The following is a 72,089-nucleotide window of genomic DNA, read 5'->3' on the forward strand; positions in this document are numbered from 1 at the left end:
CCTATGGAGTGGTAGTCACGATAATAAGCTCTGAAGCTGGACTATCTGAGTTCAAAAATGGACTCTGCTCTCAAGTTCTTCACAGTCCACTATAGAGAGCAGACAACGAAGCAACGAGTCAATCAACCAACGCAATAAACTTTATGATAAGGGCATATATTGGGTCTAATTGCTCCAACAAGTAGGGAGAAACACACTCTTCCCAGAGATCATAGATAGCAATCATAAAGGTTTCACAGAAAATGTTGTTTCTGCACAGATTCTTGACAATAAGTAGAAATGGCCTCGGGAGGGGAGGCATTTCAAGTAGTGGAAGCGACATACACGGAAGCACATCACAGAGGCAAGAGAGAACTTGGAGCTCTTAAAGAACAGACTTCCGTAGGTGAATGTCAGGAAACAAACCTGTACCGTGAAGAGCCGAAGCACAACCACCAAGAAAAAGGAGTAGCATTTTCCTTAATTTGGAATAATTCTAAAGGGAATGAGGGAAAATGGAAGGATTCATATTTTAGGAGCTTGTTAGCATGTACTGATGTGGAAAAACCAAGAAGGTATCAGATGGGAAGCTACTGGAATGGCCCGAGGTAAACGTGATGAAGACCAAAATTAGTCTACAAGTGAGGATAAGAGGTAGAATTTATAAGTTTTGGTGAACGGATGTATGTGGAAGTGGAGAAAGAATGAATTTTCTAAGATGACTCCAACTTACTGGTTTAAGTACTTGATGGTTTAGTAATGTTCAGCTAAGGTAGGCAAGGAAGAGACGATGTCTCAGAGCAAGGGAGAAGACAATAACGAGTTCATTCTGCATCTGCTAACTTCGAGGGATCCACCAGGTTCACCCCCCGCCCGCAGCTGCCCCGCCGGTCTCCATGTAAACTCAGCCAGAAGGGCCTCGATGACATGGGGCAGACAGAGAGAGGCTCCCTCCAGAGAGAGGGAGCCTGGGAGTGTTTTTCTGGGCCCCACACTGAAAACAGACCTTAGTAGGTGAGCGGGTGATATGTTAGTAAACTGTAGCTAAGCTACACACAACCGAGTTAAAAATGCCATCGATTCGCTAGGTCATCGTCAAGAGCAGACGTTGGGTGTTGGGTGCGTGATGCTTGTTTTAGAATATGATATACGTGAATGTTGGGCCTAAAATCCCACCACTAATGATTTAATATTGTTCTCCCCAGGAATCTTTATTTTAAAAGTACAAATACCTTTGGATGCAGAAATTGAGGAGTCACCACTCATTGGCGCGTCTATGTTTTCCTTCATTTAATGCAGCTGGGAGAAAGGCAGCGAGGGAATGGGAACTTTGATGTGAGGACAGAGGAACAGAGTCACCTGAAGCCCTCGGGGGTGGCAGACAGGAGGGAAAGAGACTATAATCTTTCTTCAGAATCAGAAGTCATTACCAAGAGGCCCAGAACGTGTCTGGAGGAAAGGTGGACTTGGGGTGGGTGTGGGATTCAGAAGAAACGGGAAATAATTAAAGGCCAACTGCATTACTTTCAGCTCTTTGGGCCTAACGTTCAAGCGGGAGGTGTGAGGCATGTGGAGTGAGAAAGCCACACTTGGAGACACTGGAAACAGACCGGGTCGGGCTTGCAGAACCCGCTAACAGCTCACTTGTACGTCGGTTTTTGCAAAATCAGACCAGTTCCTGGTCAGGAGAGTTACACCAAGGAACGGGTAACAGGCCCTGTCTGCGCGCGAAGCCGGGGACCCAGGTCTGACACCAACGTTTAGTCTAAAACATGAAGTTAGACGACGTACAATTTTATAAGAGAGATGGATCTTTCTTTAATCGTGTTAATATAAGTAAAAGGGCTCTAATTTGTGAGAAGACCTAAGCCGGTCTCCGAGCTTATCGAGCAAATGAACGTCTCTGACAGATCATTTTTTTCAATGAATTAATAGCACTGGTTTTCCTGCCTAATAAACTGGGACCATGAGCATCAAATCTTCATCTCCTCCATTAAGTGAAACTATTCCCGCTGCCCTCCCACCACGGTCTTGCATTAGGCGGGTACCTTAGGTCAGACTTTCTCTTACCAATTATAGGCCTCATCAATTCCCCAATCTCGGTTTTAAGAGCCTCTAATAGGAATTTAAGTTTCCTCTAACTAACAAGCAATTCCATTAGAAAAAGAAAGAGTGATTACAGAATTAAAGAGAAAACACATGCGCTCATCTGCCCGGGACTACTCTGTGCCAAGCTCTCTGAAAAGCAGGCTACGTAAAGGGCTCACGGTCAAGCATGGGAAATGGCGCGAGGTGCACTGACACCTTCCAGACAGAGTCAAACTCTTCAACCGAAGGACCGACTATCTAGAGAAGCAAGACGGACTTGAAGGAAATCAGTCATTCAGTATCAGCCAGTCAATAAATGCCTATTAAGGCAGACGCTATTTTCGATTCTAGAGATGACCCTCCAGCTGGGAAGTGGTGGGACAGATAAGGGCCGGGAAGACTAGGAGTCATGGTGGAGGAGGGCTGAGGGTGCTTTTAGCGATGGTGGTCCGGGAAGACCTCTTTGAGGAGGGGGAGGAGGAGATGATCTTGCAAAACTCTGAGCTGAAACTAGAGAGAAAACGAAATTTCTAGGCAGGAACAAACAAGCTTTCCCCATTTGAGAGACAGAAAGGGAGCCGAGGTCACTGCGGCACAGAGAACAAAAGGGGAAAACAGAAGGAAAGTCCAAGATTACTCAGGGTTCCGATTGCCTGGGCCTTTGGATGATGAAGTTAGAGATGTACATGTGATTTAAGTAGGCGCCACTGGGGAGTTTAAACACGGGAACGCGGGATGCCTGGGGGGCTCAGCTGGTTCAGTGTCTGCCTTCCACCCAGGTCACAGTCCTGGGGTCCTGGGATCGAGCCTCACTACTGTTCCCTGCTCAGCGGGGAGTCTGCTTCTCCCTCTCCCTCTGCACCTCCCTCTACTCATGTGCCCGCGCTCTCTCTCTCTCATAGGTAAATATACTCTTTTTCAAAAATTAAAATTAAAAAAAAATCAAGTGGGAATGCTGTGGTCTGATGTACACCTCACTTGACGGGATAAGCACTGGGTGTTATTCTGTATGTTGACAAATTGAACACCAATAAAAAATAAATGTATTATTAGGAAAAAAAAAGAGTTTTCTTGGCGTTGCGTGGAGAACTAGTTTCAGGCGAGCAGTCATGGAGGTCACAAGACGGATGAGGAGGTTGTGACCTCACTTTAGGTAAGATGATGGTGCCACTGACCCAAGGGAGAGCTGGGGTGGCTTAGACCAGAGCTGTGGTTACGGAGAGGGCGAAAATGCGGAAGATTCAAGAACGATTTCGGTAAAGAACTGACAAGATTCATTAATTTATTGATGAATTTGATACAGACTCTGAGGAAAAGGGAAATCGAGGCTCGTGCACTAAGATTGTTTGTGACGAAACAATCCAGAGTTTTCTGACCGTGCTGGGTTTGAGGTTCTAATTGGAAAGCCAACCGGAGGTAAGTTGGCAACTGAACATATAAATACAAGTAAAGGGGCTGGAGATAGAGATCCGAGCCATTTGGGTGGGTGGTTCTGAAACTATCCTAACAAGGCCCCGGGGATGTACCATTGGGCTCACAGTTAGGAGGCACGAGCACGTGTAAAAGGGATACTGGTCCTCGCGCTGGAATCCACAGGCCGGCGCCGTCCAGGAGCTTAGGACTTAGCATATGCGTGTGTGTGTCTCCGGGGCGGGGGTAAGACGTAAAGAAAATACACAGCAGAAGGAAACAGCTACACGGGCGACCAGAGCGCAGGGGGAGTGCGTCGACAGACGCGATTAACTCCATCCGGACAACCTGTCGCTCAGAGGCTACGACACTTCAGGTGATCCTTAAACAACGTGCGGATATTAGTAGGTGGGTGAAGAGGGCGAGGGTTGGAGGTCAGGGCGGGCAACCGCAGGGAGGTGCGAAGGCGAATACAAAGCACCATGATGGAGCAGGAAGCGATGAACACGGTAAAGGAGGGTAGGGCCTGCGTAAGGAGACCTACGTGTGCACAAACAAGGGAAGTGGTTATCCGAAGGGGTCAGGCGAGGACGCCCGTGAAGGATGAAGGCAAGCCTGCGCCATGAAAGCTGAGGCTGGAAGGACCGGTGCTCTTGGGTCTGAATCCAGGAGACGGATGCTCTTAGAAACTGATGCCGGAGAGCGAAGGTCAGAGGCCTCCTAGACTGGATACAAGAAGGAAATGGGCCAGCGGTGCCTGGAGGACTCAGGTGGTTACATTTCCGACCTTGATTTTGGCCAAGGTCACGGTCTCATGGTCATGTGATCAAGCCCTGCATGGGGCTCTGCACCCAGCGTGGAGTCTGTTTGAGATTCTCTTTCTCCCTTTGCCTCTGCCTCTGCTTGTGCATTCTCTCTCTCTCTCTCTCTCTCTGTCTCTCTCAAAATAAATAGATAAAATAAATAAATAAAATCTTGCAAAAACGAAAGGTAGATAGGCCAGAGATAGTAGACTGCTATGTCTGCACATTCTCAACAACAACAAAAAATTAGGTCGGTGCTGTCTCTTGCCCTTTGTCATATACCGTATCATTAATTTGACTCTAATTAATACCAGCAAAGAAATTAGAACACTCGTGTGATAGAAGAGCAGACATAAAATCCAAAGGTCAGGGCCCTACTAAAAAAATCACCGTATTTACATTTCCTATTGCATGCAGACCATGGCTGAGGAATACCGGGCCTACACAGGACGGGCGACCTACTTACCAGGTACTTCTATTTCAAGGCGGCCGAACTCTCTACCTGAATACAAACTGTCTATTAAAAATCACGTGACGGGGGGATCCCTGGGTGGCTCAGCAGTTTAGTGCCGCCTTCGGCCTAGGGCACGATCCTGGAGTCCCGGGATCGAGTCCTATGTCGGGCTCCCTGCATGGAGCCTGCTTCTCCCTCCTCCTGTGTCTCTGCCTCTCTCTCTCTCTCTCTCTCTCTCTCTCTCTGTGTCTATCATAAATAAATAAATAAATAAATAAATAAATAAATAAATAAATAAATAAATAAATAAATAAATAAATCTTTAAAAGAAAAATCACATGAGGGGCTACCTGGGTGGTTCGGTTGGTTGGGCAACCGAATGTTGATCTCAGCTCAGGTCATGATCTTGGGGGTCATGGCATCTAACCCTGCGACATATCCTTGGGTTTCGTGATCAGTGGGGAGTCTGTTTCTGTCCCTCTTCCCCTTCCTACCCCACTCCCTCTGTCTAGAATATATTAAAAAGTCTTTTTTTAAAAAATCACATGAGCTACAGACATGCACACAAATGTACATATGCACCTATTACTCTCTGTATTAGATATACTGAGATTTTCTTTAAAAAAAAAAGATTTTATTTATTTATTCATGAGAGGCAGAGAGAGAGAGAGGCAGAGACCCAGGCAGAGGGAGATGCAGGCTCCATGCAGGGAGCCTGACACGGGACTCGATCCTGAGACCCCGGGGTCGCACCCTGGGCCAAAGGCAGACGCCACCCCGCTGACCCCCTGGCGCCCCAATATAGAGGTATTTCTTGATCTGAGACCTGTTGGCTAGACTACTTTCTATAGGACGGGCTACGGTCTGCCGGAGCTCCAAGGTGACAGCAGGTACTGCAATCTCACTTCACTTGTGCATTCCAGAAGTTCCATGACTTTAAGGTGCGAATCACGAAGCAGAGATCTGTGAAGAGGAAACGGAGGAGCACAGAAACACGCACGCGAGGTGCTGCTACTCGCTGGCCAGTGGTCGCAGAAAGTGTGGTGCCCAAACCTCCTGCCAGTGCTACTTCCCCAGAAGAGGACGAGTGGACCTGGGTTTCCAGGGGAGAGAACCATCTGGTCCTGGGGCGGCAGCAGTGGGGACCCATCTGGTCACTGGGTTGGCCTTGAGCATCCGTATCCCAGACAGCACGTAAGACTGAGACGATAACATCCAGGAGAAACCGCTGTGGGGTCGGGTGTCTGCATTTTGTTTTCTTGAACTTTCTGTTGTTCTCCTCAAAGCAGAGCACATGCTCACCAGTGTGGTGGCAGAGGCTTTCCCAGGCCCGCGCCCCACATGGCTCGACACTCAACTACCATTCGTCCCTCCCAACCTAGAGCGCGTAACTCCAAGGGGGACCTGCCACCCGCACATCACAAGGAGCAGCCAGGCCCTGGGCCCGCCTGTACCCCCTGAGCTACCGCGGTGGCTGCAGCTCGGCGATGCCGTGGAGTCCCCGCGCCCGAGATGAGGACACCGTCAGGCTCGTGCGCATCCCGCTGCTGTCCTCGCCACTGTCGGCGAGGAGCCTGTCGTGCCTCCCTCCGAAGACAGACCAGTCACGTTTGGACGGTTCTGATCGCTGTAAAATTCAGCTTTTCAATCGAAGTTGACGCCTGCGCCCATGCAACTTTGTCCGAGTTGCCTTTGTTCGGCCGCTGCACCTGCACTGAGCCCGGGCCTGTATACTCAGCCTCTGACGTAGCTGAAGGCAAGAATTCGAAGCACTCTAATCACAACTACTTCCTAAGCATTTATTCAAGTTTAAGGACCCTATAAATAGTCTCTATTTTTTTTTTTAATCAAGCATTCTGGTTGCCGAAGTCACTCGATGATTCAGTCTTCTGCACTTTCTGTTCCTCTTTTTTAAAAAATGGAAGTCTTTATCTTAAAATTATTTTACTTTGTTTATTTTAAATATTTATTTATTCATGAGAGACAGAGAGAGGCAGAGACATAGACAGAGGGAGGAGGAGCAGGCTCCTCACAGGGAGCCCGATGCGGGACTCGATCCTGAAACCCCAGGATCACACCCTGAGCCAAACACCGATGCTCAACCACTGAGCCACTCAGGCATCCCAGAATTATTTTAGACTTACAGAAAAAATTGCAGAGAGAGGACAGAATTTCCGTATACCGTGTGCACCCAATTTCCTCTATTATTATCTTACATTGGGATGGGACGTCTGTCACAATTCATGAAGCTACGTTGGTGTATTGTCATTAACTGAAGCCCAGACTTTATTCAGGATTTCCTCAGCTTCACCCAATATCCAGGGTCCGATTTAGATGGGCCGTTGCACTGGGCTCCTCTTACCTGACGCTTCCTCAGGCTTTTCTCGTTTGGGTGACCTCGATGGCTTCTGAGGAGCACTGGCCCAGCGTCTCTGTAGGACGTCCTTCAATCCCAATTGTCTGGTGTTTTGCTCGTGACCGGAGCGGGGTTATGGGCTTAGGGAAGGAGGCCACGGAGGTGGACGGCATCGTCCGCACACCGCATGGGGAGTACGTGCACCAACGCGACATCACGACGGAGGCCGACCTGGGCCACCCGTAGGGTGGGTCTGTGAAGCTCTTCCACTGTAGAGTCACCCTCCCCCCACTTCCTTTTCTGTATTCTTTGCAAGAACATCACTATGCAGAACACGTATTTTACATTTTTTAAGATTCTCTTTATTTACTTGAGAAAGTGGGAGCAAGAGAGAAGGAGAAGCAGGCTCCTCGGTGAGCAGAGAGCCTGACCCGGGGGAGATCCCAAGGCCCTGGGATCACGACCGGAGCCAAAGGCGGACACTTATCGGACTGAGCCAAGCGGGCGACGGGAACGTATATTTAAAGACTGACAAGTTCAGCTGCCAGGCCTCGAGGGCGGTGTATCAACAGGCATTATTTGGAAATCATTCACACGGGATATTTGTCTTCGCCCGCTATTTATTCATTAAATCCCTTATTCACAGCTGTATGGGCCCATGGATATTTATTTTGTGCTTTGGGCTACAATGCAATATTCTTTGTTTTGTTCCTGAAATGCTCCAGCTTTGGCTCCTGGCAGCCCTTTCGGTTGGTTTTCTATTTCTTGGAAACACCCCCATTCTTTCGGGGGTTTCGTTTGTTTGATCTTATTTATTCAATTGTTTGTTAAAGAACCTCCTTACTTTTAGGTACCGTAAGATTCCTGGGCTCACCTCGTACATCCCCTGCCTCTAAAAGGAAACAGTTTTTCCTAGACTGTCTGTTCTCTGGTTTTGTGTTTGCTTGTTTTTTTTTTTTTTTTTTTTTTGCTTGTTTGTTTTTATTTATTGGAGACAACATTCGAACCAAGAATTGAGAGTTAGGTGCTCTTACTGCCATTGAGATGAGGTTGCTTCCAGGCTCTTTCAGCTCACGGGTGAAAAACAGGGGTCTCAGTATGTACCTGTCATATGTGTATCTAAAAGTAGCTCTGTATCTGTGTTAACCCATTAACCTCATGGGTTACGGTAGTTCTGACCCTAACCCATTACCAGGAGTCACTCCATCCCCCCCGCCAGCTAATCTGTAAATCCCTGCTCCAAAGTTGAGAAGTCTGGCTCCACACCCATCCCGCGTGTACGTGGCTGTTGGTCCCAGAGCACTCGTGTAGCGGGACCCGAGGTGCAGGCCCGGGTGAGACACAACACTACGCGGGGCCATGCTCGGTCCCCTCTGGCTTCAGCCTTTCGGACTTAGCTCAGTCCCAACGAACACGACCTCTTTCCTCCTCAGCCATTCCGGGAGGCCGTGTCATCCTCCCATAACCCAGCGGCATTACCTTGTTAGGTTCCGCATTCTACCCCAGAAATATCCCAACATATAGACCATTTCTTTTTTTTTTTTCGATTGTTTAAATGCCATTTATTGGGCGTTTGTGTCACATCTTTTGCATACACGTATAATAGAACCTTGGCCTTATGCAATGGACCAGGCAAAATCAAAGAAAAATTGTATGAGACAACGAAGGGCAGCTGGAGTGTGATCCATTCGCTCAGCTTACTGGAGGGTGTGCCCCTCACCAGCTTCTTTTCATATCATACCAGACCCTTTCTTAAATTAGCACACATCCGGTTTCATGCATCGTGGGGGGAAGTTCCATGCGTTTTGACAGATGCGCGGTGCCGCGTCCCCGCCGTTATGATCTAAGGCACAACCGTCTGACCGTTCTCAAGGGCCCCCCCTCCACCTGCCCAACCCTCTGCGGCTCCCCCTGCACCTGACACCCACTGATGTCGGTCCCGCCTCTGTGGTTGTGCCCTTCCACAAGGCCGTCTACTTGCCATCACGCGACACGTCGTGTGTTGGGCCGCCTGCTTTCACAGAGTTTTGCGCATCTAAGATTGCACCGTGCCTTCCCGTGGCCGGCCAGCTCGTCTTTCTTACCGTCACTTGAGAGCGTATTTTTCTTGCTGATAATGTTCCACGCTAGAGAGGTACTAGTTCATCCGTTTTCCCATCAAAGGACGTCTTGGTTGCTTTCAGTGTCTTGGGGACAGTGAGTAAAACCACTACAAATTTTTCAGGTGCGGGTTTCTGTGAAGACATGCTCTTTATGCAATTGGGTAAATACCTAAGGACGCAATCACTAGATCATACGCTGAGACTATGTTTTCTTTTGTGAGAAGCTGCTAACCTGTCATCCAACGTGGCCGCATCACGTTGCACGCCCACCGGAAATGAACGAGGGCGCCCTTGCCGGCACCTGGTATCATCAGTGTGGGGGGGTTTGGCCATCCTAACACTTGCAGAACGGAACGTCACTGTTTTAACTCAAAATTCCCTAATGACAAATGATGTTTTAACTCAAAATTCCCTAATGACAAATGATGTTTTAACTCAAAATTCCCTAATGACAAATGATGTGGGGCATCTTTTCATTTCCTTGCTTACCATCTGTCTGTTTTCTCTAGGGACATGTCAGTGTAGAGCCTTTGCCCACTTTAAAAGTCAGATTATTTAAATTTTAAGAATTCTTTATTTTTTACAAAGAAGTCCTTTATCAGATACGTGTTTTGAAAATACTTTCTCGGATCCCCGGTGGCTCAGCGGCTGAGCGCCGCCTTCAGCCCAGGGCGTGACCCCAGGTCCCAGGATCGAGTCCCAAGCTGGGCCCCCCCGCAGGGAGCCTGCTTCTCCCTCTGCCTGTGTCTCTGCCTCTCTCTGTGTCTCTCATGGACAAATAAATAAAATCTTAAAAAAAAAAAAGAAAAGAAAATACTTTCTCCCCACCTATGACTTGTCTTTTTATTTTAACAATGTGATTTGCCGAACAGACATTTTAAATTTAAGTCCAACACCTTTTTTTTTTTTTTATCATATAGATCATGCCTTTGGTATTGTATTTAAAAGTCCCCAGCAAATCCAGGGTCACCTGGACGCTCTCCTGTGTTTTCTTCTAGAAGCTTTGTAGTTTACATTTTACAGCTACCTCTATGATCCATTTTGCTTTAATTTTTGTGAAAGGTGTAAGCTCTGTGTTTAGATTCATTTTCTTGTATGTGATCGTCTAATTGCCCCAGCACCGTCAGTTAAAGACTATCTTTTCTCCATTGAATTTCCTTTGTTTCTTTATCAAAGATCAGTTGGCATATTTGTGTCAGTCTGTTTCTGGGTGTTACTTCTGTTTCATTAATTTATGTGTCTACCCTGTCACCAATTCCACGCTCTATTGATTATTGTTGCCGTATAATGAGCCTTGAAATCTGTTGGTCTAAGTCTGTCAACTTTGTTCAACTTTGTTCTTCAGCACAGTATGGCTCTTCCAGGTGCCCTGAATTTCTATCTAAACTTTAATCAGTATCTACAAAATAAATTGTTGGATTTTGGTTGGGATTGAATTGAGCGTATAAATCAAATAGGAAAGAATCCGGGACACCCGGGTGGCTCAGTGGTTTAGAGTCCACCTTCAGCCCAGGGCGTGACCCCAGGTCCTGGGATCAAGTCCCACATCGGGCTCCTTGCATGGAGCCTGCTCTCCCTCTGCCTGTGTCTCTGCCTCTCTCTCTCTGTGTCTCTCAGGAATAAATAGTCTAAAAAAAAATAGGAAAGAATCCGCATGGTAACAACATTGAGTCCTTCAACCCTTCAACACAGAATATCTCTGTATTTGTTTAGATATTCTTTGACTTTATCAGAGTTTTGTGGTTTTCCTCATATAGATTCCATATGCATTTTATTAGATTTATACCTAAATATTTCATTTTTTGTAAACAGCATTTTAAAATCTCAAATTCAAATTCTTAATTACTGGTATGTAACAAAACAATGGACTATCGTTCGTTAGCCTTGCCTTACAAACTTGCTATGGTTGGTTATTTCTTCTGGAATTATTATTATTATTTTTTGTCAATTCTCTGGGATTTCGACATAGACAACCATGTCATCTGCAAACAAGTGCTTCCTAATCTGTATAAATCTCCTATCCTTTTCTTGTGTTACTACTTCAGCTAGTACTTCCAGTGTGAGGTTGAATAGAAGTGCTAAGAGTGCACATCCTTGCCTTGCCCAGATCCCCGAAGTATGTAGCTTCCCAACATTAAGTATGATGATAAAAGAGAAAGTAGGATGGGGCCCTCCGGGTGGCCCATTTGGTTGGGCATCCAACTCTTGGTTTCAGCTCACGTCATGATCTCAGGAGCACAGAATCGAGCCCCAGCAAAGCAAGAATTGCATTTCCCAGAATTCCTCTGCCTCGTGGTTCTGAGTTCAGATTGGCCACAAGAGAAATTTAGGAGAGGCAGGAAGGCAAGAGTAAGGCAGCAGTCATCTTCACGTTTGGAGGGTTGGCATTGGGCCAGGTGCTCCTGCAGCTCCTACAGATGGATTCTGTAGGAATCTGCTGACCTCGTTGGCATGCAGCAGCTGCCAGGGCCACAGCCCCTTCCAAGCTTCTCCCGCTCCCAGGCCAGGAGCATATTTGGCCCTGAGCTCCTCCTGCCAGATACTTCCGTGATCAGAATCAGAAATCTGGAGGCTAAAGCAAGATCCATACCATCCTCTTCACACAGTCCTGTTTGTCCTTGTTCTCCCCAACTCCACAGCAATCTTTTCTTCCTGAGCTCCCGCGGGGCTGACTTCAGGCCCAGCAAATGCAGCAGCTTCCACACACAGGCACTTTAGCCAGTTCTCACAATTGTATAAAGTCAAATCTCAATGACCAATGCCTTACTTCATATCATTCCTAGGAGCCCCACCTCTATAATTGAACCCCGACTGATACAGAGACCCACTATCTACTCCCTCCTTTCCTCACATGACTTGAGATTCCACTTAGAGGAGATGACCATCAATGAACCATAATTCCTTTGGCTACACTATTTACTGCACCACATTTCTGCGTATGGTCTGTACGGATGTAAGGGCAGTCTTGGGAAATTTGTAAATACCGATCTAAAATCCAAACTATCACACCTGCAGCTTTCCCTGGGCCTCCCACTCTTCAAAACACATTATTTGAAAAGAATGAAGTTGATTTGGCATGATTCCTGGTGATCACCACTTCTAAGAGCTGACGAGTTACGTGTTTAATAATTTCTTCCAGAATTTTGTAGGAAATTGCTGTCAGACTCACGACACAGTAATTTTCGGAATTCATCTTTTTCTTTCTTTGAAAAAAAAAATGGCACCTCTCTGCTTCCCTGTGATTCTTCAGAGATTACTAGTGGTGTTTCTCTAATCATAGCTATAAATTTTTTTCTATATCCGAAGGATATAATTTGTCTGACCCTGGAGACTTGTATTAATTTAAAGCAGTTTGACGTGCTCTTACTATTTCTTGTCAAGATTGTTCCCAGCTGTGGGCGAAGGTCTATTATCCACTTGCTCTGGCCAAGAGGGACACGTAGGGTGCAGCCCACAGAGGAAGCAATGCCGCTCCGTGTGTGGCATACTGTGGTGATTCTCAAACACTAATGTGCATATAAATGACTCAGGATCTTGCAGGGTTTTCTTTAGCAGGTGTACATGGGGCCTGAGATGCTGCATTTTAACAAGAACCCAGAGGTGGCAACACTGTTGGGTTTTGAGTAGTGAGGATATAGTGAGATGCAGGGACGCATTTACTGGGAAGCTAATAAAGCTCCAAGGCCCATCACTTGCACTGCCTCCCTGGAGCACGGGAGGGTGGCAGGAGCTATAAAATATTCTAGGTGAATGGGAGGAAACCAGGTTGCAACTAGGAAGCATCTCCATATAAGTGTTTCTGGTATTTAGAGATCTCAGAAAAAAAGAGACTGAATCTCAAAGTTCTGAGTGATGTATTGTGATTTCTTATCTCATTGCAAATATTCAGTTTGTATCTAATCCTCTACATTGTTATTTTGCATTCCCTTGTTCAACGGAGCTCCCACCCCCAAAATGTAAAACGTATGAATTTCAGGCCCCACAAAACCCGGCTCTGTCCCAGAGAAGAAATATGAACTCCAGAGCTACACGAGCCGGTGATTAAATGGCACATCTGCTGGTCACTAGTGAGGAAGTGCAGAGTAGCAATAAACAGTGCAAAAAAATATATACAAGATATAAGTACAGATGAGGAGTAAGTAGCCACATTGCTCTCCTTCTATCTCATGAACATATGTCCACGATCTGGTGGTTTTGGCAAATCCAGATAAAGGGCGAGGCCACCTAGGCAGAGTGTCCAACCACGGTGGACCTTTTTTTCTATGCGCTGGACAAACCCTGGGGTGATCCCCAAGACTCCTCATTCCTATTGTTAAGGCCTTTGTGTTAACTCCCTTCTATGTGACTTGCTTCTAATCAACAGAATATAGCAAGGGAAACAGAATGTCAGTCTGTGATTACATTAGAGCACCCACGAAAGAGAGACTGAGCATCCCACTAGCCTCGAAGAGTATGTGTTGACCATATCACTAAATTTGTAGTAATTTGTACATAGCAATAGAAAAATTGAAAAAGTAAAGAAGGCATCAAAGCACGTTGGCACCCGGCAACCACTTATCTATCATATGAAGCAATGGTTCTTCTTCTGAGGGAGCCACACTCCCCAAGCCTAATATCCTGGTTTCAGAACACAAAATTCTCATGCAACCCTTGGAGCTACCTCTTTTTCTCTTAGCCGGCCTTTCAGGGCCTAGGGGTTTTCTGTGTACATCTTTAAGGAACCTCATGGAAGACCTTGGCATAGCTTACCAGAAGGACCAGCTATGTAACTTCTAAGGCCCAGAGGAAAAAAAAAAATGTGGAGCCTCCTGTTCAAAAGTTTTTCAGAACTTCAGGATGGTGACCGCAGGGCATTAAACCAAGCACAGGCCCATCAGAGCAACTCCTCATGATGCCGGGTCTTATGCCCTATTAGATGCCTCGAGCAGATTAAACGGAGTCTCCAAGTAGACCCTGTAGAAAATGGCCCGCGGTCCCTGGCAACACATAACACTGTGAAATGTGTGTTTGGCCGTTCCTGGTCTAGCATAGGTGCTCAACACACGCTGGCTTCTTTATCTTCCTTCATCTCTGCCTATTATTGAGCCGTCAGCCTCAAGCACACACATCCTTCCTTATTCTTTTTTTCTCCTAACACAGACAATATAGTAAGGTTAGTCATCTAAGGACAATTGGCGACAGGTAAAGCCAAAAGATGATGATTTTTTTTTTTTTTGAGACTTGTTACTTGTTTTCAGATCTTTCTTCAGATCTTAAAAAACTGGCACGTTACATAGAGATTTACAGCACAGATTCACAGAGAGCCCACGGTTTTTCCGATAGATCTCAGTCATCTTACTACCCGACTCTGATAAGAACTTCAGGAGCTGGTAGTAGTTGGAGAGGTGTCCCCTGCCCTGTCCAGCTCTCCTGAGCAATGTGGCCCACGCTCATCAGTATCAGTGACACCACAACGGAGAACTGGAGCTGGGTAAGTGTTGGGACTTGGAAGGAGGAGCTGTAAGGAGGCGGGTGGATAGATTGAAAAAGACTCTGGTGATTCTGACAAGGTAGGCACACAACTCACCACCACTACTTTGTCCTGAATCATTATTTTAGAAAGATTTCCATACAGTTTGCCTTCTAGGGATAGAAAAGGGTTGCATTTATCCCTATATAATTGTTTCTCTAAGTCTACAGCTTTTTATAAATTGCTACTCCTCTAACCTCTCCATCATGTAAGTTTGTGCACAGGCAATATATGACTTTCAATATGGGGGGTGGGGGGATCAATTCATACTAAAAAAAAGATGGCTGGAGGCTGGGGGCCTAAATTCTGAGCATTTATACTTGCCCACACATGTGAGTGTCAGAACCAATGTAGCTTCTAGAGAATAAATGGAATTATGAACTTATTTCCTTTTATGCAACATGTGCATAAGCAGAGTTAGTACATCCCTGATTTTTAGTGACCTACCATCAGACTCCATTCCAATTCAGTCACTAACAGAATCACAGGCAAATGTCCCTGGCATCCTAAGATGAAATTCGGAACTTTTTATTTCTGATAAAATTTTGTAATTTTGAGAAAGAGAGAGAGAAAAAAAGAGCATGAGCAGGGGGAGGGGCAGAGAATCTTAAGCAGGCTCCACGCTGGATGTGGGGCTCAATCCCATTACCATGAGATCATGACCTGAGCCAAACTCAGGAGTCCGATGCTTAACCAACTGAGCCATCCAGATGCCCCTAAGATAATTTTATAAATACCCGTTATAAGCAACAAAACTATTAAAATGATAGACTAGATTTATTATGATGGGTTGAATGCTGTTTTGTGGGCAATTCTAAATATTGGTAACAATGTTTTAATTACATAAAATCTCAAGTAAGTCACTTATAAACGAACTTTTGAAATATAAACACCATATAATTTGAAATATAAACACCATATAATCCCATATCCATGGGATCCCCGCATGGATCTATAAACCACCAATAGTATAGACCAAAGAAGATTATAAAAAAAAAAAAAAAGATGATGACACATTAGGAATATTTACTATCCTGTCAGAAATTTGTTCTATTCTTTCTGCAAATCTATAACTCTTAGCTTTTATTATTATTATTAATTATGTCGTACCAGTATGGTACACTGAGGTCACTGCTACTATGGCATCCCTCCCCTCTTTTTCCAATCTTCCACGTTCACAGAAAAAAAAAAAAAAAGTAGTGGTTGAAACCATGAGAGGTTGCTCCATGTTCCATCTAAGAAATCAGGAAGCTGTATTTGGTTTTTAAAGAAGGGAAAAGTAGACTTGGACTATGACTATGAGGAGATAAAAAATAAATAAAGGAAGAAAAAGAATGAAAGAAGGAAAGCAAGGAGGATGGAAAGAAAGCTGGAAAGTCCTTAAAGCTGCACAGGATATGAGGTTACAACGGCGAGAGCTCAAAGGGGAGTCATAAAGACAGAGACGTGGGAGGTCGAGCCAGCAACGAAGGTGCCCGCGGGTATGGGAAAGATGCCTGCAAGCTGCAGCGCTCCTTAGGGGAGTGAGTTCGAATTTATTAAACAAATATCATTACTTTTACATTCGTAGTAAAGAACAGGGCAACCTCTGGCTCCTCAATGACAGCTGAAACAAGTTCGGGTTCGATTTAGAGAGAATTACATTTTTTCTTTAAAGTGAACGCATTTTCACAGTTTATTAATGTCAATTCCGTAAAGCTAACTCTCTGCCTTTCAACATATGATAAAATCAAGCAGATTTTCTCATCTCTGACCTTCAAACAAAATTCAGGGAAAGCAGTGCTGAGGGCTGCAACTGAGGTTGACTATTAGAGGAAATGGAGGGAAGGGGCTCGACTAGGAGGACTGTCAGGGACAGAACAAACAGGACATACTCACAGTACAAGATGGGGAGGGACGCAGGAGAGGAAAGCAGTCGTGTTTGCTTCGATACACGCCGAGGACACATACGTTTAGCACTAAGGAATTTAGGCATTAATAAATTCCAGGAAAACAACTTCCAATTTAACCGAAAATTCAATTCTGTCTAGACTGAATCGGATCCTAATGTACTTCTCATAAATGTGTCAGGAGCTACATGATTGTTTCTTTTTCGGTTGTGAATATAAAATTAATGAAATAGAGAGAGCGCCTAGGAGCCCATTTATCTCAAGACCTTAGAGGCTTTAGAGAAATCAATCTCACAATACTCACAAAATTTGTGAACAAAAAAAAAAGTGCTGGAACAATGCAGCGTGTCAGTGCTGTGGGTGTTCTGTGCCCGGGGCCGATGTCCACGCGCAGATGGTGGTGGGGCTGGGTGCTTGGGTGCTGGTGAGGGGAGACAGGCGGCGGAAGCGGGTCGGGGGAGATCACCCCGCAGGGGTGCCGGGGAGAGCGCCTCCTCCTGCACCCACGTGGCCTTGCCAAGTGTGCTTCTGCCCACAGGTCATCCTCCCGCTGCTGGTCCCACTCCCAGGCAGGCCCAGCCCACCCCCCTCTGTCCCATGTGAACAGGGCCTTACTCCGTGCGGACAGGACAGGCAGGAGCAGCCTTCAGTCACCGTCCCAAGACGCCTCCTAACCACAGCTGCTGCTCCACATGGAGCAGGTCATCTCCTAGGGACGCGATTTCCCTGCCGCCGGAAACACGTGCACCGATCACGGGCGCAGGTAAGATGCAAATGTAGAGTGAATGGCTGTGGTGGGATTCGATGAACAGTCCCCATCTATGACTTAAGAAATGTCAGAAGTATTGTAAAAATCACAGATGAAAACTCAGATTGGAGGGAAGATCTCACGAGCGAGAGAAGAATCCATAGACTCAGTAAGAATGAACCTTCACAAAGTAAGATGTACGTCTTCACTTAAGGTATGTAACACTGACGTTACGGCACTGAACACGCTGAATATAACAGCAAAATAAAGGAGAACTTCATGAAAATGGTCTTTCCCTGAGAAAATAAGCATTAAAAATAAGATTTTTTTTCTATAAATTTATTTGTTATTGGTGTTCAATTTGCCAACATATAGAATAACACCCAGTGTTCATCCCATCAAGTGCCCACCTCAGTAATAAAAATAAGGTTTTTATTTATTATATTTATATATGTAAATATAATAAATTTATATATATTATTTAATATTATATTTATATTTATTATTTATTTATTTTAAAACTTACTACAGAACGGCCACTGCTTTACTTGCCAGTCACTGGCTCAGCCAGAACGACTTACACCCTCTTTTTTGTCTCGCTAACCTTTTTAAAAGAAACCGTATTTTAAAATAAGGTGGATATCCTCCCTATTAGCAATATTTATGTTAGAGGGAGGACCGAAGCACCATGCATAGACGATTTTTATTGACCTGGCTTCCTTTCATCTCTTCTCAGTGTGTAGTTTTCCCACTTTCATTTTTATGCATCCCTTGTGAAAGATTAATTTTTTTAAACACCACATTTTGCTACATTGGGATTATGATCAACAGAAATGTAGATCCTCTGTGAGCTCTGCAAAACATTACCATGATAGAAAATATGCATTAGAGAGAATAGAGAATGTAGTAACACTTCATGTAGCATATTACCCACCTTCTCCCCATCCTCCCCACCTCTTCCTTACCAGCTACTGAGGCGGACTCAGCATCAAAAGTCTCGAAGGGTTTGGGTGGGAAACAGTCGATACAGAGCAAGGTGAGATGAATGGCAGAGTGGATGAGAGCAGGTAAACATGTCTTCTTGGACTTGCTTTATAAGAAGTAGAGATTTCAAGACGTTGAAGGTTATGAAAAATGCCAGATAGCTGGTTTCAGCTCCTGTAGGTCAAGAGCTTGGGAGTCAAGATTCCCACGTTTACAAGAAAAAAGCTGATCAGACTAAAACTCAACAACCATTCCTAGACCAGCCAGAGAAGTGAGGTCTCAAGGTAAACACACAGCAAAGTGCAGGGAATCAGAGCCGACAGCAGCCTACCCAGAGCGAACGCTGCTGAAGCCACAAGTGCCAGGAATGCCTTACGTGCACATCACTCACCAAATGAAAAATGCCAGCCTAGAGGCTGCAAACCATGTGATGCCAATTACATGATTTCTGGAAATAAAAATATAGAGATGTTAAGAAAAAAAATCAGTGGTTTACAGAGGTTTGGAGGAGGACGGGGAGGGATGAGTAGGTGAAGCACACAGGATTCTTAGGGTAATTAAATTATCATGTATGGCATTATGATGGTGCAATTATGACATTATGCATTTTTTCAAACCCATATAACATACGACACAAAGAACATAACATAATGTATGCAAGTTTTTTAAATAAATCATTTTGGAGATTCGGGGATCCAAGGAAGTACGATTGTCCGTGACAAGAGAACCCACACGTACTACAAATACATGAAACACATGCACTGAATGTGGTTGGGGGGAAAGGATGCTGACCGAAGTGATTTGGGAAACAAGTGGAGCCTGTAAGACTGAAGACAAACGGAAGTCCCTGCAGACACTGTCTTCTAGTTGATAAAGTTATTTCCCATGGGGATAGAAGTTAACAATCCTGAAAGGGCGACGTGTAAACTGTGAGCAATTAAAGTAACGGGTGGCAGGCGGTGGGAGGTGGGCTTCTCCTGTTGGACTGGATGTTACTGGTAAGCAAGAGGAGGCTAAAATGACTCATGCGGTGATGGTTAGGGTGGAGTCATCAGGAAGGAATCATGCTTAGCCTAATCCAGATAAATACGCGTATACAGAAGCGTGTGTGCGCCCGTTAATACACACGCACGTTTCTCTGCGCTGTCCCGGGAGAGTCTAAACGCAACAGGCCATAACACTCATATCTTGGTTTGTGATGTCATTCTCCCGTAAGAAGATCCTGCGGCCCTTGAAGAAGTGGCTGATTCTAGGACTGAGGCAAGAAGTACACAAGATCCACCTGGATCGTCACGTAGGGCCCAAAAGGACAGACACCAACCTAAGAAACCCCAGGTGGGGGGCACGTACTAAAAAGGCATCAGGACCCAAATGTAAGAGCTCCCTTTGGCCAAGCTAGAACAACGTAAGCAGCAATAAAGTTGTATTAGGTTGTGACCCAAAGTACAAAATAAATATCAGTGAGTCCACAGAGATATAAATAGATGATTGGAAAAAAAAAAAAACTAATGCATTGAGGATAAGAGCCATGGCCCAAATGATTTATGTAGATACTCCGCCCTACAGGAGGTAAAAGATACCACTGCCCTCCTCAGGTGTGGACTGAGCACATCGGCTTCTCTCCAAGGGAACAGTATGATAAAGGGAGGGGCTCCTGGGCGGCTCAGCCACGGAAGCAATCAGCTCCTGATCTGGGGTAAGGTCATGATCGTAGGGTCATGAGATGGAGCCCGCCTCTGCCTCCACACTGGGTGCGGACCCTATTTAAGATTCTCTCTCCAATAAATAAATAAGTAAATAAGTAAGTAAATAAATAAAAATAAAAATAAAAATATAATATAAAAATAAAATAAATAAATAAAAATAAAAATAAATATTCTCTCTCCCTCTGCCCTTTCTTGCACTCTCTTTCACTCTCTCCCTCTGTCTAAAAAAAAAAAAAAAAAAAAGATGGGGGTGGGGGCTGGGGAGGAATTTTACAGGGAGGAAACCAACTTCGGCCCCGTAATCAAGGTCAACACCAGTAGTGGTAACAATGTCAGCACCATGTGCTCTCGATAGAATACGATAAAAATGTCACTTGGGGTGTCCGCTTGGCGCAGCCGGTTGAGTGTCCAACTCTTAATTGCAGCCGAGCTCATGATCTCAGGGTCCTGGGATCAAGCCCCACGAGGGCTCCATGCTCAGCAGGGAGTCTGCTTGTGGATTCCATCCTCTCTCTGTCTCTGCCCACTTGCACACCCCCTTCTCTCTCTCAAATAAGCAAATAAATCATAAGAAAATGTCACTTTACCTCCGTTCTCCTCCTCCCAAAGGAGCGTAACTCCCCTCTAATCATGAGAGCACATCTGACAAACCCAGATTGAGAGACAGCCTAGCACACACCCAACCAGACTCTTCAAAACTGTCAAGTTCATCAAAGACAAGAACAGGGAGGAGCTGTCACGGGCAAGAGGACGCCCAAGAGATAGGACAACTAAGTGTAACGTGGTCTCTGGATGGGATTTAAAAAAGAAAAAAGACATTAGATAAAAACTAAGGAAATAGGAGTAAAATAAGAGCTTCAGTTAATAATAATGTATCAATATTTCTTCATTAATCATATCAAAGTGCCACACTAACAGAAAATGTTAATTATAGGGCAACCTGTGTGTAGGAGTAGATAAGAATTCTCTGTTCTACCTTCTCCATTTTGCTGCAACTAGTTCGAAAATAAAACAGTTCAAAAACAGTTCGAAAATAAAATCCATCAAAATAAGTGCTAGGGTCAAGATGACTAGAAATCTTGTATTCTGGTTCCGTTCCTATCTATGTTACCAACCTATCTTATGACCTTAAAAAAAAAATTAGCTGTTTTGTTTGACACAACAGTAGTTAGGAACTGTAATAATGATGAATCCGTATTGGGGAAAACACTAGGTGTGTGCTTAAAAGACAAAATATCCTATGACAGATAGTGGCTTCCCTCCAAAAAAACCCTATATGAGGCTGGATTTTCTTCACATACTTCAACTAAAACAACATCATTGCAAAAATTGAATGGTGAAGCAGATGTGAAAATCTACCTGTCTTCTTTTTTTGTTGTTGTTGTTTTACATTTTTTAGATTTCTTTTTATTGAAGTTCACTTGCCAACATACAGTACCTGTCTTCTATTAAGCCAGGCACGTAAAATGTAAGACAATTTCACTCTTAATAAACTTCTTTTGTTTTTGGAAAATTAAAAAAAAATAAAAATAAAAAAATAAAAAAAAAACGTATTGTCGAGACAAGAGGGAGACAAGACCTACACATGAGAAGGCAAAGGGTGGTACAAGACAACGCACAGTAACAACCAGGTCAACACAAGTGCTATGAAAGTTCAGAAGGACGGATGTCGACTTGAGCGTCAGAAAATGTGTCCTATGTGTCCTAGACACACGAGTACAAGATTCACAAAGGTACAAGGGACAGAGGGCAGAGATATGATGAGCGCAGAGAACAAAGCTGTTGGGACAGACTGGAGGAAAGCTCTGGGAATCGGATGGAAGCAGCTGGACCACTTTTGATTGTGGAGAGTCTGAACGTCAGCTTAAGGAATACGGACATGTCCACACCTGCCACGTCCCCCAAAATGCTGCCCCCAGGGGGCAGGGAGCATAGAAGTATGATATGCTCGCCAACAAATGCTTGATAAATGTAAAGCATATATTTTTTTAATATTTTTTTATTATTTTTTTTTAATTTTTATTTATGATAGTCACAGAGAGAGAGAGAGAGAGAGAGAGAGGCAGAGTCACAGGCAGAGGGAGAAGCAGGCTCCATGCACCGGGAGCCCGATGTGGGATTCGATCCCGGGTCTCCAGGATCGCGCCCCGGGCCAAAGGCAGGCGCCAAACCACTGCGCCATCCAGGGATCCCTGTAAAGCATATATTAATGACTTTATTTTTTTTTATTTTTTTATTAATGAGTTTAATAATGCGTCTTTATTCCATGAAGCTCAATGTATTTCTCGAATATAATTTCACTTAAATTTTTACAATCCTTAAAGGTAGCAAAAGAAGAGATAAAGATGCCTATAGGCGAGAATAGAAAATGGAGTTTTTAAGATAGATGAGACTAAAATTTGAGGTTCCAGAGTGTGATACAAGATTTTCTCTTGGTTCTGCTGTATCTCCTGGTAGGTAATCCTTGAAAGTTCTTTAAAATGTTAGCGAGGAGGGGCACCTGGGTGGCTCAGTCAGTTAAGTGTCTGCCTTGGGCTCAGGTCATGACCCCAGGGCCCAGGACCAAGCCCTGCTCAGTGGGGAGCCTGCTTTTCCCCTCCCTCTGGCTCTTCCGGATTGTTCTCTCTCTCTCTCTCTCTCTCTCTCTCTCTCTCTCGTCAAGTAAATGAATAACATCTTTAAAAACAAACAAATAAAATGCTAGAGGAACTGAAAAATTCCTAATAGGTTTATTTTCATAACTAGTGGGCCTATAAGGGAAAAAGAAAAACAAACTGGAGCAGAAAACCGATGTAACTAATTTGATAGAATAATAAACTGCCCTATTATTTGCATATATTATTTACCTAAAAATCTATTTCTATATGGTATAGAATAGAATATTGTTTTAGATTGAGATCGGGGTATTTTTTCCCCTCATATATTATAAATAAATCAGGTTCAGGGACTGCCCTGTTTTCTTCCTCTCTCCCTCTCACGCACTCTTTTTTTTTTAATTTAATTTATTTTATTTTTTTATTTTCATAAATTTATTTTTTATTGGTGTTCAATTTGCCAACATATGGCATAACACCCAGTGCTCATTCCGTCAAGTGCCCCCCTCAGTGCCCGTCACCCGGTCACCCCCACCCCTCACCCTCCTCCCCTTCCACCACCCCTAATTGGTTTCCCAGAGTTAGGAATCTCTCATGTTCTGTCTCCCTTTCTGATATTTCCCACTCATTTTTTTTTCTTTTCCCCTTTATTCCCTTTCACTATTTTTTATATTCCCCAAATGAATGAGACCATATAATGTGTGTCCTTCTCCGATTGACTTATTTTCTCCTTTTTTTTTAAGTGGTTACTTAACTCCAGTTAGTTAACACACAGAGTAATATTAGTTTCAGATGTACGATATCGTGATCCAGCACTCCACACATCACCTGGTGCTCCTCACAGTGCCCTCCTTAACCCCCATCACCTATGTCCCCTCCATGCCCCCACCAATCTCCCGTCTGTTAACCATCAGTTTATTCTCTATAGTTAAGAGTCTATTTCTTGATTTGCTTCTCTTTTTCCCCCTTTGCTTGTTTTGTTTCTTAAATTCCCCCATTTGAGTGAAATCATGTGGTATTTCTCTTTCCCCAGCGGATTTATTTCACTCAGCATAATACTCTCTAGCTCATCTACATCATTGCAAATGGTAAGATTTCATTCTTTTTTATAGCTGAGGAATATTCCATTCTATACATAGCGCATCTTCTCTATCTATCATCAGTTGATGGACATTTGGGCCGTTTCCATGATTTGGCTATTGTTGATTACATTGCTATAAACATTGGGGTGCATGTACCCCTTTGGATTAGTATTTTTGTATTCTTTGGGTAAGTACCTAGCAGTGCAATTGCTGGACATATGGTAGCCTCCCTGTTTCTTGTAAAGGCTTGGGAGGGACAAGGCCAACATCAGAGTGGGCATATTAGTTGATAAGCACCACACTTCACTCCAGTCCCCTCTCTAACACCCAACACTAACACCACTGCAAACTTTTAGAAACCTACCAACATTGCAAAATGGTCTGCATTAAAGAATAATTATCATACTACCTAATATTCATATAGACTCATTGTTTACCAAGTGTTTTCACATCATTAACTTTTAACTTTGGACTTCACAGGAGAGGTAAAACATATGTTTTTTTTATTTTTTATTTATCTATTTTTAATAAATTTATTTTTATTGGTGTTCAATTTGCCAACATATAGAATAATACCCAGTGCTCACCCCGTCAAGTGCCCACCTCAGTGCCCGTCACCCAGTCACCCCCACCCCCCACTCACCTCCCCTTCCACCACCCCTAGTTCCTTTAAATTCAATTTGCCAACACACAGTATAACACCCAGCGCTCATCCCACCACGTGCTCTCCTCAGTGCCCGACATATCATGATTTTATACAAAGGAAACAGAGACTTGGAATATTGACATGATTTGTCCAAGATCAGATGCCTAAGAAAGGGCCTAACTTGATAGTTTTCATTTGAAAGCCTCATGGACTTCACATCTGACATTTACTGCTGCATGAAGAGGGACTTTTAACTATTGCTATTCCATAAGGGCTCTTGTTTCATTCCATTTGATTTCAGCAATCCACCAAATATCGTTTCCTAGGGGCAATTCACTAGAAGGAAATGGCTTCATACAAGAAGGTTGGAGATTCCCCAAATGAATGAGACCATATAATGTCATTCATTTGGGGAATATAAAAAATAGTGAAAGGGAATAAAGGGGAAAGGAGAGAAAATGAGTGGGAAATATCAGAGAGGGAGACAGAACATGAGAGACTCCTCACTCTGGGAAACGAACTAGGGGTGGTGGAAGGGGAGGTGGGCGGGGGGTGGGGGTGACTGGGTGATGGACACTGGGAGGGGCACTTGATGGGATGAGCACTGGGTGTTACTCTGTATGTTGGCAAATTGAACACCAATAAAAAATAAATTTATTAAAAAAATAAATAAAACTGTCTTAAAAAAAAAAAGAAGGTTGGAGATTATAACAGCAACAGCTAAACTGGGATTCTCCCTATGGCTAGTACGCTGCACACTCAGACTCCAGGATGAATTTCCGCACAGCTGTGTGGGGGTAGCTGGCAGGGGGCAAACAGACTGAGGACGGGCACTGGAGCAGCTCAGGATCAAGGCCCCCAGTGGGCCCGCCCCTTGCCCTACCAGCCACGTGACTCTTAACTTCTTGATAATTCAGCTCTAACTCAGCTAGTTTGACGTCTTGCCCGTATCTCCCTACGGAAAACCCCCTACTGCCTTGGCTATCTGTACTATGGCCTCAAGGATCAAAACTGACCTTCTTTTTGCCTTCTTTCTCAGTTATAATTATTTCCAGAGCTATAACCCTCCAGTAAAGTCTGGACCCTAAGATTCAAACTCTTCTATTTACGCGCCCACCGACGGCTACGTAAACCAGCCACCATCAATATGACCCTCCCAAGCATTGATTTTCCACCCAAATATTCTCACGTTGCCTTACTCTGCCTTCTCACTGCCCGTCAGCCCATTCCCAACAACTCTAGTACCCTAGTGTGGTTAACAGGAAGCTCCAAAATAAAGTTCAAATGGCAGGAACCAAGAGATAATTGTTTAAAATTTGATTTTCTTTTTTACTTCTGAAACAAATATCCCTGTAATGTTTCATGTTGAATCCCACTGGGTGTATTTGTGTATGTGTAATTTATTTATTTATTTATTTATTTTTTTAGAAAACTTCCCTCCAGTTGTTAAAACAATACATGCAAGTTAGAGAAATTGATTTGGGAAGGGAGAGAAAAAAAATAGCAAGACTCTTATTTCTCAATTCATTTCTAAGTGAATAATAATAAGCTGGATTGCATTGCAATAGTTTGTCTTGTTAACTTCCCTTAGTATTTTATCAAGAACATTTCTTCCTGACATTAAAAATTCCTTGAAAATGTTTCTAGGTGCTACATGATTTTCTATCATATGAAAGTATGCTCATTTATTTAATCATTTCCCCCAAGGTCTTTTTCTTTTACATTATGAAACTGCTTTAAGGTGAGGTCAAACAGGGACACTGCCTAAGAAATCAAAAGCATCCCCACTGGCTCAGAAAAAGTAACAGATTCCTTGGGCATATTCTCATTGTCATTAGAATGCCAAATGTCATTAGAGACATCCTAAATGAAAAAAAAAAAAACCACTCCACCTCGAAGCACAGCCGTCTTTCCAAGCACATAGCATAAGCCGAAGAAGGATGCTGTGCACGTCATTAGTGAAGAGTTGATGTGTCAACAGCACCAACTTAATTCAAACATTATTCTGACCTTCAGATGAAGTGTCCAAGACATTCTTAGAAACACAAGTAAAAAATTACCAAAGGTAATCTCAAAATGGATTTGGTCATGCAAGTCTTCTCTATACCCTAATCTCAACTCCGTGTCCCCATGACAAGACAGACATCCATGACCAAACCAAAATACTGGCACAAATACTGATCTTCTAACTTTTTTGCTGCCCCAAGATGCCACAGGAAATAAAGGATGGATAGCAACAGTGCAATAGATCCAGAAATGGGCCAATAACCATGTTCGTTTGCTTAAACACAAAGATTAAAAAACACGAGACACACACACATGGAGTGTTTTGCTTCTAATAACAGCCCATCAGAAATGGCGTTCCCAAGTTACCCTTCGCAACACAAATAATTAATCTGAAACAAATCTGCTAAAAATCCACCAGACTCTAAGATACTGAAAGGATGAGACTGATTTGACCACTCTTGTATTCCCAGCCCCCAGCCCACTGTCTGAACCAGCATTTACCCACAGTAGACACTCAGTTAATGTTAAACTGAACAAAGAAACAGAACTGCAAGCAGGGTACATACTTCAATGCAACCACCAAAAGAACAAAATGAATTAAGGGCAAAACAAAGCAAATGATGTATTTGTTGCAGCAGTTGGGGGTTCAGGCCCTGAAAGTGAAAAAAAATGTATCTATAAGGATTTCCTCAGAGGTCTCAAAATCCTCGAATGACACTAATACCAAGCAATCTAACTAACTGCTTCATTCAAAATATTAAAGAAAACTAAACGGAAAAGAAGAAAGTAAAGCAGACTGCTATGCAAAATTCATATGACTTCCTCAACAGGTACACAAAATAATTTAAATTCAACAAGCTATACATGATTAAACCAAAGAAAATAGAAATAATTAAACATTTACTAAGCTTGATAACGTGCTGACTGGCTAAACACTAAAGCAAATATCATACTCAACAAAGAAATTTTTGACACAGACTTTAAATTCAGAAACAAAACGGAGATAACTGTTGCCATTGTTATTTAATATAAAAAAGTGATAAGAAATAGAAGTAAAACTGTCATTATGTCATTATGATCACCCATATGAAAAGCCATTAGAATCAACAACAACAAAAAAAAAAAACTTGAATTAATAAAAAGTTTAGCAAGGTCCAAATACAGGTTAACATACAAAACTCAGAAACATTCCTAAATCACTAATAACCAGATAGAAAATTTCATTTTAAAAATGATCCATTCATCATAGTGCACAAATTAAAACTACCAAGAAGTTAACTTAGTGAAAATTACAAAAAACCTACAGAGAGCAAATTTTTAAACTTCCCAGAAGACATTCATAAAGACTTGAATAAATGCATAATGTAATTTATGAATGGAGCAAATTACACTAAAAATACTCCTAAAATCAATACTCTTCAACCTAATCTATAAATTCAACATAAGACTAACCAAAATTCCAGCTGTATATATATTTTTTAAGATTTTATTTATTTATTCATGATAGAGAGATTGAGAGAGAGGCAGAGACACAGGCAGAGGGAGAAGCAGGCTCCATGCAGGGAGCCCGACGCGGGACTCGATCCCGGGACCCCAGGGTCACAGCCTCCCGGGCTGCCAGCTGTATATTTTTAAGTTAATAAACATATCTCATGATGTGTGTGTGTGTGTGTATGTGTGTGTATCCCTGAATAGATACAACAAGTTAGAAAATAAAAGCAGGACTCTCTCCATGTCACATTTTAACACAGAACAAGACCACAGTAATAACTATGCAATTATGAAAAAAAAACTTAAACAATGGAACAAAAGTTACCCCTGATAGAGCTGAAAATAGAGCTTACCACTGAGGAAAAGACAGATTGTACAAAGCTGATGTGAGAAAATCTAGATCATTACGTGATGAAAATTAATACTATATATCAATCCTAATTATGCACAGTTTTGAAGACCTAAAGATGAAATATAAAAATATGAAACTATAAATACGAGAATATTTGTTGTTAATTTAAGAGGATGAGGATTTCTCAAATAAGACACCAAACTCCAACTATTAGGTGAAAATTGAGGGATTTAACATTAAAGCATTATAGACTTCTGTTCTTTTAATGATATAATTGAGAAAATTAATAAATACCAAATAGAGAGAAGCAATCAATATCTAGTATGAAAAGAATACAGAATATAAAGGATTTCTGCAAATATAGATAACCAACCAGAAATCACATGAAGATGTAGACGAGAACTTCACAGAAAGGGAAACCTGAATGGCTAACAAATATATGATGGTCAACTCCTACTTATTAATCATTAGAACAAAATCAAAGCAGATAATCAATTGGTGGTGGTGAGAAGGGTTGGAATCACGGGTGAATCAGAAAAAATGAAAAATAAAACTAACTGAACAGATACCATGTCCACGTATTGAGAGGTTGTATATCCGACAGATGCCAGTTCTACAGAAGCAATGCAACTACAAGTAAAGAATCGATGAGTTGGTTTTGGTGGTATTGGTTCCTTCTCTCTCTCTCCATCCATGCATTCATCTGTCTCCTTATTACAAGTTTATTCTAGCTAAAAAAAAATTATTCTAAAATTTGTCTATGGAAGAGGAAAATATCAAGAATAGTCAAAACAAAAAAAATAAAAAAAAATAGTCAAAACATCCCCAAGGAAGATCAAAACAAAGTAGGAGGGACGTGTCTTACCAGATATCAAAGTCTAGTATGTTTAAGCTATAAATAAGCTTTTAAGTATATCAAGCTCTAGTTTATGATGGTGTGGACCCAGGATGGACAAACAGGACAGGAGCATCATAAAGATCCAAAGTCAAAGATATATGGAAGCTTGATTTAGTACATACCTGAATTGAAAGTTAATAGAAAAAGGAGGAATTTTTCAATAAAAGGAGCTGAGGCAAAACAGGAAAAAATAATATAACATTAGATTTGTACTGATAGCATACACAAAAATAATTCTACGTGTATTAAATATAAAAGACAAAACATAAAAATTTAAGAAGATAGGATAGGATATCTTTCATACCCGAGGGCATGGGATAATTTCTTAAATTAAATATAAAAAGCCCAGCTCATAAAGGAAAATGTCGATATCCTTAGATTGTACTAAAAGTAAGAACGTCAGCCCATCAAAAGATATCATAAAAAGAAAGTGAAAATTCAAGCCACAAACTGAGAGATATTTGTAATGTTTAAGATATTATAAAAATATAGAAATCACCCCTGGAAGTCAATCACAGACAAACTAATGAGAAAATGGCAGCACTTAACAAAAGAGGCAATAAAAATAGCCAAAAAAAAAAATGAAGAATGAAATTTGGAAAACAATTTAGTATTAGGTAGTAGAATATAAGTATGTGCATATAATTTGAGATTTGTGTTTATTTAATATATATGTATAATATATATGAATATATATAGAGATATAAATATAATGTATATAGAATATATATAAATATATAGAGATATATATAAATATATATATATATATATATATATATAGAGAGAGAGAGAGAGAGAGAGAGAGAGAGAAGAATGTCTCACAAAATATTCATTTAGCATTCCCTGCATTGGCAAAAAGTAATCCAAGAGGACAAGGAATAAGTGAATTCTGGTATATGCTCATTCCGTGGAACTCTATGTAACAATGAAAATGAATGAATGACAACTGTATGCAACCACACAGATGAATCTTAGGAGTATAATGTTGACTAAAAAAAAAAAAACAAGCTACAGAAGAGTACATAATTTCATGTATAAGACATCAAATGCATGAAAAAACTAAAAATATAGGTTTAGGGATAGAAACATTTATGATAAAACTATGAAGAAAAAGCAAAATCTAGTTACTATCTACCTCTTAGGAAGTGTAAAAAGGGGTGACAATGATACAAGCACCCAAGGAGCCTCAAAGGCCATGGTCCTCTTAGTCTGAAGTGGTGGGTATGCAAGAGATTGCTGTCCTTTCATTCTTGATAACATTATGCATACTAATAAATCATTTTTTGTTTTTGTGCAATAGGTAAAAAGTGAAATATACAAGAGAGTGCGGTCTGAAGTTCCTCATCATGTCCTCGGGCTGATAAATCCCATTCCTTAAACCTGTGCTCTCAGTTTAAAGAAAAAAAAAATAACAATATTTATTATAGCATATCTTAAAATAGTATCTTATATATAGCAGTTGCTTAATAATTATTAGTTATCATTATCATCAACACCATCATATCTGTTATTATCAATGTAACTGTCAATGTGGCCAAATCAATCTATGGCCTCTCTGCTTACTCAATGCTTTAATGCTTTCTACAACCAACAAAAATGAATTAAATTGATGAATTATGCCTTTATTCAACTACCTTTCTAATCATATATATCCTGTTGTTCTTATTACAAATCTTTTTTCTAAAACTTTCAGTGACTGCCTCTTTTCGGTGTACCTCTTACATGTTTCATCTCATTTAGGTCATTATTTTCAATTTGAGAATACTGTCAGGCTTCTACATTCATTCTATTTTCAGATCCATTCCTCCCACAGTAAGGCCTCTTACCTTTGTTTTTGTTTTTAATTTTTTTTTTACCTTTTGTGGTTTCAATATTCACATACAATGAAAGTGAGCATCTTGAAGACGAGGGTCACATTTTATCATTTCTCTCTCGATCCTCAACGTCTTTCTCTACATACTGAGCACATCTGCACATGTTCAAAAGCTGTTTGTAGGATGAATAATGGGTAGCAAAATGAAAAAAACTAAGGAGTACACAAACCTGGGAGATTCTTGTTTAAGTTAAAGGACAGGGCAGGTATGTTTGCCTGTCTTCTGTTCTAAGACAACAGTGTCACTAAGTTGACAAAAATCAACACAAAAGGAAGAAATCTATAAAAGGGATCAAGGGTTCAGCAGGCAAAAGATTTCAACAGAATCCCGAGAGGTGGAAAGTAGATAAGAAATATATTAAGAATAAAACACAATGAAAGAACCGGACATGCTCTGTGCTAGAAGTCAGCAGGGAAGGGATCCCTGGGTGGCGCAGCAGTTTAGCGCCTGCCTTTGGCCCAGGGCGCGATCCTGGAGACCCGGGATCGAATCCCACGTCGGGCTCCTGGCATGGAGCCTGCTCCTCCCTCTGCCTGTGTCTCTGCCTCTCTCTCTATGCCTATCATAAATAAATAAATAAAATCTTAAAAAAAAAAAAAAAGAAGTCAGCAGGGACACGGATAATGGGAAAAGGATGCTCAGCACCGATGTAAGGGAAAGCTGCCACAGCAGGGCTGCCTGGACTCCCACTGCCCAGCCAAGGCACAGGGAAGAGATACCAGCAGCTTAACAGTTATAACCAGGCCAAAATAAATAAACAAATATGTATACTTATTTAACATATAATTATTTAATATTTATATATTATTAAACATTGTTTTATTTATATATATTTAGTTATATATATTTATATAGTTATATATAGATAGCTTCTTTCTGAACATTTGAATAATTGCTGCAGAAACTAGACTGGATTATTGGTGTTGAAGTAGACACTTACCTCTTCTGGCATTTATGAGTTACGACCTAAGAGAAAGCTTTTTGCTCATTTACTCAAGAAAATAAACTGTAAGTTTATAAGACCTATCCATGGACAGAGAGTTTCCAATAAATACCTCTATTCAGGAGAAATTGGTGTAAAAAACCAAATATATGGGCTAAGACAAAATGGGAGAAAAACATAACATTAGATTCCTACTGACCCCATACACACAAAAATTCTATGTGTATTCAAGAGCTAAATATAAAAGACAAAATTATAATATTTTAAGGTAAATTTAAATATCGATGACTAGTCTAGACTTGTACTATTAAGTATGAGTGACATTTGGAAATAAAGAGGCATACATGAAAAACCAGCAGCAGTATAAAAGAGAAAGACAAAATTAAAAAAAAAAAACTTTTAGGCTACAGAGAAAAATAAACAGGAATGGAAATTATTTTCATCAATGAGGTTCAAGATAACAAAAAAACTAGTATTATATTTAGGGCTTACTATATGCCAACTTCTTCTCTGAGAGTTTTACCTGCTTAATTCAATTTAATCCTCCTAATATCCTTATAAAAGAGTGAAGGTGTTTTCCTTCAATTTAGATGGAGAACCCTAAATTCAAAGAATTAAACATTTCTAATGTTACACAGTAAGTAGCCAATCCAAAATATGTACCCAGGCCCTGTCCTTCCGAAGCCTGTACTCTTGGCTTTATACTTTAATGCCTTTTGAAACATAGCACCTATAAAACAAGAAGAGTCTGCTGTAATAACCTCAGCACCAAAAAAGCTTCCACAAATGTTAATCAAACTTACCAAAAAGAAAACCGGAAGATAAAGTCAAGGAATTTTTCCAGAGCAAAGAGACAGTGAGAAAACAAAAGATCTATGAAAAGGAAAAGAAAAAAAAAAAAAGAAAATCTACATTTGAGTCTCTAAAGTTCTAGACAGCAAAAACAAAAAAAGATACGTGTTTTCACATGAGAAGGAATCATCAAATATCTCAGCCTAAGTAACAATAAAGGAAAAAGATTTAAACATACTTTCGTGCCATTTTATACCCCCCAGCAGAAAGAGAATGTCCTAAATGCTTCCAAAGGGACAAAAATAAAAACAAAGTTCAAAAAAAAAATGAATGGCAATATGTCATTATCATAATTAAATAAAATAAAATTCAGAGCAATGAAAATAAATTCAGAGCAATGCCTTCAGAATTTAAGGGAAAATTTTTTGAACCTAGATTATCTATTTTCAAATGCAAGGTAAAATAAATATATTTTCATATATGCACAAATTCAGTTAATTTTTTTTATCACATTCACCTCTTGGAGGAAATCACTTGAGGGTGGTTCATTAAAACAAGAATGGCAATCAAGAAAGAGAAAGACATAACAGCAGAAATAAATCAGAGCTTAGTAAAAGAAAACTTTAACATAACAGCTACGTAGCACGCCTATAAAGCAACGGTTTCGATCAGAAGATTAAGACACTGGGCCACGTAGAAAATTTCAAAGAAGATGAAATAGATTCCAATCAATATAAAGAATAATAAGTCAGTGCAAGAGGGTCGGCTGTGGTCTCGGAGCAGAAGGTAAATGCTACCCGGCAGATGCAGGTAAGAGCCTGGAAGGCAGAGCGGGGGGAAGGGCAGGGGGGAGGGAGGGCCCGGTACCCACAGGGCGCCGAGGAGCCAGCAGACCCCATCTAAAGGTCACGACACCGAAGTAGAGGTTCAAGTGTATTATCAAGAGTCGTTCGGGTGCCTGGGGGATGACCTTTCTAAATCAGGTGACTATTCGCGGCTGAGAAGTAGGCAGGGGAGTGCGTGGAGCACATCATATAAATGAGATAATCCGCCATGTTTTACAGCGAGGGGTAGAAACCATGTCTAAAGTTGACAAATCAATTAGTATTTGAGCACTGAGTTAAAATCATAGCATTAACTAATTTAAAAAAAAGACAGGAATGGTTTAAATGGTTAAAGTGTATCTGAAAAAATAAAAAAATTAAGAAAATAAAGTGTACCTGAGAAGTGGGATGGGGAATGGGGGAGACTGGCTGGCGCTTTCCCTGATGGGTCTCTTGGTACGACTGGACTTTGCCCATAGGCCCATGATACATGGGTCATTAAAAACAAGAAAGAATGAGTGGTTAAAATAAAAAAACAATTTAAAATAAAATGAGATTTGGGATCCCTGGGTGGCGCAGCGGTTTGGCGCCTGCCTTTGGCCCAGGGCGCGATCCTGGAGACCCAGGATCGAATCCCACGTCGGGCTCCCGGTGCATGGAGCCTGCTTCTCCCTCTGCCTGTGTCTCTGCCTCTCTCTCTCTCTCTCTCTCTGTGTAACTATCATAAATAAATAAAAATTTTAAAAAAATGAGATTTTAAGACTAGAGTTAATGCCTATTGAAATGTCATCATATATCAAGAAAGTTTCAGATTCAATCTCTAGTAAATGCTTTACAGCCAGCATTGCTTACAAATGTTACTTATAAAGTCTCTTAATTCTCTTTTCCCCATATATGGTTCAGGATCACTTTCCACCTATTTCTGTCTGAAGCCCGTGAGTCCCAATATATTTTAAGTGACGATTTGCATTTTTTGCTGATTTTACATTATATATATAAAAGGGGGTACAATATCATAGAAAAATTGGGCGATTCTGAAAAGTATATAGATCAATCATAATCTGCTCTTCAGAAACTAACTTGTATTCCTGAAAGTGATATCACACAGTTTGTTAACTAAACAGAATGTAAGTAGAAACTTAAAACCTTAAATAGAAAAAAAGATGGAAGCAACCACTTTTGATACTTATCTTCAATTATCTTCATTGTTTAACATAACAAAAATCCTAACATGACTAATATTTTGCATTCTACTTAAAAATTAATATACAAAAGTTTCCATCCTCTTAAAAGCAGTATTTAAAGGTAATTTTTAAAATAAATGTTAATGAATCATAAAAATCGTACATATCAAATAGAGAAAAGTCAGAAAATAACGAAAAGCACAGGAAATAACAATCCTTCACAATACTATGGTCTAGAGATACTAAGTTTTAACATTTTTTTTATATCTTTCCCCATCTTTGCTCTGTGTGCGCACAGTGTGTTTGAATAGTTGATCTATTGTATCTGGAAGTTTGTTTCCTGCCTTTTTTTAACTAAACACTAGAACAAAAACTATTCCTCCTGTACATCAACTTCTTCGTAGATATCTTTACATTTTACTCATCAAATTGTAATGAATTCTTGTCCCATTATTAAACGCTATCAAATTCTTGTCCTACTACTAAATATTTTGTTCTTCTAATTTTTCAATTGTTCCAATTGCAAATAATGATGCAACGACCGTATCAGTGCATAAAATCTTTGCCTCTTTTGGGTCATTTTCATTGCTTAAACTTCTAGAAGTACAAATACCATCTCTAAGAGAAGCACAATGAATTTAGACTGTATAAAGATCATTCTGAATACAATAATTGGAAAAGTATGTAATTTAGATGGTGAAGTGATTCTTTGACTTATGTAAGAGGTTGCTGCGTGATTAAAAATCAAAAAGAGTGGTGTGAGTTCTTTTTAAATGCTTTTACAGTCAGTAAGAAAATATGATGCCTTTTAGGTTTAATGTACACACGTGAAACCTTGGAAATAACAATCTCCTTTCTCCCAAAAGTGAGTAAATTTATACCAGGCAAACAAACAACTGCTGGTTTCGCTCCTTTTATGGTCCGTGTATCTACGGAAGCAGCAGAGCAGATAAAGATTCTCAGTCACCTTATAAAGTACCGGAGCTTATTTACAAGGCTATTAAGAGGGTCGCTTTAACAACCATGCTTCCTCTCTGCTCCTAATGACTCTTGCATCGCATCAAGGTAAAGGAACGGTGATCTACTGGAAATGGGACCACCAGAAATCATAGAATCACTTTTTCATGAAATATTAAATGACTTATGTTTAAATGCAGATCTCGGGAAGGAAAAGAAGAGATCCAATGACTTTGACGGATCTCCTGGTATTTTGACTTCTAAAGGCAAAACACTAATTAACCATATCATACTAGTTGGCGTGTAACCCTGAAAATACCATAAGATGTATGATGATTATTTTTGTTGAGGGACTCGTATTAATCACTTAGGTGTTAAATGTTGGGAGTCTCATAAGACGTAAATGGAAACCACAATGAGATATCCCATCGTACCTGCTGCAATAGCTAAAATAAAAAGCACAAAAAACAACAAGTATTGGCAAGGATGTGGAGATAAAGGAAACTTCGGGCAAGCTGGTGGGGATGCAAACTGGTGCAACCACTGTGGAAAACAGTATGGAGGGTCCTCAAGAAATTAAAAAAAGAAATACTATATGAGCTAGTAATTCCACTACTGGACGTTTACCCAAAGAATACAAAAAATACTCATTTGAAAAGATATGTGCCCCCCTGTGCACATAGAAAGATATGGAAGCAGCCCAAGTGTCCATCCGTAGATGAGCGGATGAAGAACACGTGGTCTATAGACCTATATACACACACAAGGGAATATTACTCAGCCATTAAAAGAATGAAATTTTGCTGTTTGAAACAACACGGATTAATCTAGAGAATATAATCCTTAGTGAAATAGGTCAGGCAGAGAAAGACAAATAGCACATGATTTCACTCCTGTGTAATTTAAGAAACCAAACAAAGAAAAAAAAAAGGGGGGGGAGACAAACATAAAAACCAAGACCCTAGGGCAGCCCCAATGGCTCAGCAGTTTAGGGCCACCTTCAGCCCAGGGCATGATCCTGGAGACCCAGGATCGAGTCCCACATCGGGCTCCCTGCATGGAGCCTGCTTCTCCCTCTGCCTCTCTCTCTCTCTCTCTCTCTCTCTCTCTCTCTCTCTCTCTCTGTCATGAATAAATAAATACAATCTTAAAAAAAAAACAGACTCTTAAATATAGAAAGCAAACTGGTGGGTCCCAGAGGGGAGGTGGATGGGAGGAAGGGTGGAATAGGTGAAGGGGATTAAGAGGACCCTTATCACGATGAGCACCGTGTAGCGTGTATGATCGTTGAACCATTATGTTGTGCACCTGAAACTAACATAGCACTGTACGTTTTTACTGGAATTGAAAAAAACAAATAAATAAATTTTTAAAATGTCAAGGGCCTCCTTGGTACTATGCTTGGGGTTTCTCAAGTGCTCATGAGTGATTAGAGGTGTTTGCATGGCAGTGATGATACAAGACGGGGGAGAAAGCACAAGACAGCAAACTATTCCACGCTGGAAGTAAAGCTACAAACAAGGGAGGTGCGTGAGGGCCCAGAGTTTGTAAAGCAAGTCATTTTGAGAATCTGAAAGATCCACGTGGCCGGAAAATTAATGTAGTGTAGGATGTGGGGAGGAAAATCTGTCCAGAGATAGAGATGGAGAGGTTGAGGGGCGCTGGGGGGCTCAGTCGGTGAAGCGTCTGCCTGCAGCTCAGGTTGTGATCCCGGGGTCCTCGGATCGAACCTTGAGTCAGCCTCCCTGCTTGGGGTTGGGGGGGTCTGCTTCTCCCTCTCCCTCTGCCCCTCCCCACCCCTCGTTTGTATACTCACTCACTCTCTCTCTCTCTCAAATAAATAAATACAATCTTAAAAAAAAAAAAAAGATGGAGAGGTTGACCAGAAACAGATGACAAAGGGCCATGTTTTACAAATAGTAAGACATCGCTGAGGGCATTTCAACATGGGATATCATGATAAGACATAAATAACATTCTACTTGGCAAACAGAGAAATAACTGGGGTGGGGGGTGCGGGGCGGCAGAGAGAAGTCGTTGCAATAATCTAGGCAAGGGACAGTAGCCAGAGTTAAGACACGAGAGCTGGGGGATCCCTGGGTGCCGCAGTGGTTTGGTGCCGACCTTTGGCTCAGGGCGTGATCCTGGAGACCCGGGATCGAATCCCACGTCAGGCTTCCGGTGCATGGAGCCTGCTTCTCCCTCTGCCTGTGTCTCTGCCTCTCTCTCTCTCTCTGTGACTATCATAAATAAATAAAAAAATTTAAAAAAAAAAAGACACGAGAGCTGGGATGGCATTGCAGGCGGAGCTGTGCTCCCCAGATCCGGATGTGGAAGCCACCCCCTTCCCCCGGCATTTGGACACACGGCCTCATGGAGGACGGCGGGTACAGGGATGCAGTTGGGGTGGGTCCTGATCGAGTGTGGCCGGTGATCGAGTGTGCTCGGTGCTCCTGGAGGAGGAGCCGCGCTCGGAGGAAGGGGCCTGGAAGTTGTGGCCAGAGGGCGGCCGTCTGCGGGCCGCAGAGAGAGGCCTCCACCCTGCTATGGTCTGAGAGCAGACCTGAAGCCTCCAGAACCCCGAGAAGATGCGGGTCTGGCTTGCAAGCCGCTCGGTCTGGGATATTTTGTTGTGTCCTACAGAAAAACTGAGAGATGGATGTAAGTGAAAGGGCCTCAGAGGCGTGTAGACGCCACGACTGCTAAATTCGGTCCTAGACGGGGGTCATGAGCGAGAGGCAGGAACCACGGTGACGATGGCAGAGCCATTTGCGGAGGCAGGGACGCCACAGCAGGGAGCAGGATGGAGGAGGGACCCCAGGCTCCGCTGCGGACCCACTGATTCCTTGTAACTCTGAGACATCGAGGGGGAAATCTAACTATGGGGGACACAATCGGGTAAGTACGCGGACCTGGAAGCGGGGAGGAGAGCTCGGTGCAGACGGGGGCCTGCAGCCACCGACACACCGGCCAACGCAGACCTGCTGGAGACCAGCAGCAGGGACGGGAGCAGATGGGAGCCGCTCGCTCCGTGCTGGCTCTTAGGCCCCGGGGCCGACACTCGGGGCCTACACGCAACACATGCCCCGAGTCTTCTCCTTAGCAGGAGCGTGTTTGGGATCAGGCTTCAGGCACAGGGGGCCGAGCCCCAGGGAGCGGGCCGAGCCCAGGGGCTGGGCCACAGCTGGCACCTGGAAATCACTGCCGCCCCCTTCCTTTGCCAGACAGTGGGTAGCAGGCATTTGACCCACTGACTCCCAACGGCGATGCGCCTGAACGTTTCTTTCTTGACAAAAAGAGGGGGAAAAACAACACGTGCAAGGACATTTCCCGCGCCCTCCCTGGGCCTGGGGACTGCTCAGAAGGCGCCACGTTTGCTAGGGGGCAGTCACTCAGAGCTGCGGAGAGGCTGCCCCAGGCTGTGGAGCTGTGGAGTCGCTAAAACGATGCCGGAACCGGTGTCTACTTCGCTCGTCTGGGGAGAAAAGCGGTTCCCCCACCGCCCGTTCCACGGTCAGCTGGGAATCCTGCCTCGTGAAGCCGGAAGCATTCCAGGAGGCCCCAGGAGTGACCTCAAGGACTGTCCTCCCGACGCCGGCAGGCATCGCTCGCGCTCAGCTCCCGAGACTCGACCCGCACACCACGTCGTGCAAGTGTTCGGCTGGGGCCGGAGGACGTCTGGGCTCAGGAGTATGTCGCAGATGGCTCCCGCAGTCGGGCCTGTCCACGCCTCCATCACCTCCCATGGCGCGTCTTCCGGTGACAATGTCCAGGATCTACTGTCCCAGCGACTTCCACACATGCGCTTCGCTGCCCGCTAGACCCCCAGGACCTGTTCTCCTTTCAGCTGAAAGTATGTGACCTCTGACTGGCATCGCTCCGGTTCCCACACTCCGGGCCCGCAACCACCCCAAGACTCGGTCTCTGACTTTGACGTTTTTACCTTCCACGTGTGAGGCCACACAGGACTCGCCTTTCTGTGCCTGGCTCGTTGAGCACGATGCTTCCAGGCTCACCCACGTTGTCCCAGAAGCCCGGGGTTTCCTTCTGTTATGGCCACATAATCCTCCGCCGTGTACACAAGGTCTACACCCGAGCACACCCCGTGGGTGCTTTAGTTGTTTCCGTGTCTTGGCAATGGAAAATACTGCTTCACTGGACATGGGGATACCGGGATTTCTCTGAGATAGGGATTCCATTTTAGGAAAAGTGTCTCGAAAGCGCAGGCTAAGATGTCAACTTGCTCGGATGTCAACTCTAAAGCCAAGCGTCTCCAGCCCCCAGTCGGGGAGTCCCTATGTCCTCTTTCGTTTCTACTTAGAAAACAGTGATGATTTAAAAGAGCATCGGCCACCCCCTCTGTGTGCCAAAATAATACAATTGAATAATTAGTAGGATTCAAGATAGGAAACCTCAAGAACCCGTTCTTTAAAACATTTTATACGATGTCAAAGCTTTAAGTGGGTTTTTACGATGGCCATCAAGACGCAACGTGATTTCGAGTATACGTATATTTAATATCAGGTAGTCCATGCTCAAAAATACTTTTGATTGATGTGAGAACCATGGAAAATTATGAGCAAAATCACTTTCAGTCTCCTTGTGTAAGAAAAAAAAACTCAAAGACTTTTCTTTGCGTTTTTATCATAGGCTTCTTAAAAATCCAACTATCTCTACCACTTTATTTTTTTTACTACACAGAGCTCTACCCGGTGACTTCTCTTCTATGGTCTAATGCAGGAACAGAGATAAAAAAAAAAAGGTCTCTGGTTTCCCAGGGGAATTCCAGGAAACCTTTTCTAAGAAGGATAATACCAATTCTGTTGAAGCATCAAAAAACAGAAAAATGGAAGCAACATTTCGGATTATTTTCATGAATACACAAAACACTAATATGAACCTTGAGGATATATATAGTATTGGAAACGTGCACAAACTAGACTCCAGACCAAGGTCGCTCTTGACCATCGCTGTAAAAATCCTAAAGACAATGCCAGCGAACAGAACGCATCAGTATTTCGAAGAGTAACGCACCGTGACCAGAGGCAGCTTCTTACCCTAAGGTTGTTGGCAGGAGCTTGGGAGAAAATGCGTCAACGCCAGGGACAATAAACGTATCGATCTGACGTTTAGGCCGGACCCTGTCGCTCCTCTGCTCCAAGACCTCTGAACACTCCCCGTCCCTCGGAGGAAGGCCACCGACTCCCAGTGACCCGAAGGCCCCATCACACCTGGCAGCCGCCCCCTCCCGACTCGGCCTCTCCTCCGGCTGAGCTGGACGTCCCTGCCCTGGGGCCTTGGCACCGCCCCCGTCCTCGTCTCCAAACTTCCACCGAATATCTGCAAGGTTAAGTCCCTCACCTTCTAAAATATTTTGCCTGCGTGTCACCGTCACCGTAAAGCTTCCACTGCCCACGCTGTTGGAGGGGGGCCGTGCTCCCCTCCCCGGGGCGCTCCTGTTCCTCGCCCTGCTCTGGGTTCTCTCTTTCCTGTAGCACTTACCAGAGCAGTTGGGCGTCATCTCCTAGAACTGATTTATCAGGTTTATGTGTCACGTTCTCACTTATCTCTCTCCCCTTTTTATAAACATTTTGTCTGTTTTGTCCACCATTAGATCCCATATGCCGACAGCAGCACCCGGCATTTAGTCAGCATTCTACTGATTTTCTTAAATGACTGAACGATTATCTAGTATATTTGAAGAAAAGCTACGTGGTGTTCTCCATAACCACCAAAAAGCCATTTGGCAGACAAATATACATTCTTGCTAAATACCCAACTAAGTAGGAATTGACAGCTACGTTCTTAAAATTATTTACCTAAAAAAATTCTTAATAGAGAAAACACTGGAAGATTCCACTCCCACCAGGCACAAGGACGCCCACCGTCACCACTGACCACGTAACTTCTATAGCGTGCGTAAGCTGGCTTAGTTAGAAATACACAGAAACTACATGTATGTAAAGCATGGACAGAGAAAACATAACTATTTGTAGATAAGAGGATTATACAACTGGAGCGAAAAATTCAAAGGAAGAACTACCAAAATGAACGTGAGCTTTTTAGCAAGGTATCAGAATAGTAAATTTTTGCACACCTATTGGAAAAATAATTTGAAAAACAATATTTTATCTGTTATGCTGTGGGGTTTTTTTTGTTTGTTTTTTTGCTGTTATAGCTTGGAACTTCTATATCAGTATATCTCTTAACTGGTAAATGTATAGATTATATGTATTGGGATATTTTTCAGCCATAAAGAAAAGGAATGCCATGGGCAGCCCGGGTGGCTCGGCGATGGAGCGTCTGCCTTCGGCTCAGGGCATGACCCCGGGGCCCCAGGATCGAGTCCCATATCGGGCTCCCTGCACGGAGCCTGCTTCTCACTCTGCCTGGGTCTCTGCCTCTCTCTGGGTCTCTCATGAATAAATAAATAAAATCTTTAAAAAAAAAAAAAGGAATTCCCACCATTTGCAGCAACATTGATGAACACGTGACATGAAAGAAGCCAGACAAGAGAAACGACACCGTACGATCTCACCGACATGACACCTAAGAGCTGAAGTCACAGCAGCAAAGGAGAGCGGTGGTTCCAAAAGTTGGGGGTGCAGGGAGGAGAAGATGTGGACACGTTCAGTAAGATAAGTACCTCCTGGGGAACCTGATGGGCCGCATAGGGCCCTCCTAACAAGACTGTACGCCCCCTCGAAATTCCCTCAGAGAATACACCTCAAGTGTCCTCACCGCACACACGCAGAAATGGCAACTAGGAGAGGCAATGGATGCCTTAGTTAGCTTGATGTAGTCGGTTCTTCACAACGTAAAGCCTGTCACTTCAGCATGGGATACAGCTTAAATATTCACCGTTTTCATCGGTCAACTGCACCTCAATGAAGATGAGGGGAGCCCAGAATTGGTCTCAGCGAGTAATATCAAGACATCAGTAAGGCAATATTCCTTCCAAAGGCTCTAGGGAAGAATCCTTTTCTTGGCTTTTCCAGCTTTTAGATGCCTACACTTCTCGCCCGACGGCCCCTGCAGTAGTCAGAGCGGTGGTGGCCGGTCAAGTCTTTCTCCAATCGCATCACTCTGACACTAACCCTTTTTCTGCCCCCTGCTTTCACTTTTAAGAACCCCGTGACTTTCCCACCAACAGTGCAGAGGGTTCCCTTTCTCCGCATCCTCTCCAACATCTGTGGTTTCCTGCCTTGTTAATTTTCCCCATTCTCACTGGTGTGAGGTGGGATCTCATGGTGGTTCTGATTTGTATTTCCCTGATGGCCAGTGATGCGGAGCATTTTCTCATGTGCGTGTTGGCCATGTCTAGGTCTTCCTCGGTGAGATTCCTGTTCATGTCTTTTGCCCATTTCATGATTGGATTGTTGGTTTCTTTGGTGTTGAGTTTAATAAGTTCTTTATGGATCTTGGAAATTAGCCCTTTATCTGATACGTCATTTGCAAATATCTCCTCCCATTCTGTAGGTTGTCTTGTAGTTTTGTTGACTGTTTCTTTTGCTGTGCAGAAGCTTTTTATCTTGATTAGGTCCCAATAATTCATTTTTGCTTTTGTTTTCCTCACCTTCATGGATGGATCTTGCAAGGACTTGCTGTGGCCAAGTACAAAAAGGGTGTCGCCTGTGTTCTCCTCGAGGATTTTGATGGAATCTTGTCTCACATTTAGATCTTTCATACATATTGAGTGTATCCTTGTGTTTGGTGTAAGAGAGTGGTCTAGATTCATTCTTCTGCACGTGGATGTCCAATGTTCCCAGCACCATTTATTGAAGAGACTGTCTTTTTTTCCAGTGGATAGTCTTTCCTGCTTTGTCGAATATTATTTGACCATAGAGTTGAGGGCCTATTTCTGGATCCTCTATTCTGTTCCAATGATCTATGTGTCTGTTTTTGTGCCAGCACCACGCTGTCTTGATGACCACAGCTTTGTAGTACAACCTGAAATCCGGCATTGTGATGCCCCCAGATATGGTTTTCTTTGTTACTATTCCCCTGGCTATTCAGGATCTTTTCTGATTCCACACAAATCTTAAGATGATTTACCCCAAAGATACAGATGCAGTGAAACACCGGGACACCTGCACCCCGATGTTTATAGCAACAATGTCCACAATAGCCAAACTGTGGAAGGAGCCTCGGTGTCCATCGACAGATGATGGATAGAGAAGCTGTGGTCTATGAATACAATGGAATATTCCTCAGCCATTGGAAACGACAAACGCCCACCATGTGCTTCAACGTGGATGGAACTGGAGGGTATTATGCTGAGTGAAGTAAGTCAATCAGAGAAGGACAATTATATGGTCTCATTCATTTGGGGAATATAAAAAATAGTGAAAGGGAATAAAGGGGAAAGGAGAGAAAATGAGTGGGATATATCAGAAAGGGAGACAGAACATGAGAAACTCCTAACTCTGGGAAATGAACGGGTGGTGGAAGGGGAGGTGGATGGGGGGTGGGGGTGACTGGGTGACAGGCACTGAGGGAGACACTTGGTGGGATGAGCACTGGGTGATATGCTAGATGTTGGCAAACTGAACTCCAATAAAAAAATAATAAATAGATAGATAGAACCCTGTGACTATGCTGTGCTCATCAGGGTGATCCAGGATCACGTCCCTATCCAACGTCAGCTGATTAGTAAACTGGATCACATCCACTACTTGAATTCCACTCTACCCTGCAATATAACATATTCATAGATTCAGGAATTACGATGCAGACACCTTTGGAAGGCCATTGCCCTGCTTACTACACGCAGAAATAGCTTTAGATATTTAAATGACCTCATATATGATAAAACCATCATATCAAATGATTTGTACAAAGTTGGACTTTTTAATGGATGGTTTTAGAACAACTGAGCAGTCCTACAGTTTGTTTCCTACAGCTAAGAGTCTCTTATGGTTTGTCTCCATCTCTGATTTCATCTTATTTTCCCTCCCTTCCCCTGTGATCCTCTGTTTTGTGTCTTAAATTCCATATATGAGTGATATGTGATAGGGAAGATATTTGCAAATATCTTTTTAATAAAGGACTAGTATCTAAGATGTAATTTAGTTCTAATTGAACACCAATAAAAAATAAATTTATATACAAAAAATAAAAATAAAAAGCATTCAACAAAAAAATAAGATGTAAAAAAAAATTTATCAAACTTAACACCCAAGAAACAAACAATCCAGTCAAGTAATGAGCAGAAGACATAAACTGACATTTCTCCAAAGAAGACCTACAAATAGCCAGTGGACACAGGGAAATTTCCAACATCACTCAGCATCAGGGAAACACAAATCAAAACCACAGTGAGATCCCACCTCACACCAGTGAGAATGGGGGAAATTAACAAGTCAGGAAACAACAGATATTGGTGAGGATGTGGAGAAAGGGGAACCCTCTCACCCTGATGGTGGGAACGCGGGCGATATTGAGGTTCCTCAAGAAGTTAAAAATAGAGCTGCCCTACGACCCAGCAATTGCCCTGCTGGGGGTTTACCCCGAGGATACAACCATAGTGATCCGAAGGGGCACGTGCACCCCAACATTCATATCAGCAATATCCACAACAGCCAAACTATGGAAAGAGCCCAGATGCCCATCAACAGATGATGGATAAAGAAGATGTGGCCCTACATGTACAATGGATACTACTCAGCCATCAAAAGAATGAAATCTTGCCATTTGCAGCGATGTGAATGGAAATAGATTATTATTACGCTAAGCGAAGTAAGTCAATCAGAGAATGTAAAACCATTAAGTTTCTCCAAAATAATGACATTCTTTCACATTTAATTTCCATTTACACGATATAAGATGTTTAACAGAAATAAATAGCAATGCTAAATTTTAACCATGACTTTGAATATTGCCTTAATGCCTAATAATTAATGTTAATTTCTCTGAGAAAACAAAGGTCTTCTAAAAACCCAGCCGTCCTAAGCACTCCAGAACTCAACATAACCTTACCTTCCACATGAGGGCTATCAGTCAACATATTTTATCTTTTAATACATTTCTTACCCCTCTCCATGTAGCTCCAGGTACCAGGAACTGCCCTTTTAGTGTAAATGTACATTATAGAGGATGGATTCACAAACTGAATTCCCGCTATAAACTATTAATAATACTCTGGCATCATGTGAAAAAAAGTGAAATTTCTTCACATTTTCTTCAAATGTGAAGAAAAAAATTGTGCAAACATCCCATTACATATACTAGAATGTATTTAAAAGGGGTGAGGTTTGCACTAAGTTGTGTGTCCATCCCCTGTATCTTCCTTAGGACTTCTGTTCCTGGACCAACAAGAGTCACTTGAGCTGTAGTCAGTGGTTGTGAAAAGATCTGGTTTTCCCACATTTTAAAGAAACCCTACAGGATATAACGTGACCTTGGTCTTAATAAGAATTTATCGTCAAGCTGCACAACACTGTGAATGTACTTAATGCCACAGAACTATATACCTTAAAAAAATGGTTAAGATGATGAGTTTCATGATGTATATATTTTACCACAAATTTTAAAAAGATTTATTGTTCAACATTTATCGATAATGCTGCCACTTATCAATTATAAGATATTTCATATCTGTTTACCATGCATCTACTCATAAAATGTTGTTCCTAGTCTATTATCTCTTACTTAGAACCCTGAACCATGTCTTGATCCACCAGCATTATTTATCCGATTCAGAACATAAATATTTTACTGCCATAAACACGAGCAATAATCTACTGAGATGAACGTTTCAGTTATGGGGCCACAGCTAATATATCCAATCATATTTTCCGCGCCGTGCCAGTGGCTTCATAAAATCAGCTCAACTAACATCTACCGAATCCCTGTGGAACACAAAGGACTCTCCCAGACATTTTTATTATTATCTCAATATACTGTTGACTAACTTGTAAGCCTTCCATTCACCATGTACTTACACTCACATGTAAGACTGTTACTCACCTTACACTGCGATCCCAAAGTCACTATGGAAACTTTCCGAGACAAACTCTTGTCGTCATCATATGTAGCCTATACTATACCCAACCCCTATCCTCTTGTCCCCCCAAAAGAATCCTTGCAGACAAACCATCATTCGACAGATATGCAGTATTTATTGACATGATCTCTTCCTAATTTTCTCGATAGCCATGTCCAGTCAGAAGAGGGCTCTTTTCCAGCCGTTTAAAAATTAAAGGTATTATATAGACACCAGTATACAGCGCTAACATTTCTCTGCACTGGTAACTCCGATACCAATCTACCTGGAATCCAAACCCTTACTCTTCCCTAAGGATGTTACCGTGGAGTGTTTGGCCGGAGATGCTGGGCACGGGCAGGTGCGGGGTCGGCAGATACGCACCTGCTACGTCCACCTGCCCGTCCGTCTCGCACGTCCCGGGGCGACCACGGAGGTAGAGTCCAGGGCAGGTGTGGGCACCGGCTGTTCCGGCCCAGGGCAGCTCGGTGCAGGCGGGCGGGAGCCCTGGCGGAGGTGCTGCTGCCGAGGGACCCGCCGACACCCAGGCCTGCACTCTGCCCGCACAGGAAGGCTGACCGGGGGACACCCAACGAGGACGTTACTGGAAGAGACTGACGGGACTACCAACGGACTTCGACAAAACATCACATCGGCTTTATCCAAAAATCAACCAATGATTCGATAAGTTTAAGTGTATTTAAATCACAGCTCACAGTAACACTTGGTAAGCAGCCTCCTGATGCGTACCAGTTAAGTCAGAAAATAAAATATTTGGAAATTCTGTCTTATGCATTGATTTACATATTAATTTATCAGCCCATCTAGTTAATAATACTTCAAAACTTTTTTTTTTCATTTCACTCTCATCACCCCCATTCCGTGAGAATGAAGGCCTGAATCTACATTCACTTGCTAATTTTCCCTCCCTAAAAAACATGGTACTGGCACACAACGGGCCTCAAAATATTATCCAATGAATGCCTAAATAATTGAACACATATATATCCAACTAGCAGTTATGATTTCCCAAATCCCCCTAAATCCAAAGTCAATAATTCAATTGTATACACACAAAAAGACTATGAGAACCTCCTAAGGGTAAGATGCCATGGGGTTCTGCAGGGGGGTATGAAGGCAAACGATTACCCGGTCCCTGCCCTCAACCAATCGAAAACTGAATGAGAGATGGGAGCTTCTTGGTAAAAACTATAATCCCCAATGTTTATTTCACACTTCTGTGCTGGACTTTACATTCCACGGGCAACAAACTCTTGGGGAAATGATGCACTGAATGGTGCGCACGCGGCCACTCACCTGTGGTAGGTATTTCAGCCCGGACAGCAGAGCAGTGCTTGGGATTTGGGGGCCGTGCCCTTCCTACGTGGCCCCAGAAGTACACTGTCCCTCATGGCTGTGGTTGGTGGGCAGAGTAGACACTGCATGTTCCGGCTCTAGGCCATGACAGCGGCCTCATCACCAAATTTCTTGGTTTTGCTTTGCTTTTCCCCTCCTTTAAAGCTAGAAAACTGTACCATGCATTTCTAATAAATATAAATGTTTTATTAATTCCACTAAATTCGGTTCAATCCCGTCCTTACAAACATGCTCTTATTGCCTACGATGCAATAATGGATGTGAGCACATAATCGTGAGATGCACACAACCTGGATTGCTCAAAGAATTCAAATAATAACTAGGCTACCGTTGATAGAAATAGCTATATTCCCTCACTGATGACTCACTTAAATTTACTCATAACAAAATAAGCTAAAAAAGGCACCAGAACACCGGACTTCAAATATTTCTGAACAACAAAGACCGCTTGAATCCATAAACTATTCCCACCTCGTTCAGCTATATGTATTTGACAGGTCGTATTTGCAAAAAGCGTGACAATCTTTTATAATTATTAGAAGAACACCTTTCTGGAACACCTCACCAGTCGCAGATGGAGGATTTACGTTCATCCTTCAGATGCCAAAAAATAAAAGGCTTCACTATGATGAACGCTAAATTCTCATCCATAACATAAGGCACATCCAGGTAGTTAATGCCACGTGCCCTGCCTCAGCTTCCCCCCGTGTGCTTGTGACCTAGCTCCCAAAACGGTAAAAGGGAAATGTAGAGACAGCCTCACTGGGGAAGGAGTTTCGTCCACTCCACTCCAGTGCTCCATAAACCCTCTTCCTAAACCCAGAACGGAGATGTATACATGCACTATTCCTATTCTAAACCAGTAATGAGAAAAAAAAAAAAGAGAGAGAGAGAGAGAGAGAGAGAAAGAAAACACGACTCTGCCTTGCAACCCTATAAATGTTTCATAAACATGTCATTGCAAAATGGAAATTAACATGTTTCCCTAAACATCCGTTTGATAAAAGATAAAGGAATGCCAATGGGTCTTTTAAGAAAAACCACTCCAGACCAATCGTTACAAGGAGCTAAAAAAATCTCTCTGGAGCAGAACCCAGGGTTTCCTTGTCAGAGGCAGTTGGGCGGACGCAGTAAGCATCCCACGGCGTTCTGTGATGCCAGTTTCTCCGCGGCTTCCTTTCACCTCCACGCTACCGAGCGATGTCATGGGGTTTCGTGTTGCTCAGCGAGGCCTCGCTCTATACCTCGTCGCCGGCAATACAAAGACAAAGAAATAAGCACTAACGCATAAAAGAGGTTGGCAAAGCTTTCTAGGGACACAGACTATAGATCCAAGCTAATAAAAAGTCTCATTTTAAAAGATCATAGTGCCAACAACATAATGAATCCTAAATCCGTGGTTGACAACGTACTGGCGTCCCAAGCACTACAGAACCACAAAGTAACTGAGGGACTCCACCTCTTAATCTCTCACTGCCTTTTATGATGCCGTATTTTGTATCTTTGATCAGTATTTATACTCTGAATTGAAATTCTAAGGTCCAAAAAAAAATTAAAATAAAAATAAATAAATTAAATTAATTAATTAATTAAAATAAAATAGAACAAAATAAGGTAAAATAAAATAAAATAAATAAAAAGAAATTCTAAGGTCCAAAAAAATTAAATAAATAAATAAGTAAAATAAAATAAAATAAAATAAAATAATAAAATAAAATAAAATAAAATAAAATAAGAAATTCTAAGGTCTAAAAAAATTAAATAAATAAATAAAAAATAAAATAAAATAAATAAAAAGAAATTCTAAGGTCCAGTAAAACGCAGTGGTAACTACTTTAATAAACCATGATACCAAAAACAAAAACAAAAACAAAAACAAAAAAACAAAAAAAAACCAAACATGATACTAACTTCTCTACGAACTCTAAAAACACTCTGCTCCAGACCATCAGACGCTTCCAACTTGGTGTTGTCCCTGAAAGGAGGGAAAAGTGACTGAGAAAGGTCTGGGCCTTCCCCCCGTGCGCCGAGACTGCAAGGTGGTTGGAGCTGCCGTCATCTGAGCTACTCTGACTTAGCAGGCTGTTCCCCACTGTCGTGCCCGAGACGAAGGACAGGCGTGGTAGGAAAGCCTGGGGAAGGGGAAGGAGGGCCAGGTAAGCTCGCCCTCAACCGACAGGCCATATTTCAAGCACAAGATCTGCAAGTAAAAGCAGAATGAAGGGGATCCCTGGGTGGCTCAGTGGTTTAGCGCCTGCCTTCGGCCCAGGGCGTGACCCTGGAGACCCAGGATTGAGTCCTGCATCGGGCTCCCTGCATGGAGCCTGCTTCTCCCTGGGCCTGTGTCTCTGCCTCTCTCTGTGTCTCATGAATAAATAAATAAAATCTTTAAAAGAAAAAAAAAAAGGCAGAATGAAGTGCAAGATGGGGTAACTGCTGCGGGGGGAGGAGAGCCCTTCACCATCCACACCCTCAGCTTTTCCCCAACACCCAATAGGTCTAAAAATCTACTAAGGGCGTAAAATAATTGGCGAACGTATATTAACAGAAATCACAAAACAGGTCTATGTTTCTTGAGCTACAACCTAGCAAGACGTTAAGATAAAAATGAAAACAAGGAAAGCGGATGCTCCCATCGGGTCAGGCTGTCTATAGTACGACAGTCAAGTCGCCTGTCCTCTTCGCCAAAATCATTTCACGGAGTGATTTGACGGAGGAGGAAAGCAATGTCATGGACTATTAAAATTCAGTCTGGGGATCCCTGGGTGGCTCAGTGGTTTGGCGCCTGCCTTTGGCCCAGGGCGCAATCCTGGAGACCCGGGATTGAATCCTACATCGGGCTCCCTGCATGGAGCCTGCTTTTCTCTCTGCCTGTGTCTCTGCCTCTCTCTCTCTCTATGTCTATCATGAATAAATAAATAAAATCTTTAAAATAAATAAATAAAATAAAATGAAATAAAATAATAAAATAAAATAAAATAAAATAAAATAAAAAAATAAAATAAAATAAATAAAATATAAAATAAAATAATATAAAATAAAATAATAAAATAAAATAAAATAAAATAAAATAAAATAAAATAAAATAAAATAAAATAAAATAAAATAAAATAAAATTCAGTCTGGTTGACCTAAAACCAACCGACAGGAACTGACTTGTGAAAGAGCTCCCCATGGGCAAAGCTGGGACAATCTGAGCAACAAAATTCATAAAGTAGTATGGGATTATAATCCAAGGCATGAAATAAATATCCACGGGTCTACACCAAACCAGATAAATAATTGCAAAAATCCACATAGGAGAAGAGGCAATACTCCCGCACAGAAGAGCCCCAGATAACGTATGTAGACCCCAGGAGACGGAGCACAACCGGCACATCCCAAAACTCGTGGAGTGTGGGCTGCCCCCGAATACAGTATGGAAAGGCGGAGGGCGGAGAGGGAGATAGCAACTTCCCGGCGGGGAAATGATGAAGACACGATCAAGGTGAAGAGCAGCAGCAGCAAAACACGTGGGTCGGACGTACTCCTGCTATCCTGTGATGACGACGGCATCTGACCTCTGTGGTCTCCCGCCCGAGGACCAGCAGACCGATCAGCTCATGAGAAAATACCAAATTCCAGTAGAAGGGTACCCGTCGGCAAAATACCCGACTGGTACTGCTCAAAACTGTCAAAGTCATCAAAATCAAGGAAAATCTAAGAAAATGTCACAGCCCTGAGGAGCCTCGGGAGACGTCACAACTAAGATGTGATACAGCATCCCGAGTGGGATCTCGGGACAGGAAAAGGAGCCTGGGTTCAAAACCACGGGAGTCCAAACAAACCATGGAGTTCAGTTAATAATAAAAAATCAATATTGGGCTCATTAATTTTAGCACATGCCCCACACTCAAGTGCCATTCACAGGGAGACTCGGTGTGGGGTCCACGGGAATTCCGGAGTACCTGATAATTTTTTTTTCTATGAATCCCAAACTGTTGTAAAGTAGAAAATTTATTTTAACAAAAGCTACACAAATATGTCTATCGTGCCATTCATACATTTCAGTTTAATAGAAGGGGTGGCGGGCACTGAGGGGGGCACTTGACGGGATGAGCACTGGGTGTCATTCTATATGTTGGCAAATTGAACAACAATAAAAAATAAATTTATATTAAAAAAAATAGAACAACGAACTTTCACGCTACTCGTTATATGAACTGGAAGCTGTAATGAGAAAAATTCGACATCTCAGTAGAACCACCTTTCTGCGGGACTTTGTCGTTAGACTTTTGAGCCTTATGAAGACAAATCACACAAGTAAACGTGGCAAAACCTTATCTCCATTTCTCGATATCATTACGTATTAGCATCGGTCTCTCTGGATTTTACTTTATTACAAATCGGGTGTATTCTTTGGGGATCCATTTCAAAAATTGAAACGTCTTGCTTTGAAGGAAAGATGAAAATCTACTTCTTGAAAAAAAAAGAAAGAAAAAAAAGAAAATCTACTTCTAGGAGTAGATTTGGAAAAAAAAAAAAAAAAAAAAGGTCAGAAGAATGACGGGGGCTGCTCTGGGCCAGAACCGCCCCGTGCGTCTCTGCCTCTGTCCGTGGGGAGACGTCCCGGGGGAAGCACCTCCGCCCCGGCACCCAGGCCGACCCTCCGGCGCAGATACCCCACTGCAGGAACACCTCGCCCCCCTCTAGCCTTAGGGCTGCGACTGTCACGGCAAGTAATTTTCAGAAGAGACTTAAAAAAGCAGGTTGACTTCAAAGCTGCCCGGCTCCCTTTATTAAGAAATTGTTAAGAACGTCAAGGATCATCAAGAATATTGTGATAAGACATTTTTAAGGAATATCTGGGGCAGCCCGGGTGGCTCAGGGGTTTAGCACCACCCTCGGCCCAGGGTGTGATCCTAGAGTCCTGGGTTCGAGTCCCGTGTCGGGCTTCCTGCGTGGAGCCTGCTTCTCCCTCTGCCTGTGTCCCTGCCTCTTTCTCTCCCTCTGTCTCTCATGAATAAATAAATAAAACCTTAAAAAAAAAACCGATATCCGATCATGTAATCGCACTGTGCATACCCTTCTGTGAAATACGCTGCCCTAGGAAAGGTAAAAGTGCTTCTGAAAACCCAGCGTAAAGCAGCAGATGTCCAGCTTAGGCCTTTGGCTTAAAACTCCAAATTAGGGCAGCCCCAGTGGCCCACCGGTTTAGCGCCTGCCTTTGGCCCAGGGCGCAATCCTGGAGACCCGGGATCGAGTCCCACATCAGGCTCCCTGCATGGAGCCTGCTTCTCCCTCTGCCTGGGTCTCTGCCTCTCTCTCTCTCTCTCTCTCTCTCTCTCTCTCTGCCTCTCATGAATAAATAAAGTCTTAAAAAATATATAAATAAATAAAAAAGAATTAAAAAAATAAAACCCCAAATTAGCATGGCTTAAGTTAGATCAAATTGAAATAGATCCCACCTCATTTTAAGCCCACCCGAATTTAAGAGATTCTAAGTTCATGGAACCACAAAGATATTCTATGAAAAAAAAAAACAAAAAACAAAAAACAAAGATATTCTATGCAGAGGAAGAACTTTTGTATTTCGGTCAACAAGTTCACGGTCCATCTGTGCTATGACTATACTGCGGACAAAAATGAGCACACCCCACTCAAATGGATGGCTGCAGTGTACTGTGCCGCCTTATTTTTTTTAAATTTTATTTATTTATTCATGAGAGACACAGAGAGAGAGAGAGAGAGAGAGAGGCAGAGACACAGGCAGAGGGGGAAGCAGGCTCCATGCAGGGAGCCCAACGTGGGACTCGAACCCAGGACCCCGGGGTCACGCCCTGGGCCAAAGGCAGATGCTCAACCTCTGAGCGCCCCCGGGCGTCCCTACTGCCTTTTATTTTGCTCCTTTTCTGCACATATAGTTGGTTGGCTTGCTTTTATTTGCATATTTCTTTCCAATCTTTTAATATAGAAAAGTTGATTCTTAAAGGAATCACCCATTTAGCCAACTCAGAGTCCCTTTATTCTAATTTAAATTCTTTGCTCGTTGTCTGAAGTTGTGCTTGTGTATTCGGCAGATTTTAAGAGGACTCTATCTCATGGTTTCCATTATAACGTTATATTGGCTATAGTCGGTTAAGAATTTAATCTGTCTCCTGCATTTTATTAGCAAACTGTGAATTATCTTCCCAATATGCAGCCTTTGCTCCCGTCTGGTCAGTTATTTCTCTTAAGAATTAAAATGCCTCTTGAGAACCCGGTCAATTGCTTTTTTTTTTTTTTTTTTTTTTTTAGTTTACATTTTTAGTAATAACATTATAAAAAAGTTCTATGAAGATGGAGTATTTATGACGTTCTCTTGGGCCTAAATTCTCTTGCAGCATTTATATATATTTGATTTATACACTACTTTCTCATAGGATTTATATTTCGGTCGGTGTTCTATTTTCACACGTTACGTTAGGAATACACAGGGCTTTAATTAAAAGGCTGTGCCTTTTTTGGGCGACGATGTTCTTTGTTGCTTAGAATAATCCAAGTTAACAAAGAGCCTGATCAAAATACACCTGTCCTGCATCATATTATCGGTTTATCTGATTCATATTAATATATTATTGTTGCATTTTCTTCTTCAAATGGCCATCAGCTACGTACTCTTATTTAACATATTTTCAATTCTGTAGTTTGCTCACTGAATCTCCTTTTCTAAATCTACATGCTGATGCTTTCCTATCTATCCAACAATCTCATATAAAAACAGGTAAAATGATACGCTCTCACTCTTCTCCGTTGCTTGAACATAAAATGGAGAAACCCACAAAAATCAACTCCTAGAATCATAAGAGAGACACAGGCCCCTGGCCGGGACTGAGCGCTCACTAAACGCGGCCCGACGGCCCAGACACAGGGGTCACTGGCTCGGCGCGTGGGGCTGCGCACACGGCACAGGGGAGGCCCCGGGACGTCGTAGAGGAACTGGAAGTCTTGCCGCCAAAGGACTGACCTGAGGAAGCAGCGTATTCTGCGGACGGAAGATTAGGTCTGGCTCTGAGTGTCCATAAAACACTGGGGAGCAGGGGGCAGGGCTGTGGGGAGGCAGCCTTCATCCCACCTGGGCAACCGCACACCTGCCTGGGAAGCACGTGGGCCCCTGGGGCTGGAAGCCCGGCCAGGCGGAGAGCCTGCACGAGGATGGTCGCCCCCGGCTGGACCCAGGATCCCCGACACCTGCTGTACCTCATCCCAATCCCAGGGACGGGGGAAACGGTAAGAAGGAAGCTCCGGCCCACCTGGCTCTGCTGCTTGGGGCTCCCCGTGTCTCACTCCGAATGCACAAGGCAAGGCTGTGTCAGCAGCCCGGCACACCTGCTGCACCTGCTGAGGTCGGACCAGGGCCTGGGGGGCAGCCACCGCCCGCCAAGTGTCCCGGGCCTTTGCAAAGGGGAAACGGTCTGAAACGGGCTGTGCGGGTGGTTGGGGACAGTGACCCGGGGCTCACGATCACTCAGGGGTCACCGGTCGGAACAAGCCGCTTGGCCACCCACACCCAGGACCAGGGCGACCGAGAAGCCGACTGCAAGGAGCTGTGGGGTGTGCACGTGTCGTGGACCAGGACTCAGCCCCAAGAGGAGTGAGACGCTGCCGTCCGCGCTGACACGGGGGAGCCAGAGGGTGAGCCTGGGTGGGAGCAGCCACGAAAGAACACGCCACGCAACTTCACGCCCTCGTGTAAGTGAAGGAGCAAAACCAACCAACAAAGGAAGAAAACAAGAGGAGGAAGCACAGCAGGACCCAGAGCCTTAAGTGCAGAGCAAACACGGCCTAGAGGTTCCCAGGTCGGGGTGGGCCTGGAGCTGGGGGGGCTCAGCAGTTGGGCGTCTGCCTTCTGCCCAGGCCGTGACCCCGGGGTCCCGGGTTCAAGTCCCACATCGGGCTCCTGCATGGAGCCTGCTTCTCCCTCTGCCTGGGTCTCTGCCTCTCTCTCTGTGTGTCTCATGAATAAATAAAATCTTTTAAAAAAACTAATCAAGATGTTAAACGCTCCAAGGGCATGATATATTTATCCGCCCCCAAAACAACCCCACGGAGTAGAGGTAAGGATGCAATGTCCGTATGCAGCCTTTTTAAAAACAGACTGAATTTCTCTCAATCCCAATAATTTTAAATGATGAAGATGTACTTTTTTTTATTAAAACACTTTATTGTTCACAGGTCCTACGAATCCCTAAATATTTCCTCTTTCAAACGACCCTGCTTCCAACACTAATTCACAGAAGCCCTGGCGGACCTGGGGTGGTTCCGGCGGCAACAAAAGCACGCGGTGCGGCAGGCGGGGCAGCAGCCAGGGGTCCTGTGGGCTCTTTTCCTGAGGCCTCGTGGCTTTAAACACAAAGAGTGGTCGGTTGGCAAGTGTCGCCCGAAGCCCACTCGAGGAAGAACGTGGTTACTGAGCACCGAGCACCGAGCACTGAACACCGAGCACTGAGCACCGAGCACTGAGCACCGAGCATCGAGCACTGAGCACCGAGCACTGAGCACTGAGCACGCCCCAAAGCCGTGGCCTCTGTGGTAGGAATCACTGGCTCCAGCGGCTCCCTCCGGAAGCTTCCTCCCTATAACAGCCCAAGAGCACACGTCCCCGCTGATGAGCCATCAAGACACCCTCAACCCTCACTCGTGTCCCCTAGTTTTTATCCAGATTCAGAGTTTCGATGTCTCCCTCTCAAAAAGATAGTTTGATCACCTCCACATTATTCTACTTGACACAAGTGATTTTTTTTTTTTTTTGGAATAAAAGGATCTTTTCTTTGTTAAGAGAAATTCAGAATGGAAAGAAATCTAATTCTTCGTTTTAATGATACAAATTAGAAATGCTTCAAAATGGAAATCATCGCCTTTGGTTTTGTTTTTTGTTTTTGTTGTTTTTTTGCCTTTGGATTTAAAAATAACATTTCTTGACTAAGTGTTAAGGGTTTTTTTTTATTTTTTTATTTTTATTTTTTTTTTTTTTTAGGACTTATTTTAAAGCCATTTCCACTTTAGCACCAGAAAAATTAAAGCTAGGAGACACACTGGATGGGGGAAATGATGGCAATTTTGTGAACCATGGCCTTGGGTTTGCGTGCTGACCTCTTTGCTGGGCTGAAGCACAGGTCAAACTTTCCTAACGGCCATGCTTCTCTTGACGTATTTTAAGAGCAAGTTATTTGCATTTTGTGACTATGATAGGTTATTTTCTGTGTTTCAACTTCTAGAAAACTTAGTAGTTTATCAGTGGGGGGGGGACAAAGTTACTAGATTACTTCAAGAGGAGTATTGGGGGGATCCCTGGGGGGCTCAGCAGTTTAACGCCTGCCTTGGGCCCAGGGCATGACCCCGGGGTCCCAGGATCGAATCCTGCGCCGGGCTCCCTGCAAGGAGCCCGCTTCTCCCTCTCCCTGTGTCTCTCATAAATAAATAAATAAAATCTAAAAACAGCAGCCTGTGGACCTGGGGCCGCGCAGCGCCCGAGCCAGCCGGCGTCTCGGGGACCCTGGCCCGCTTGTGCGTTACACTCCGAGAAAACAGAAGCCTCTTTCCGCGTGGCCACGGCTTCCGTGCCCCCTTGCAGCTGCTGAACTTCTTAATCCGATCGTGTTGCCTGTTTTCCACGGACAGGCTCACGCGTCACTTCGAGGGACGCAGCTGGGGAGAGACCTGGCCGGGTCCCCTGCGACCCACGCGCGCATCCTCCTCCCCCCAGGAGCTCGCAGCCACACCCGGAGGGCCAGGTGAGGCTTGCACGCGAGCTCGGCGGCGCAGGGCCACAGACAGGCCCGTAAGTCCCGCAAGGCAAGCTTGGTCCGAGTGCTCGGCCGGGGCTCCACGGGCCCCTACGGCATCACGCCCTGCATCTGGCCTGGGCACTGCTGCCTTCTGTGCCTGGGGACGTCCCTGCTGTCCCGAGGTCCCCAGGGCCCGGAGGCCCCACACTGTCCTCCTCGTCATCCCCGGAAGCCCAACTGTTGGCCTAGACTCAAGCGCAGCCAAGTGCAACCCACGGGAGGCCGTCCCCCAGCTCCTGACCTGGCCCAGTCCCCGTCCCCTGCACGATCCCCGTCCCCACTCGGGCCACCTCGGCCACCTGCCGCTCCTGCTCCCAGCGGCCTTGCCAACCGCCTTCTGCTCGGAGGGCCACCCCGAGCAGGGAGCCCCATGCAGGACTCGATCCCAGGACCCCGGGGTCACGCCCTGGGCCCCAGGCAGGTGCCCAACCAGAGGCCCCCGGGCATCCCACACACTGACTTTTCAGACCAGAGTCTTCCCTGGTATAGGAAGAGCTTTACCAATAGACTAAAGTTCTTCTGGAAAGTACCATTGTTAGATCAGTCACTTTATTATACCATTTCCTGTCCTTTTAAAACTCTAACACCTTTAACAGCCCAGCGATTTCTCTCAGGTGGAATTAAGCCCATTCCACCAATTATTCATTTACTCAGAAAACAGTTGTGAGGTCTATCACGTGCCACACATTCTACTGCGTTTTGGCGCAAAAGAGTTTCCATGCTTGAAAAATGAGTAATCTTGAGGAAGAAGCCATATAAACCAAGACATAAAATAAAAATACCAAATGAACAAAAATCAAAGACACCAAATTAAAAAATAAACAAAAAAATAAGCTGCACGAAGTTGATATAACTGCACAACTATTATCTGTATGTCCAAACTTTACATATTTCTGTTCGGCAAAGGAACCTCGTTGGTTTCACTGATTAACCTTATTGATATTGATGTGATCAATAAACATATTGATATGATCAATATGATCAATAAGGATATCTTTTTAAATGTGAACTTACAAAACACACCCATCTTAATAGAATATTATTTTTATTTCACTTTATATACTGGAAATTCATTTAGATTTCTACTATCAAGAGTTTAGAAGATAACTAGTTAGAGATAACTCTAATATTGCAATTCCTTGTTCATTCATATAATAATAAAAAGTAGGAATCATAGTAATAACAGAGCTTGAAGACTCACCATGTTCTGACACAGTACACTCTCTGCTCCTTAGTATATTTGATCCTCATAACATTTTTGCACCTGGCTACTAATGAACCACCTTATAGATAAGGAGATTATGGCTTAAAACTCATCAGAATGGACTGACTCTGAATTGTTTTTGAAACCATTTCTTGGCTATGCCCACAGATAACTCCTTGGCACGAGACATAACTACACATATGGATGAGAATCTATACTAGGTTCTTAATTTTCACAAAATAATGTCAAGCCTATCATTTCTATTTTAGCTCAAGTTTTAAGCTGTGGGTAGCCATAGAGCATAGTCAAACCAAAACACTACCAAAAAACATAACAGGTTACATTTACTAGAGATTCATTTTATGTGACAGTATAATAACAGATAGCTCGAGGAATATATAATCCACTCGTTGTTGTTTCTAGTTTACAAGACACAAGCTCAAATGCCCACAAGGGTCAGGAGATTAACACACATAAGTGAAGTGGGTCAAGTGTAAGATAACAGGTGGTAGTAGAGACTGTGGCCATCTGAATAGACATATCCTGTCTGAAGACAGTTAAATTCAATATTTTTTTTAAAAAATGTACTCCCCTGCTTTGTCTAAGGCAATTTTTAAAACAAATATGATTTGTCATTTATTCTAGAAACTCTAGATGGCTCCTACACAAAAATGAGGCAATTTAGGGGAGGTGGGTAGGGGGTGGGGGTGCCTGGGTGACAGGCACTGAGGGGGGCACTTGATGGGATGAGCACTGGGTGTTATTCTATATGTTGGCAAATTGAACAATAAAAAATAAATTTATATATATATATATATATATATATATAAAATGAGGCAATTTCACTTATTATGCTTATGGAGTCAATTAACTACATTTATAATTAAAACTTTTTTATCAGAGACAGAGAGAGCACATGCACACAAGCAGGGCAGGGAGAGGAGGGCAGAGGGAGAGAGACTCTCCAGCAGACTCCCCACTGAGTGCAGAGCCCATGATGGTGAGATCATGACCTGAGCCAAAATCAAGAGGCAGGTGCCTAACGGACTAGGCCACCCAGGCACCCCTGTAAATAAGAAATTTCAACTAAAAAAAAAGAACTTGGATAAATTAGAATAAATGTATCTCTCTAGTAAAGATACTTGGCCACCTACTCCTATCCAAGTTGAATCTTGATTGTTTCCTTGGTTACATTTAGAGCCATAATCAAGTCCTAAATGATCATTCTGTGTATAGGACATATTAACAGAAAAATAATTATACTAATGCTTATCAGTATTTTTAATACTATGATTCTACAGTATATTTTGTATTTTTTTGTATACAATCCCACTTAATTCTCACTACAAATCTGAGATGGTTATTATTTTTTTAAGATGTTATTTATTTATTCCTGAGAGACACAGAGGGAGAAGCAGGCTCCCTGCAGGGAGCCCGATGCAGGACTCAATCCCAGGACCCCAGGGTCACGCCCTGGGCCAAAGGGAGATGCTCAACCACTGAGCCACCCAATGAGATGGTTCCAATGAGATGGTTATTGTTATCTGTACTTAATAGATGAGAAAATAGCCTCAGGTAGATTACAACAGCTTTCTCCAAATCACTATAGTCTAGACTTGGAAGAACAAAGACCCAGGCCAGGTCTTCTAATAAATGCAACAACAGTCTTTTCAATGCAAAACCACCGTGTCTAACGCTACAGTATATGCATTAGTCACCCAATTAGACACCAGGATATGGAGCCAGAATCAAGAACATGCATGTGAAGAGAGCTGCTGTTCCTACCTGGATGGATCTGGAGCTCTTCCCTCCGGGGCTTCCCAGTACCTCACCCAGGCTGTCTGGTGAGAGCCTCATCATATCAAAGGATTGCTCAAGCAATTGACATCTTTTTATCCAAAATCATGGGATCTGTGTAGTGACTTTAAATGTCCCAACATACTGCTCTACCGAGAGCACCTCGGAGCTCGCACTGGCACACTTACTATTTCAAGCTCACTACTCTCAGTCAAGCTCCAGAAGGGATCTTTTACACGATCATTGAACTGCTATAAAAGCTCACTATCTTTACACATAGTTTTACTGTAAGCCATCTCGAATCATTTTTGGAAGTATGCAGGGAATAAATTATGAATAAGTAGAAGTACATAAATAAAAGATATTGAGTATCTGCCAGCAGAGGACAACCTGAGTCCAGATTTTGTATCGTTTTTACCCATAGAATGTTGAAGGTACATGTTTATAACCAAAAATCATCTTTTCTTTCTACTGAGTAATACAGGTTACTTAAAAATCTGTACCTACTACTCTCCCTATACTTTTCACCATGTTTGTGGAGATAAGGTGACCAATCGTCCCATTTGCTGAAGTCTCTCCTAATTTTAGTCCTGAAACTCCTCAGTCCCAAACAAATCAGAATGTTGGTCATCTTACAACGGACCACAGAAATCAAGATCTTTGAAGGTTCCTTCTTGAACTAAGGCTGTATTTTTTTCAGTGAATTTTTATCATTTTTTGTTATAATTAATGTTTCTGGGCTGGAAGCAGATTACAATTTCTTTGCTGTGTACTGTCTGCACTAGTCTATGTTTTTCTCTCACATATTCCTCCCTAGCATCGTATCACCCAAGAGATTTTGACGGGGAAATTTCAACAAGTGGTAGAAAAAAGTCTCTTGAGGCTTTGAGAGGAATTTCATCACTGCTAGTGCATTATGGTTGCTTCCAGTTTTGAGCTAAAAAGAAACATATAAACCTAAGCATGGAAATTAGAAGATCTTAACAGAAGCAAATTACAAGCTCTTCTCTTGTTGTCATCTGTTGCTGAGCTTAATTATCTAGCCCATGAAATGAAAAGTGGATGCTGCTGGAATCTGACGGGTGATCCATCCATGGGCAGGCCCTTGCAGCTTTAGGCAGGGAAGTGAACACAGCTCTCAGTATACCCTAATCCTTGTAGCTCATCTGTAACCTTCATGCACAATTCCACCGCGCAAAATTGTTCCTGAAAATGATAAAACCGCAGTTGGAAGTATAGAAGAGCAGGCCTGAAGACCTCATGCATATGCATAATGCCTCTACTTATCCATTTGCAGCTTCCCGTGACGGAGCACCAGCAAAAGTAGGATCCATTCGCCTGAGACAGATAAAGAAGTCTCCCCTTCGAGAAAACCTGGAAGACTCACATTAGGACTCACATTATCTTCTGAATAATCCCAATAAATAAATAGTTTGGCATACCATGGTCAATGGGAGAGAGCTGGCGTATATGGCTATGTGGCACTTAGCAAACTCATAAACTGTGCGTATGAAAACACTTCCAGATTTCCATTCTGAGAATCTCTGTAAGTGGAGTACAGACGCAGACGGGTAAGCTACGGCTTCAGGCTGGTTATCCAAGCCTGCCACCCCATTGTAATGGGCCAAAATTGATGATCTTGGAGGTAATTACGTCGGATTTGACAACTGGAAACCAAATATCAAACTGAGAAATGTTTGCTGCCTTGTACGCTGTTGATAAACAAAGTAATACATATCTGTGGACAATTTTATGACATCTCATTAGTGAGCTGTTGAAGTTGAACTATTATTCATACTGATGGTTTAAATATTTATGCTAAAGGTATCTTCTTGGGATAATTTAAGTAACATAATTCAAACTAAATATATGTTTAGGACAAGACGGTGGCCCAGTAATGGGGAAGAGAAGCTTTCAGGCCTCCTGGGTCCCTCCCCACAGGGACAGAGAGATGCCAGTAGGCCAAACATACGTCTGTGAATGAGCGAAGCCAATGTGGGCCCATGGTGCATCGGGCAGGCTGTACTATTCCTTGGTCAGTGTGAAGAGTGAAACATGAAAAAGGAAAGTATTTCAGCAAAATAACTGATGTCTAACAGAAGCCCTTACACACAGTATGAAAAATTCCCCAAATCAGAAATTAACTGAGAGACTCACCAGATTCCTGGATAAGATGACTAAACCTTACCAAGCGGCAATTCTCCTCAATTTCATTGATATACTCAATGAAATTTCAATTAAAATTCCAAAATCATGTTTGGGGCTGCTTTACCAAATAATTCTAAAATGAATCTGGGAGATTTATCAGTGAGAATCTTAAAAGCTACATATAAATACAGAAAAAATGAACAGCAAGAGGGAATCGACCGTACCAGATATTAAGCAAATAAAAACACTGAAACCTGCGTGTATTACTAAAAGAAATGACATAAAACTGCACTAAGTACAGCAGAACCAGCCCCCCTCTGAAGGGTGCGTATGTTTACCTCTACAATAAGGTGATGCAGGATGTGACGAGATAGCAGCTCAGATAAATGGGAAGTGAGTGGATCATTCGGAATCTGCTGCTGGAAAATGCTCAACTATTTTTAGGAGGGAAGTCCATGTAAGTCTTGTCTCCCGCCATCTCAGTGTTGGCTGGACTCGGGAGAAAAAATAATCATTAAAGAATCGGATCAAGTTGTACCAAGGGAAGAATAATTCAGGGAGATTTTAATGTGTCCTGTAAACGGGAAGGTATTGTCTGAGCCAAATAAGCAACAGCAGAAATGTGACGTTCAACTTCACCAGACACATTTTTAACTTGCACACGAAAGAAAATAAGAACACGGTAGAGACGACGTAAATGACAAGGACACAGTGCCCTGGATCACAAAGGACACGGGAACTGAGGAAAACTAAGGTCCCAATACACACACTGGCTAAGGACAGGAACCCATGTCAAAAAAATCACATATAAATGGAAATAACCATGTCAAACGTAGCCAGACTTACCCAACCAGAAATGGCACGAGAAGAGGGTAGCACTTCAGAGCCCGGGAGTGACATAAGGTCAATCATGGGCCAGGACCTAAATCTACCGCTTCCTAGTTACATGGCCTTGGATAAGTCATTTTGTTTCTCAAGAAATAAGTCTCCTTTAAAAAAAAATTATTTATCCATGAGACACACACAGAAAGAGGCAGAGACCCAAGCAGAGGAAGAAGCAGGCTCCCTGCAGGGAGACCCATGCAGGACTCGATCCCGGGACCCCGGGGTCATGGCCTGGGCCCAAGGCAGACGCTCCACCCCTGAGCCCCCAGGCGTCCCAGTTTCCCACTTTAAAGTGGAATAATAATATTGTTCTCCTTCGCGGTTGCTGTAAAGATCACGAGACACTAAAAAGGTCTCGCGTGATGAACGGCGTGTAGGAGATGCTCAGTGTTACTGCTGTGATCACTGACGATGTTGGGGTGGTGGTGTTACAACCATCTTCACCTTTCCCAATAACAAGATTTCTTAAAGAAAAAAAAAATAGTATCGCTCAGGGCTGGTGAGGTCGGAGATGTGACCTATGTACCTCCAGGGAGGCTGGAAATGCATTCAATCCTTCTGGAAAGCAATTTGGCAATATGTATTAGAAGCATCTTAAACGTTCATGCCCTTTATCCAGTTTACTACTCCTAGAAGTCACTCCTAAGAAAACGATGAGAAATATAGACAAGGAATATTGGAAAATGAGGTCGTACGGAAAATATCACAGTGAAATAACAGCAAAAGGGGGAATGCGCAATAATATAAAAGCCTAAGTTGAAGGAGTAACCAAATGATAATGATCCAAATGCCTAAATACTAGGTAGCAATTAAAAAGTGATAGAAAAAATTTTTACAGGAGTGGAAATGTGATTTTTTTTTTCATCCATTGCAGTAAACCAGAACAGAGCTTAGCACAGTACCTGGCACACTGCTCAATCAAATTTTAAACTGAATTGAACGATGGAATTCTAAGTGGGAAAAAGAAAATCAGAACACTCATTTTCTCACACACACACACACACACACACACACACACACGTGCACATAGTTTATTCTCAACTTCTGTAAAAGAGTCACAGGAAATCCTAGAAGGAAATATCATTAAATGTCAATACTACTGTCCTCGGGTGATTTTTTTTCCTGACTCTTTAGACTTGTCTCTACTGCCAAATTTTTTTCAGGGAAATGTATTACATTTATAACCAAGGGGAAAAAATGAGTAGGAAAGAAAAGGAAAGAAAGAATCCCAGAAATCAACTAGAAGCCAACTGGCTCAATTACTTCTCATTACACAATTCTAAGTATGTACCATTCTTCACTCCCACCCGAATATAAAATGAGAAATGGAAATATGAATAGCATGAATAAATTGGGAGGCAGCCTTAAAACAGAGCTCAGGAAAGAAAACATTATAGTAAATTTCTTTTTTTTTTAGATTTTATTTATTTATTCATAGAGACACAGAGAGAGAGAGAGAGACAGAGACACAGGCGGAGGGAGAAGCAGGCTCCATGCAGGGAGCCCGATGTGGGACTCGATCCCAGGTCTCCAGGATCACACCCTGGGCTGAAGGCGGCGCTAAACCGCTGAGCCACCTGGGCTGCCCCATGGTAAATTTCAAAAATAAAGTCAAAAATCATGTGTCTAATATTAAGAGAAGTACACAGGGGCTTTTCTCCCCATATAATTCACGTACATGAAGAACATGTGACGGCATCTTAACCCTCTCAATACACATCACTTGTTTTCTCTATAACGGGATTATATTTTTCTCTAGGGCACACAATATCACACAGTGGTTACTATCCATGTTTTGAAATCTGAAAGAATTTGATTTAAAATTCTAACTCTACACAACATCTCATAGGTATATTTCAGAATATCCATGATATTCTCAAAGCAGAGGACCAAACCATTTCTATCCGGAGTACGAAGCGAGCTAGACGCGCGACACTGGGCCACTGGCTGAGCTCATTCACTGAAAGGCCGGTTTCTGGGGTGGGGGGTGGGGGGGGGGTTCAGGTTCCTACTGGGGCGAAACTACAGATCACTCTAGGTAACGTATGGTTAGCGTGAGCGGTGGAAGGCTGACTGGTGCCAACTGAGTCCTGCAGGCCACAGGCCGGCCTCAGACACTACACAGAGAGCTGATAATGAGGCGCGGGGACAACTCGCGTCTTCACCTAAGAAGCCCACGGCAGTCACGGGCTGCTGAGCACGCCCTGGGCACCCAGCACGTTCAAGGACCATGGCTACACGCCTCTGCTCATTCAGAATATACAGGACAGAGAGGGACATTGACATTCCCTCCCTAAGGATTCAAAGTTGCCATATTTCCTGGAAACAAAGTCAAGAGCTTGATTCACCCAATGCCAAGACTTCAGGCTTTTTAGGAGAAGCGTCTAGTGTTTGAACTGCAACAATGAGGCCTTAAATTGCCCTTCATACAACACCTATTTTTGTAAGTAACTACTTCACAAAGGTATGTCCTCTGACAATTTCTAGGGTTTGCTCTCAAAAACTGGAGGCAGGGGCAGAGTGAGTGGGACTGCGGATGACCCAAGAACAGCCATGGTGACAATTACCAAAGCTGGCTGGACGTACATGGGAGCTTGTTGTGCTATTCTATGTCTTATTATGTTTTTTCAAAAGATTTTATTGATGGGTATTATAGGATATGCTGGCAAATCGAACTTCAGTAAAAAAATTAAAAAAAAAAAAAAGATTTTGTGTATTTATTCATGAGAGACAGAGAGGCAGAGACACAGGCAGAGGGAGAAGCAGGCTCCCTGCAGGGACCGGATGCGGGATTTGATCCCAGGACCCTGGGGTCACGCCCTGAGCCGAAAGCAGATGCTCAACCACTGAGCCACCCAGGTGCTCTATGTTTTATCAAGTTTTAATTTTATGTAGTAAAAAGCTTTGGTTAAAGAAGCGTATTTCTTACTTGTGTCAATTTATGATGATTTCATTTCCCCTTGGCCTCCTTTCCCCCCGCAGCCACATCCAGGGAATAGGGCTGAAATGCCTACCCCATGGGTCCTGAGGAAGTTCCGACCGACCCGCTGGCTAAGCCATGCAGAAGTCCCATTCCGCTGTGCCCTGATGGAATAAACTGATTAACTCCACCAAGACCCATAATTCCATCATTTAGCCAAAGACAGAGATACACACATCGAGATGAACCAAGAAAAAACTGGTGCGGATGAACTTCAACTATCCTAGTGGCGGGAGAGCGTGGTGCCCACTGATCCCCGCTGCTCACTGTGGCGGCCAGGCCAGCACCACCCCGGAGGATGCCAAGGGATCTGCTGAAGCATCCGGGAGACAAGCTGCACGTTTTCTTTCTGGTTTTGTTTTTGGTTGTGCATTGTCCCAACAGCAACGAGACAGAGAAGATTTAACGACCATAGCATTCTCCTCCCTAGGAAAAAAAGTGTTTTTGCTCAGCCTCTATAGTGAGAGGATTAGGATTAAAGTGCAAACAGTTAATGTGATGTCTATTTTGGAACGGCCATATGGCTTCTTTCCCGTCTTGTTCCCTTCATTTTCCCTTTCCTTTTCTCTTACTCGGTCATAAGCAGAATTCTGGCTTATTTAATTCAATTAATTCCTATCAATCCCTCACGGAAGCAGACCCCACATAAAACCAGGGTGCGTGCTAAATATCAGACTCAAATCTTTGAAATCTTGTAGACGGTAGATCTTCTCAATATACTGCTAAAGGCTCCGCTGCCTGTTGATTTCAATTTCATTAACACACTCACACCATAAATATATCCTTTTAAAAAAAAAAAAAGCTTTAATAACGAATATATTGCGATTAAAATGACGCAAGGCTACTCAGCATTGCCTGCTGCCACCTAGTGCCCAACGTCTCTTTAAAACAACTGCACAATGGACGTCTTCAGGAAAGTGGAAAAGCTCGGGGTGAGAGCAAATGCATCCAGAAAGATTCGAAACATGTTTATTCATAATTAATTCAATGTAAAAATAAAGGAATCACACACACCATAAAATCAGCGCTGTCTCATACATTCAGGTAAGAAAGATGTGATTAGATTATAAGTATTGAAAGCTACAGGTTTTGTTAATGAAAACATGAACCGTTTGGGTTTTTTTAAGGTATTTTTTGCACTGCGCATAAAGTATGCAACGTGCCCTGTTATGAATGCGATGTACGCCGGCGTTCTAGGTGTAACGTGCACTTACCCGACAAGTGTGACACGGGAAGACGTTTAAAGAGGCGTCACGGGATGTTAAATAATCAGCAATGATACTTGCAAGCGTTCTTAAGAACAGAGCTATAATCTTACCTCGTCTACAGGTTATAATTTCAATTTCAGATGCCACTGGTTTTTACTTCTACTTTATTTTCCCAGAGATGATCAATTTGTGTGTGTGTGTGTGTTTCAGTTGTGCTAATCGCTAGAAGTCATCTCTGGCTAGGAAAATAAAGCCCCATGAAAACGAAATGAGAACCATCTGAAAAACTAAAGAAAGGATTATAGAGGACCCTGCTATGGTTAGGCGTATATTATTTGCTTCATCATATTCTGTGATGGAATCCCCACCTTGCTCTACTTCATACACACAACTATCCATTTTGAGAACTAAAGTGAAAAGTGAAAGACTCATATTTCTGTCAATTAAGTTTTTCATAGAGAAAAATAATAAGAGGATTGCTTTAAGCCATCTTACTTGACTTGAACTTTTTAAAAATCACACTCCCTTTTGAGAAACATAAAAATCTCAGGTGGTTCTTCTAAAGTACTTAAAATTTTAAAATAAAAGATGTATTTAAAACAATATTACTTAAAATTTTAAAATAAAAGATATATTTAAAACAATAATTGGAAATTCTTAAGAATCTTATTTTTAGTTTGGTCTTGGAAGATACTTTTCAGTGTTGTTGTTATTCCAATAATTCAAAATCCGCGTGAGTATTAAGGCTGCCTACATATCCTATGAATTTTTCCATCCCTGGAACGTGGACACTAGACAATATAATTCAGTGATTTCAACTTTAGGCCTGTTGCATTGTTTCATTTTAATAATCAGAGGGTAAAATAGGTAAAAATTGATAGATGACAGACTAATAGATGAAAAGAAACAAAGAAGGAAGAAAGAAGGGAGGAAATGAGGAAAAGAGAGGAGAAGAAAGAATTTTTCCTTTAAGGGAAGCACGACCTCCATCTCCTTGAAATCACTAATTTAGATAATTCCCAAAGGAATCTTTGATCAAAGCCACATGATCTAGAAAACTTCTCAAGATTTCCTTTAATCAGCTTAATCAAATGACTACTACCAAGTCCATTTCACCTAATTCTATTAAGGCTACAGTGAGGCTATTAGGGCTATTTTGAGGCCTTCACCACGCGGTCAAGGTACCCAGCTGATACGGCTGCCCAAGGCAGAAGAAAAGAGTAACTCAAAATATTGCAACTTAAGAAATTCAGTCCGGAAATTATGATTTAAGAACACATACTGAAATCCAACTCTTCTCACTACGTTTGGATTACGTCTATCATATCATCTCAATGATCAGGAAAACTAGTCAATTGAATAAAAAGTCTAAAGTTATAACTCCTGTATATTCTACTGGACTTATGGTATATTTTCTAAAAAGATAATTCCAGGAAATAAGATAGAGATTATGACTTTGCTTGATATAAGAAAAAGCACTGCAATGACAGATATATGTGTGTATACATATATACACACATATATCCTAGTTATATTTATTATATTAACTATAAAACTCCATAAACATTTTTTAAAATGCTATTAATCTACAAGGTAGCAAAAATGTATAAAGTGAGAATGAACTAAGAAGTCTTGATTCAAATGACAATTGTGCCTGAGACTGAAGATTCCGTAGAAGGTTCTCACATACCTTACTGTGTTTTCTGGATACATACTGCATTTAAAGTTCCGGAAAACAAAGGCTATGTGCATTTGCACACACGCACACACACACAAAATGCAATCATAGCATCATCATTTGGATTTATTGAAAAATAAATGTTTAAGCTGAAATTATTCACCTAATAACCTCATTTCCTAAGCCTGGATATGGAAGTACATATATTTATGAGTGTGTCCTAAGGAGATCTGTAACCAAGAATTTCTAACTAAACATAAAAAAAAAAAAAAAGGCAACAAAATGGCCTATGAAGCAAATTCCCTTGGGCTTTAGAAAGATAAGACACATTGAAGAGCACGGAATACAGAAGAGACAGTCACAGCTTTGAACTAAACATTAACATTTAACTTGAGATTACTTAAAACAGCACATTTCTATTAGAATCCCCATGAAAGATAGGAACTTATTCCACAAAGATTACAAAAATTATGATACTTGTATGTCTAATATTAGTACTGGCTGGTATTGCACACCGTGAAATAAGAGAATGTAATAGATATTCAGTAAGCATTTTGCTCACTAATTATGATTTCATAATGTTTTTTTTAACTTTGTATTCTGGGATGTCAGATACTTACCTGGAAACTGACATCCACTTGGTTGCTAAGAGATAGATTAGTTTGCAGGGTTTTTTTTTTTTTTTCCCTGTGTCTTTAGGAGAATCGCTCTCTTGGGTTTTGCCTCAAAGTAGTAAAAGTCAACTCTGCTACCCATGTGGGGACTTATATTACTTGTACTAGAAGAAACTCCCAAGTGTCCAAGAAGAAATGTATTACTCTCAAATTGCACAATTTAAAACTAATATCTGGGTTTTTTTCCCCAAGCTTAGTGAGCTCCCATTTCATGCAACTAAAATATAACAGCATTGTTTGACAATCAAATCTAACCGATGAGTCTGAGGCTTTGCACAAAAATCCTATGATAAACGAAGTCATTCAGTCAATTGGCACCTCCGAAGTAAAGCTCAGACTGAACGTCTGAAAAGTCTTTCCTGCCTGTAACTCTGACCATGTGCTTCTTTAGAAAACTAGGGGGACAAGGCTAAATTTGGTCTGTCTGGCTCTTCTCACGCCTTATGGGAGGCTCAAAGGCCAGACACAGGTGTCAATACCTGCATTCCAGCCGCTCGTTAGTTCATCACAGACACAGGGATCTGCCGAATCAAAGAGAACACTGTCCCCCAAAGAGAACACTGTCCCCGAAACGAGAGCCATGCTCCAACCAGCACAGACGCTTCTTAACCGCGCTGAGCACTTAGACTCGCTTCACATGCAAATGTCATAACCTTTCAAGGACGATCCTCTAAATCAACATTTTAGAGAAATGTGCCCAGAAGCCTCCCACCGCAGCAGCACTTTACATTAGCATCATGTGAAGGGGTTTAATTCTGGAAGGCCATGCGGTTGTCACGAGGCCACTGGTCATTTACTCTGACCCTGGATGTGTCAGCGAGCACATGGCCAAGGAGCACAGGACAAAATCCCGGCCAAGGGGTGATGCCCCCCTGGCCCTCACCTTCGTGCGCAGCCCTGCCTGGGGGCCCCGCCTGGGGGCCCTGCACCTGACTGGCTTCAGCATCAGTCAGGTCGCTGCCACTTGTGGTCCAGGCCCCACTCGAACCCCGTGTGGCAGGTGAGGTCTTGGGCAGGTAGCTCTGCCCCATGAGGGGGGGGATGCGTCCATCCTCTGGCTCCGGGGCTGCCACCGACTTTACGAGGCCACAGCCCGGTGAGCAAGTTCTGCCGGCGACACGGAGCCGAGGCGCGGGCGCGGCACCTGGAGCTGCGAGGGCCTCGGGCCGCGGGAACCGGGGGCACCTGGCTGCGGGGACAGGAGGGGCCGGGGGCGCGGGGCCGCGCTCACGAAGCGGGAGGAACAGAAGAGCAGCCCCGGTGGGTTCTCCTGCAAGTTCTGTGCCGCGGCAGCAGCCACCTGGGCCATGGGCACATCCTCCTGTCCCCACGCGGGCTGGGACCGCGACCCGGGGGCGAGACCCCCTCCCGGAGGAGGGGGGGAGGGGAGGGGAGGGGATTGGGAGGGATAGGGATGGGGAGGGATAGGGTTAGGGGTAGGGATGGGGATGGATGGGGATGGGGAAGGGAGGGGGAGGGGAGGGAGGGAGGCATGGGGATGGGGAGAGGGATGAGGAGGGATGGGGAGGGGATGGGATGGAGGGGGAGGGGGATGAGGAGGGGAGGGGAGGGGATGGGGAGGCAGAAGCGCGCGGTGCGGCCGGGCACCCGGGCTCCTCGGCCCCGCAAGTCCCGGGGTGGGGGGGGTAGGGGCAGCCCCGTCCCGGCCCCGTCCT

The sequence above is a fragment of the Nyctereutes procyonoides genome, unplaced genomic scaffold (genome assembly GCF_905146905.1).
Source record: "Nyctereutes procyonoides isolate TBG_1078 unplaced genomic scaffold, NYPRO_anot_genome, whole genome shotgun sequence".
Taxonomy (NCBI): Eukaryota; Metazoa; Chordata; class Mammalia; order Carnivora; family Canidae; genus Nyctereutes; species Nyctereutes procyonoides.